The sequence below is a fragment of the Silurus aristotelis genome (genome assembly GCF_946808225.1).
Source record: "Silurus aristotelis genome assembly, chromosome: 8".
In the NCBI taxonomy this organism is placed as follows: domain Eukaryota; kingdom Metazoa; phylum Chordata; class Actinopteri; order Siluriformes; family Siluridae; genus Silurus; species Silurus aristotelis.
The window spans coordinates 9,826,429-9,898,517 of NC_139581.1; the positions used below are offsets into that span (position 1 = coordinate 9,826,429).

General features: G+C 36.2%; 4 protein-coding genes across 8 annotated transcripts; 3 read left to right on the top strand and 1 right to left on the bottom strand.

Moving 5' to 3' along the window:
- The first annotated feature begins 1,599 nt into the window (after window positions 1-1,599).
- On the top strand, window positions 1,600-3,528 carry seraf (Schwann cell-specific EGF-like repeat autocrine factor). Its single transcript, XM_083548806.1, has 5 exons — window positions 1,600-1,967; window positions 2,145-2,240; window positions 2,411-2,515; window positions 2,897-2,992; window positions 3,084-3,528. The coding sequence occupies exons 1-5, from the start codon at window positions 1,733-1,735 to the stop codon at window positions 3,194-3,196; spliced, it is 645 nt and encodes a 214-aa protein (XP_083404932.1). The 5' UTR covers window positions 1,600-1,732; the 3' UTR covers window positions 3,197-3,528.
- Window positions 3,529-4,252: 724 nt separating this feature from the next.
- vwde (von Willebrand factor D and EGF domains) lies at window positions 4,253-27,363 on the bottom strand. Of its 2 annotated transcripts, none has more exons than XM_083548214.1 (31): window positions 26,773-27,363; window positions 20,320-20,513; window positions 19,175-19,406; window positions 19,019-19,084; window positions 17,663-17,895; window positions 17,465-17,554; window positions 17,226-17,355; window positions 16,496-16,710; window positions 16,330-16,403; window positions 15,397-15,673; window positions 14,985-15,181; window positions 13,788-14,557; window positions 13,449-13,585; window positions 13,232-13,369; window positions 12,777-12,881; window positions 11,268-11,382; window positions 10,820-11,070; window positions 10,223-10,442; window positions 9,954-10,091; window positions 9,624-9,668; window positions 8,601-8,942; window positions 8,170-8,265; window positions 7,971-8,066; window positions 7,571-7,666; window positions 7,272-7,367; window positions 6,790-6,885; window positions 6,406-6,501; window positions 5,897-5,992; window positions 5,211-5,306; window positions 4,987-5,084; window positions 4,253-4,875 (listed from the first exon to the last, which is right to left on the bottom strand). In XM_083548214.1, exons 1-31 carry the CDS (start codon window positions 26,843-26,845, stop codon window positions 4,867-4,869), a joined length of 4,917 nt encoding a protein of 1,638 aa, XP_083404340.1. In that variant the 5' UTR covers window positions 26,846-27,363; the 3' UTR covers window positions 4,253-4,866. The 2 variants fall into 2 exon arrangements, with proteins under 2 accessions (XP_083404340.1, XP_083404339.1); XM_083548213.1 differs by having other exon boundaries at window positions 9,624-9,767.
- A 1,217-nt stretch (window positions 27,364-28,580) lies between these two features.
- On the top strand, window positions 28,581-33,208 carry cUnh7orf78 (chromosome Un C7orf78 homolog). Of its 4 annotated transcripts, none has more exons than XM_083548290.1 (6): window positions 28,581-28,832; window positions 29,118-29,244; window positions 29,345-29,811; window positions 30,173-30,257; window positions 30,651-30,778; window positions 32,403-33,208. In XM_083548290.1, the coding sequence occupies exons 3-6, from the start codon at window positions 29,386-29,388 to the stop codon at window positions 32,481-32,483; spliced, it is 720 nt and encodes a 239-aa protein (XP_083404416.1). In that variant the 5' UTR covers window positions 28,581-28,832; window positions 29,118-29,244; window positions 29,345-29,385; the 3' UTR covers window positions 32,484-33,208. The 4 variants fall into 4 exon arrangements, with proteins under 4 accessions (XP_083404416.1, XP_083404415.1, XP_083404417.1 ...); XM_083548291.1 differs by having other exon boundaries at window positions 28,583-28,832; window positions 29,495-29,811; XM_083548288.1 differs by having other exon boundaries at window positions 28,634-28,648; window positions 28,759-28,832; window positions 29,118-29,811.
- Window positions 33,209-33,261: 53 nt separating this feature from the next.
- On the top strand, window positions 33,262-35,411 carry arl4aa (ADP-ribosylation factor-like 4aa). Its single transcript, XM_083548286.1, has 2 exons — window positions 33,262-33,573; window positions 34,340-35,411. The coding sequence occupies exons 1-2, from the start codon at window positions 33,277-33,279 to the stop codon at window positions 34,943-34,945; spliced, it is 903 nt and encodes a 300-aa protein (XP_083404412.1). The 5' UTR covers window positions 33,262-33,276; the 3' UTR covers window positions 34,946-35,411.
- The last annotated feature ends 36,678 nt before the right edge of the window (window positions 35,412-72,089 follow it).

The window sequence follows — 72,089 nt, forward strand, 5'->3', positions numbered from 1 at the left end:
TTGTAATTGTAAGGTACAGCAAAGTAAGGTGTAAATATACATGATAATCCTGTAGCTTTTCAGAGTTAAGGTGAATGGTGTGTATTTATCCCTAATGAGCAGCCATGGCGACTGTGGCAAGGAAAAGCTCCCTTAGATGTTATGAGGAAGAAACCTTGAGAGGAACCAGACTTAAAAGCTGAACCCCATCCTCATTCGAGTGACATCAAGAGTGTGATTATAAATCTTTTAACAATACAGAACACTGGAGAGTAAGAACTAACATTAAAATTAAAAGTTATTTTTTAAGTTTACACTAGATGGCGCCATTCTCCCCTTTCGAAACAGTTTAGAGCAGTGGTTCTTAACCTGGGTTCGATCGAACCCCTAGGGGTTCGGTGAGTCAGTCTCAGGGGTTCGGCGGAGGCCAAGACACACACCCGACTCATATGATTCGTGATGACACGCCCCGCTTGGCCATCATTGGAAGGGTTCGGTGGATGCGCATATGAAACTGGTGGGGGTCAGTACCTCCAACAAGGTTAAGAACCACTGGTTTAGAGTTTTTTATTTGTATGAATAATAATGTACATACATTTACATTGCAAATAATACATGTACATTTTCTCTGAGTTGCTTTATCAATTTGGAATTGGTGTCTGTGTTAGTATACTATTTAAAGTAGTTATACCCCAAAACACATAAAGAAAGAAGACTCTTGAGAGATCAGCTATGGCATCTGTTAATGCCATTAGAGAAATCTCTTGCTTTCTTCTTCCTTCTTCTTTCCTGTTATGGTTCCTGTAAAAACACCTGAAAAAACAGTTAGTGTTTCTGACATATTATTTAAAAGCCCAGGAAAAGTTCAAGAGCTTTTTTTTTTTAATATTTGGACACAAACCTTGTGACATCTGCATAAAGAGAAATTCGGCTGAAACTTTACAGTATTAAAAGTATTTCATTTAATAATTACAATGTTAAATGCAGTAGTAAAAACTGATGAAGCTGAAAATATGTCTTGTAGCACTATGGCAAAAAAAAAAAGATAATCCCAGTATCGTGATCATTATTAAAACATGAGCAAAAGATGTAAAAGTCACTTTCTGTAACAGTTTACTCATCTTACATTCAGATCATTTTCTTGTCTTGTTTGAGAGACAGAAATACATTAACTCAGGTCTTAAAACACTGAGTTGTTTTTACTTTGAGTGATTTGGCGCACATCTGGAAAAGGCATTTCCTAACATCTGGGAATGTGATATTTTACAAATAGTCCATGAACATTTCAAGAGAGATTGTAACCATGTTTGTGGACTAAAGCTTAAAGAGACATGGCCAGGCTTTATGGCTGTTAGTCGGTTTATGAGTGTGGAGTATACAATTGTCATTTAATTGTGTTTTTTGTTGTTGTTGTTGTTTTTTACACAGATGATAGCAGCAATTTGATTAATTTAGTGATGAAATGCTTATTTGTTAAAATAAGTATCACAGTAAAATATACAATTAGACTTAAATGGGTGTAAAAGAGATTTGGGGTATATTAATAAATCACACACACTTCACTCTCTTTATGTTTCAGTCATATTCTCTCCTCCTCATGGCTCAGTGTCATTCCTCCTCTCTCCTGCAGGTGTGCTGTAGAACCAGGGGCATATCCAGAGAGCTAGACACCATTCCCAGACCCTCACTCTTGTCTGTTCCTTGTGTGTGTGTGTGTGTGTGTGTGTGTGTGTGAGTGTTTCTGGATACGAGAATGGCAGTGTTTAATCAGTCATCGTCACTGCTCTGGAGTTATCTCTGTATGGTCACACTGGCTCTGATGGCTGGTGTGTGTCTGGGAGGATCTGACTCGCCCCGAGGCGTCTCCTTACCTTTTGTGTTCGATCTGAAAGCAGTGTGTGATCCACCATGCAGACATGCTGGGATCTGTATCCGAAACAACACCTGCTTGTGCTCACGGGGTTATGAAGGAGAGAGCTGCCAGTATGGTGATGTTTCCATTTATTACTCATATAATAAGTGTTGGAGGCTGTGAGGAGTGTATGTGTGTGTTAATTGGTGTATGTTTCCATTTTGGTTATTAAATAGGATTTTATTAAATTTTATTGAAATTCTTTGCATCCCTTTTGTTACATTTTGTTAACAGTATGATGGTTGATTTTCAGCTAACTGTGAACCAAAGTGTAAAAATGGGGGTGAATGTCTCCGACCTGGAAAGTGCAGATGTCCTCCAGGACTTGGGGGAAAATATTGTGAAAAAGGTATTTTTTTATGTTTAACAGTACAGATTTCCCATTTTACAAGACAAAATAGACAAAAAAAAAGGTGGGACTGTAAGTGGAAGATGTGAAGGTGTGAATAGAGAAATCAACAGATACATAGAAAAAATGAATGAATGGATAACTAACCTTGGAGGAACTGTGTTGTATAGTGACATGTGATGGTGGCTGCTGGAATGGAGGAGAATGCATAGCAGTGAACGGACAGGCCAAGTGCATTTGTCCCTCCAGCTGGACTGGATCCAAATGCCAGGAAGGTTTGTTGATTTACTCTACTAATAATTCAAAATCAAATGTTATCATGAAGAAAGTGGTGGGGAGTGAAATCTTGTTTAATTAATGGGAAATGTGGCATTCAACTGATTCCTTATAACAAACTTCTCTAAACTCACATCATTAGACTTAAAATAAACACATTATAGGTAGATCTGCTTTTATACTAAGGATGAAATTTAATAAACTAATTTTGTTAGATTTTTATTAATATCAGTTTATCAGTTTTTACACTAATGTGATACTTGTGAAAGAAACTCTATTACCGTATGAGAATACACTTTCTGACTAAGTGGCATTTGTGTGTGTGTGTGTGTGTGTGTGTGTGTGTGTGTGTGTGTGTGTGTGTGTGTGTGTTGGTTCAGCAATCTGTCCTCAGGGTTGTCAGAATGAAGGCAGCTGTGTGGCTCCAGGAATTTGCAGCTGTCCAGAGGGATGGTTAGGGGGAGCCTGTCACATCGGTGAGCCAAAACTCTTGAGCTTGTCTGCTTTCTTTAATGCTGATCTCAACACAACACATTTGCCATTATGGACATTATTTTTCCTCCACAGCTGTGTGTAAGAAGTCGTGTCTCAATGGTGGGAAGTGTGTGTCTCCAGACAAGTGTCGTTGTCGCACTGCGTTTTCTGGCCCTCAGTGTGAGGACAGAAAAAAGCTCTTTTGATCTCTGCAATTACCCTCCCTCAGAGCTGGAGACTTGACCAACATGGTGCTATACATTTAAATTTGTTCGGTCATTCGTACGTTTTACATTTGTTTTCATATATAAACAAATTTGTTATATTTTATGTATGCTGTGTGATAATATGACATTAAATGAATTAAAGTAGGTTTAAGTTTGTGTGTGTATAATGTGTGTCTGGTTCAAAACTTGCCATTACTTTTGGATATTATAATGGCCATTCGATTCAGTGGTACTGTACACTATCTCAGCTACATTTGTTTTTGTCTGCTTTCATGACAATAACAAAATAAAAAGAAATATCTGACAGAAAACTTATTTTCTGTAATTGTGTCATTTTTATTAGCAGCTTACAGCATAATTGAGTAAAAACTGATTAATAAAGAAATTAAATAATCATTATGTTTGATCATTATTAAAAACTGTAACATAAAAATACATAAGTAACAAATAAATGTAAAGTTTTAGTAAATTACAAATGTGAATCAAGAAAAATCCAAATATAATTAGAAGTGGTTCAGCTCTCAGTTAATTTAATTATGCCCTTGTGCCACATAACATAGAGTATATTTCCTAAAACTGATGTTGGACCCATTTATTATGTAGAATTATTTACATATTAACATATATTCTCAATCTATATGTTTAATTGATTTCTTCTTTTTTTATTCTTCTTTAGACAGAATTGGATTAGAGAATGAAGTATTCTGGTCTGCTTCTGAAATCATGTTCAATATTCTTTATTTAATTACTTTTACTTAAGTTTTATATTGTCTGTGATTATTAAAGGGATTAAACTGAAATTAATTTAGACAGTAGTATATATGTGTCTATAAATTCTTCTAATTATATTAACACTTGTTTGGTGGACATATTCCTAAATATAATGTTAAACAGATTTTTCTTTTTTTCCCCAGTATCAGGCTTTATTATATAATGTATAATGTAAATATAAAATGTTTTTTACACTTAAATGGATTATTTGCCAGTCCTGTCATTCTTTAAAGCCATTAAACAATTTGCACAAAAACACCAGGATTACAAATGTACATAAAACATTTATTATATTCCAGTATAAAGTACATACATCAAATTAGCCCAAAACAGAATATATACAGTATTATAGCTCTAAAACTAATGTTTCATAAAAATAAAATAAAGAACGTTCCATTCATTTCTTTAAGAAATGTCGCTGTATTGAGTAAAAGCTCATCAGTCTGTTCAATGTTTTCAGTAAAAATGCTGTGTGCTTTCACACATATACTGTGTGTTTGCAGTTTCTTTTATATGGTATTGGCTTAAATCTTGACGACTTCCACTACTGAAAATGAAGAATAAGATCATAATCTCATGAGAAGAGACTCTTGGCAGACTAAGTGCAATCACCTAGTCACTAAAAAACATAGCAATTAAAAAAAAAAACTACAATTTCTTGACTGCTGCCTGAGGCACACATTTATACAAACATTCACACAGTTACATACACTTAAGTGCAGACACACACACAGACACAGACACACACACACACACACACACACACACACACACACACACACACACACACACACACACACACACACACACACTCCTGTGGGTGTATTTTGTCTGAGGTGGGTACAGACATTATTCATATATACTGTATATCCATTCGATCATCTTGTCTGGAAAAACAAAGTGCAGACATACTTCATATTCATTGGTATAATACCAAAATGTAACCTGTCATAATATCAGTCAAAAATCATCGAGGAGGAAGTTGAAAATCAGCTCACTCTGGCAGCGCAAATCGAGCCTGTGTATCCCGAGCGACACTGACAAAAGTCTGGAAGGACGCACTTTCCTCCATTTTGGCACTTGTGCTTGCAGATGGCTGTATTTAATGATACAGTATATGTCTCATTATGTGTCAGAAAATCATCAAAAAGAGTCCAATATGGAAAAAGTTAAAAATGCAATATATATTACAGTTGATCACCAAGATATTAGTTCAACTTACGAGTCTGGCATTGCATGCCTTCCCATCCAGCAGGACAGTGACACGTGTTTGGTCCCACACACTCTCCTCCATTTTTACACTTCTGTAAGCAAACCGCTACAAACACAAAGATTACCTTTAATGTCTATATTTATTATATGTTGCAATGCTATAGGACCCGCACTGTCGCAAGTACAGTAAATATAAAACCTTTATAGTAAAGTACTGTAATATATTTACAAATAATTCCTATTATTTCATAACATATTACATTTTGCAAGTAAAATACTTAAACTATAATTATAATATTAAAAACCCAATTCTAGTGCATTTGCTCATTTGGTTCATACAGGATACAATTTAATTTAAATCAGTTTTATTTGTTTAAATTATGTTTTTTTTAGCATGAGAAAGAAACCTTGAGACAATTCTCATCAAAATCATGTTCTTACTGCCTTATACAGGTCATAACAAGGAGAATTTCTACCATTTATTCCCCAGCAAAGAACGATAGATAACCCAAATGCATGAAATGGTATTTTACTATAATTCAATTAACTGCTCTAATTGCGTAATCCTCTATAATCATGTGCAACATTAAAATGGTACTTTGCTGTAAAATAAATACAGTAAATCTACAGCAATTTTTACACCACATTTAATATGAAAAACCCTACCAGACATGTCAAATATAAAAGCTCACTTACGGACATCACAGACTTTCCCCCGCCATCCAGAAGCACAGGAACAGGTGTTTGGACCCACACACTTTCCTTTATTCATGCACATCGGATCACACACACCTACGCACATATTAACACATGCACATAATAAAGCGCATAATGGGCTTGATTTCCTTGTAACTAAAAGCCAGGACAATATGAATTTAAAAACAGTAGGCACTTCCTGGTTAGCGTCTATCGATAGCAAAAAGCAAAAACAAATTCCTTAAATCCATAATTTCATTAAACATGAATGCAATGACATGAAACAGCAAGTGGAACAAAAAAAACAGCATCACAAACCCGGACTGAATTACACACAGTCAGCGGAAATGTGAGTTAAAATATATAAAGAACTTAAAATACAGATGGAACTCCTAGCTGACAGGATTGGAAATGTTATTTAAGCCAGGAGAGGTGTAACCAGATAACAATTAACACCTGCAAGTGTTTTTATCAGGGGAGCTACGGTATATAAGTCATGTAACACTCACTTATTTGACATCTCTTGCCAGTGTAGCCTTCAGGGCAGGAGCACACATTGTTCCTCATGCACTGACCACGGTTTTTACAGGGAGGATTGCACACAGCTACAACACGAAACACAAAACACTGCTTATTTTCGGCAGAACAATGTATCCATTAGACAGAGAAATAAACAGGTCTACATAAATGTACACAAAACTGTCACAATGGCGGAACAGGTAGCGTCCAAGAAGCTTGAAGGTCCCAGGTTCGAACTTGAGATTGATTAGAATCAGTGTCGTGTCTTTACCCAGATGAGTGGGTTTCTTCGGAGTTCTCTGGTTTTCTCCCATCTTCCCAAAACAGTGTTTTGTAAAAGTATGATAGGTATCAATGAGCACAAAACACCATACCTATTTGGCACTGTGATCCATAGAAGCCACTAGGACATGCACAGATGTTAGGCTTGATGCAGGTGCCACCATTCAGACACACAGGCGTACAATCAGCTGAAAACCAAACAGATTGTCAATTATTTGTTGGACAGTGTAGAGACAAGGGCTAGGTTGGTATTTGAGTCATGAACATTATAAAATTCATTTTTTTTCATTATTTCAGAGAAATTGCTAAGTTTGTAGGAATTCGACACTGGGTTATCAGGAAAAGGTTAATAGGCAAATGTGAATTACAGTAAAAAATAATAAAAAAAAAGGTATAGGATTCAAAACAAGTTGAGTAACTCGAATTATAATACATATAATTAATCACTAATATGATAAACTTTCTGGTATGAAATTATATACGATTTTCTGAAATTTCTGGAGTAACACTGAACTATTTCCACTATGAATTATTTTGCTATAGCATAAACATAAATTTCTTAGCAAGCAGTTACCTGAGTTACAAGTTGGTCCATACCAGCCAGGCTTGCACTTACACACTTCAGGAGAAACACATTCCCCACCATTCTCACAGTGCCGGGAACACACCACTATAGACACACAGCCACAGACATTAATCAATGTGCAGTTTGTTAAACCAAGTGCCATAATCACAAAACTGGAACTTGGAGCTTTATCTGATTAAAACCAATAGAATGCTGTATAAACTTAAAATGTACAAAATCTTTAAGGTTAAACTGTTTTTCGGAATGCAATGCTTAAACAAGCAAACAGAAATAACATGCATGCTCACTAATTTCACACTGTGGACCCACATATCCATAGGAACAGGTGCACAGGTTTCTCGACATGCAGCTGCCTCCATTTTGACATGGTGGATCACATGTAGCTGGAAAGAACAGTTTAAAATACTTTCAGATACAAACAGCAACATAAGTGATCCACTGCAAAATTATATCCTTGCAAGTGAAAATATCTTATAGATTATATATTAGGTTCTATTACAATAAGTGCAATTTACATTTTTACTTATTTTTGGACATTTGTTTTTAAAAAAGTCTAAAATAGAAAATACTACATAAATCTGACTATATTTATGATATTTACACTTTTATTTTTGTTGTTACATGTAATGTAAATCCACTAAAATTCCAGTGATTGAGAACCTTTAAAATATCTAACGCAAATCCCACCTTCCTCACAGGTTGGTCCACTGTAGCCTGCAGGACACATACACACATTGGGCTTTACACACCTCCCTCTGTTTTTGCAGTCAGGACGGCACACAGCTGACAGAAAAGAACAGGTTTGGAAACCGCTTTTAATATGAAGATAGTGTGATATTAGTGAAGATTTCTGCAGATAGTAGCTAATGGAGAAAACACAGCTCACCAATGTGGCAGTTATATCCAGTGTATCCTTCTTTACAGGTGCAAGTATTGGGCAGAGTGCACTCCATGTTTTGACCACATGGATAACGACACATGGCTGCACACAGAGCACAGAACCATAATTCTGCATGTTATAACATTCTATTTTAAATGTGTGTATTTAGTGGAAAAGATCAATGATGGAAGGATGTGATGAAGTGTTCTATTCCTGTTATACCACAGCAATTTTCCAACAATTTAATTCTTTCTTTATTTTAGATTGCAGTTATAATTTGAAGAAAAAAGAAAAAAAAAACTGCTCTGTCTTAAAAACTGTCCTGTAGAGAAAAACTTTCTAGCCATTGCAAAGGTATACAAGAACAATTAAAATCACTCAAGCACCTAGTCTTTTACTACCTTTAATGGGCTTGAATTCTAGAAGAAAGCACTAACCTTTACATGTGAGTCCATCCCCCCTGTATCCGTTAGGACATTGACCACACTTGAATCCTTCAGTCTCAGAAGGCTCACAAGGCACACCAGGAAAACAGGGAGAGTCAGTGCAAGTCCTGTCATCTTTAACAACAGGCTCTCGCTCATAAAGTTGCCCTTCAGAACCAGAAGCTGTTGCACGACTGTTATCATGGCTTACAGGACTTAAAGAGGTCTTTCTATCTATGAGTGATGGTGTCTTTATGTTGGAGCGGTCAATGGATTTCTGAGATGTCGATGTGGAGAATGATGAAGAGAAAAGTACATCAGGTCTGTTTCCTTCTCTGGTGCCTGGTGTCATCCCTGTAAAATATTTTAAATGTAAAAGGCCAAGGACCTAAAATAATTAGTATTAAATCCAATAACCCTAAATGAAGTTATGAAGATCATTTCAAAGACACAATCTGCTTTTCTCTCATCTATTTTTTTTTTTGGGACATATCACATATAATATATTGCTAAAAGTATTGGGTCACCTGACCTTTCCTGCTATATGTGGTCTTTTTTCCAAACTGTTACCACAAATCTGGAGGCACTCAGTTGTACTGCACGTCTTTAGATACGCTGTAATAAAATTTTGCATTCACTTGAAACCCAAACCTGTTTCAGCATGCCGATGCCTCTGTGCGCAATGTGAGCTCCTTGAAGACATGCTTCGGAGAGGAAGATCTTGAGTGGCATCCTATAGAGCACTGACCTCATCCCTACTGAACACCTTTGAAATTAATTGGAATGCTGACTGCACCCCAGGTCTCCTCACCTACATCAGTACTACTAACACCCTTGTGGCTGATGAACACAAAAATCCATAAGCACACGCCACAATCTAGTGGAACATCTTCCCAGAAGATTGGAGGGAATTATAAGAGCAAATTGGGACTAAACGTGGAATGCAATGCTCAAAAATCACATACCATACTTATGACCAGGTGACCCAACACTTTTGGCAATATAGTGTTTATGTCCTATTTTATTTGTACTTACTCTTCTCTGCTTTTGATGTGCAGTTTTGTCCATTGCCATGGAAACCTGAAGGGCAGGGACCACAGATAAATCCAGCAGATGTATACACACTCTCAAAGCACTGGACTCCTGGGTAACAGGGTCGACTGGAACATGTGCTCTGAGCTGTAGAAAAGAAATCTTTCTATAGTCATTGTGTTTTACTTTAGTACTACTATTACTACTATCACTACTGCTAATAATAATAATAATAATAATAGTAATAGTAATATTACTGTTGTCTAAATAATAATGGTGTTCAAGTACAAATTGTTCAAAATGAAATGTGAAACATTCAAAGTATTAACTCACTGATGCAGTTTTTCCCATCCCCAGTGAGGTGATCAGGGCAGGGTCCACACGCAAATGACCCTAATGTGTTTTCACAAGGCACCCCAGCAAAGCATGGAGATGAACCACATTCATCAATGTCAAGCTCACACGTCACACCTGTAGTAACACAAAGCAAACAAATCTTTACCATGATAGCAAATGTTCCTCTCATTGGCTTTTTGTAATCATAACCATGTAGAATTAACAGGTCAAAAATGATCAACTTAAAAAATAGGAGTTCTATGTACCAGCAAAACCTGCTGGGCAGAGGCATGTGAATCTGTTCAGTCCATCCACACATTTGCCTCTCTGACACGGGCTTGATTTGCAGTCGTCCACATTAACCTGGCATCTCTCTCCCGCAAGACCAGCAGGGCAAACACACAGAAACTCTCCGCTGCCAGGAGGGAAGTTCATGTTGGTCACACATGAAGCTCCGTGGTAGCAGTCACAGGGGCGAATGGAGAGCTGGGAAATATGTGCTAAAATTACTTGGGGGCAAAATCTTAAAAATCTCTGGCCTCAAACTGCTGATTATTGCAACACATGGTATTCTATTCATCATCTAGAAACCTGAGCTAGAAATGGATAGAAACTGTAATTTTTGGTGAGTTTACATTTTTAGAAAGCCACTTGCCACCCTCTTGTGGTCATAATATGCAGCAAAATGTTACACCTCACATGATAATTATTCAGTCATGTATTTGTTTATAAATATGTAGCATAAAAGTTTATTGCCTCGTTTTTAAGCTTCCCTGTGCTCTTATGTCAACTACAAAACTACTAAATACCTACATTACCTAAACAGAGTGTGGGTTTAACAGTACAAGCAAACTAGACCTCACTTTTACAATGGCCTTTGTCTCTGCATTACAATCATCTATCACAGACAGTTCAAAGGTCACAGGTGAAGATGACAGGGCTTTCCAGATGAGCAGGCCAGCAGGAGAAAGAACAGCATCTTTGGGACCAGACAGCAGAGTAAACAGAACTGCAGAACCTTCTGGGTCAGTTGACACAAACTGGTACACAAAGCTTTCCCCGTAGAACGTCTGCAGTTGGGTTTGCTCTGAATGAAACACGGGAGGTTTGTTGTCTGGAACACAATGTGACAATCCAACACTCAGATTTTATTGTGGATTATAACACTTACGATAAAGAAGCAAATGTATATCAAGCAGATAAAATTACAAAGTTAAAATGATGGAAACTAATAGTGTTTGAACATAAACATCAGCAGGCATACAGATGATTGTAGCTTAATTCAGAACTATATACACTACAGTGTCTTACTCTCACTGATGGACCAGGTGTGCTTGGAGAGATCGGGCCGACAGATGAGACAGGGGCTGCTGGGACTGCGTTCACTTTCTGCATAACATTGACCATCAATGCTACAGCTGCTGTTCTGAGAAGGCAGAATAAACACATCCAAATGCAAACATTATTAAGAATAAACTAAATATTTGACACAAATATAATTCAATCAAATTATTTTATTAAGCAGCTATACATTTTCAATAAAAAATATTTGTTCTAATTTCTTTAAAAAGTTTCTTTTTTCTATGTTTTTATCTTATTCATTACATTATTTGCTGTCCACAATATGTCGCTACTTGAAGTTTAGCATTAGCTTCCATTGTCTTTTTAATCTCTTTGCGAAGCACTTTAAGCTGCAGAATGTCAGTATGTCAGTGACTGATCATTACAACAGCAGGGGCCAAAAGGCACAAACAGCTTAATTGTTTCCAAACACACATAATGGTTCAGAGGAATGCTTTTTAAGATTTGAGGTAACTGATGTGTAGTGAAGCAATTTTCTATGCTTAGTAATGATTGCAAGCAGGTGTGTGTATTGAAATAAATAACAATAAAGTGGTAGATTCACAAAAATGCCATAAGACAACAAAATAAATGTATGCATCTACACTTTTACCCTACAAAAATCCAGATTGTTTGAATATAAAAATGAAATGGCCCTTATATACAATCATCCTATTACTTAGTACAGTTGCCTGGCCTACATTTGCACTAGGGCTGAAATGTTTCTTCGAATAACTCGAGTAATTCGAATACAGAATCTGATTGAGGCAAATCATTTGCCTCGATGCTTTGTTTAAATTCATTTAACAACACACAAAGCATTGTGTTTCACAACGGGCCATTATTAAACACGCACCACCAAACTCTGGAGTGCTCTGGACAGGTAACACAGAAGACACTGCAGATAAAAAAATGGAGGATCGAAGAGAAACCAGTGAAGAATGAGGATAAAATTTAGGCCAAAGAACACGCCAGAAAGTTTCCAAAGGTTGGGAAAATATTATATTGTGTTTACCTTTTTTTGAAAGATATTTTGAATTGATTTTTATATTTTTATTTAGGATTCTTTTAATTTATATAATGGTATTTGTATATTAATGTAATATAGCAATTAATGCATTAAATCGGTTTCGTTTTCAGATTTTCTTGTATGCAATTTCAGCACCAAAAATATATATATTTTTTAAAAAGGATACAAATTACTTGTTCATTTAAAGAGACCTGTCTTTTTTCACTTGTATATTTATTATTGCTCTTTAATAATAAAAAAAAAAAAAGCATTCCTTATCCAAACACTTAATTAATTGATGGAATAATCGGTAGAATACTTGATTACAAAAATAACGATAGCTGCAGCCTAATTTGCACATGATTGCATTTACTGTATAATTCTAAATGCACAAAGTTATAGGGATGATAAATGATTTCTAGCTTTAAAATGTATAGGGATTTTTATATGTATATTTTATACTCACACACCTTTAAAGTGCACTGAACCCCACTGCTGAGTGTGCAGTCTTGACATGTTCCATCAAACGTTGTGAAAATCTTAGCATTACTGAAGCTGTATCCATCATTAGAAACCTGTGCAAAGATGAAAGAAGACAAAATAATCTGAAACAGGCTGCGTTTCTCCTCTTTTAATGTAAAACTATTGTCTTTGTCTCTGAGACACAGATTTAGTGTCATGCAACCTACATATTTCATATAAACAAAATAGCATTTTTTCCTGTTTAAAGTAGTTTAAGGTATCACATTTGCAAGTGTTTTATACATTGAAGACAAATTTATAACATCAACATAACACCTTTGATGCCAACAACACATCTACCACAGCTTCCAATGAACAGTATAAAATAATTAATATTCAATGAAATTAATTTTGTTAGACAAGTAAGATTTGAAATTGTTGAAACATAGACTGTAAAGGTCACCTTGATTTGCCAGCGAGTGACAGGAGGGTGACCAGACTGCTCATCTTCAACAGGGAGCTGGCACTGTAAAGCAGAGGAACTCAAGAACAATGCAGGACCCATCAGAGGATCACCCAGTGACCACTCACCATCTACAGTCTGTACAAAAAGGGAACAGTTTACACAGAGATACAGCAAGCTATGCAAATAAAACAAAAAGAGTGAAGAAAGACTTCACCTTCTCCTTCATGACTTCACATTTCAATTCAAATATGTTCCTGAAGCTTTTCCCAAGAACTTTGACAGTGGAACAAGGGCTTTGTTTAACATCACAGAGTCCTCCACCCTCTAGTTCTTTAATCTCTGGGGTCTGATCTGCAAAAATGTTAAAGATGTTAGTATTAAAAAATATAGCACATTTTTCCTCACTGTAGGACATCATTGTATTTGTATTTGTTGGTGAATTTTCCTAACATAATTAACATATTAAAAAATATTTTGATAAATAAAATATAAATAAATGGTCAAAATATTCACGAGATAATTATTTTTTCACGTTTCACCTTCCTCAACTCACCAGAGACTTGGCTGCAATCATATGAACCAAACTCTGGAAAACACATGCAGCCACGTTCGGTGCATTGCCCATTACCACTGCAATGGTTAGGGCACCTAAGCAAGGCGAGTATGTCCCGGAGTTCTTCCTTTCTTTCCTCCTCTTGTACCACTCTCCTCTCGCACTCGTTCTCCAGCAGGGGCACAGTAGCACCCAGCCAGGCTCTCTCATCCTTTAGCTGCTGGTCTATCACACACATATCCAGTGCCTTCTCCATAACACCATCCAACAGGCCAGCACAGCCAAGTGCCACAGTGGAGTTACGCAAGGCATTAGTACACAAACGCTGGGCCTCCGCCTCTGTCACACCAGACTCAGTAGGCCATGTTGGGGCTGGTAATTCAGGATGTGTTGATAGAACCTGGTCTTCAGGAAAAAAATAATTAAACCTCTCAGGGTCTGACTGACTTGGGGATAATGAGGCTTGTTTGTGGTTCTGGCGCCTCCCTCGAGTCTGAGTGAGAATATTCTTTCGCTGCACCTTGGGACGATTTCTGGCATTTCCAGTGAAATGCTTGTTGGGTCTGATATACTCTGCTGTGACATCCCGAGCAGGTATTATGAAATAAGAGAGGAAATGGGCCAAATGAGTGCAGGAGGAAGAGCTGGAGGGAAGATGAGGTCTAAGGCTTGATTGACCTTGACCCTTCTTGCAGTGGCAGAAATGTCGACTGTCCGGGCTTCTCTCATAGGCAGGGATTTTGTCAAAAAAGCTGCTCCTTGGTGCTAGCCTGGTGAACAATTGCATTAACAACATTTCTTTACATTTATATTTTTACTGTATGGTACAGAATGATTTGTAATAGTTGCCAGGTAATTTGAACATTGATTAAAAAAAAAATGTCATAGAAAATATGCTTTTCTCATTTGACAGTCATATTTTAAGGGATACTTTGCCTTGACCCTGGTATTTTTAAGCAAGATATATACAAAGAATTACAAAAAGAATGCTTCTGCATACTATGTAAGAATTAAATGTACACTATACAAAACATAGTAAAATGGGGGGTTTGTTCCTTAACTTACCAATTTATTACTGTACAAATCAGACAAAACAGAATTGTGTGAAAAAAATGGAAACCCAATCCTCACACACTCCAATTTTTCTATAACAAATTTTTTATCAGGTTCATTAAAATAGGAATGAGAAACTCTTACCGCCATGCATTAATAAAGGAAACACTGTCTTCTAAAATTTCCCCTCCTGCTCTGTGGTAGTCATTGAGTGGTTGTCCATCAAAGGTTCCACAAAGACCCTCAGTGTGGCCCCGATCAGGACCAGGAGCCATCACAGTCAGACTCATACCCCAGTCAGCTACATCTGCCCGCACAAATGCCCCTGAAGAAAATGTCAGCTACAGAAGAGAGAGATTTTAAAATATGTTTATACATCAGTAAAACTACTGCTCTTTCTACTGCAAAAAAATATATAAAGTTTAAAAAAAAATAATTTGTTTTAAAATTAATAATAAAATATGTGATTCTACCAACCAACTAGAGAACAAGCTAACAGATTATTAGCCACAACTGCCTACAAGAGTCTCACTACCAGCACTATGCATTTACTTACAGTGATTTTGCGACCCTGATAAGACTCAGTGATGCGAATGCCACTTTTCGCAAGGTCTCCATTCTTCACTAACAGGCGTGGCTTCGTTTCTCCAGCCAATCCATTACACATGTCAAAGGAGATGACTTTGTCTCCATCTCTGGCTACGAAGCCACACACACAGGATGTTGGGTGGGCTGTTATACTAGCACACTCCCACTGGCGTACATGCACTTCGAACAGCCGAATTGTGCTCTTGTACAGCACAAATGTGCCTATATGGAAGTTATCATACTTTCTAGAAACAAAGAACAGGCAAGTGCTTATCAATAAGTACTTCCAACATCATTGAGTTGTAACTCACTTATTCACATTCACTCACGCATTCATTCAAATTCACTTATTCACTTTTACTCATTCACCCACTCACAGTCACTCATTCACTTCACTCTCTCTCTCTCTCTCTCTCTCTCTCTCTCTCTCTCTCTCTCTCTCTCTCTCTCTCTCTCACTCATTCATTCACTTTCACTCACTCATTCACATCCACTCACTCGTTCACTTTTACTACACTCACTCATTCACTTTTACTTCACTCACTCATTCACTTTTACTTCGCTCACTCATTCACTTTTACTTCGCTCACTCATTCACTTTTACTTTGCTCACTCATTCACTTTTACTTTGCTCACTCATTCACTTTTACTTTGCTCACTCATTCACTTTTACTTTGCTCACTCATTCACTTTTACTTTGCTCACTCATTCACTTTTACTTCGCTCACTCATTCACTTTTACTTCGCTCACTCATTCACTTTTACTTCGCTCGCTGACTCATTTACTTTCACTCACTCACTCACTCACTCACTCACTCACTCACTCACTCACTCACTCACTCACTCACTCACTCACTCACATTCCAGTCCTTTGTAATATGCTGTAAATGTTTTACTATACCTTCCATCAAATGTTATGATGTGAGGATCAGTAAAAATGTAACAATAAGCAGGTAGGATATCCTTTACAATGACCTAAAAAAAAAAACACACAATTCCATTCAAAAATATACAAACATAAAAATGCATAATTACAAACTGTATATGATCAATATATTTTTCGATACCTGTACACTTTCTGGTGTATATTCATTCCAGAGGAAATCAGTGCTGACTATAGGTTTAATGGAAATCTCAGTGTTTCTGTCTCCATCCTTCTTGACATCAGTCACTGCACTGTAGTAAAGCAGCACCTGGCTGCACACTCCCTTATGGCATAGAGTGTGAGTTAGCTTCACTTCACAGGAGGACAGAACCAGATCGGGGCCGAGCTTATCCTCATCTGAAAAGACAACACCCAAGACTAGACATGTACACTATATGTACACTAATAAAATGTTTGTACTTACTTTTTAAGTCTTATTCGACCAGTGGCCAACACATAGTTAGTAACACATGCTGTGTTAGGTGATGGTTAAATGACATTGCGTGAAAATTGTATTTGAAAGCCGCCTTTATACATTTAGCTTAATTACATAAATGTACACTCGTTGACAACTCTTGGGGTGGAAAAATATACATATAATATACAAAATATACAAACATACAACAGCAATTTAATTTGATGTATTGGGCCGTGTATTTGTACTTGGCAATTGAATGTCATTGTTTTTTTTAAACAATATATCAAATGATGTCAGTAAACTTAATGTGAAGTTTTACCTACTAATTTAAAAATCATGTATAAGTAATCATCAAAATGATCTCTAAGTTTAATGGAATAAGCAGTAGAAGTGGAATTTCCTGAAAACCCCACAGTTGCAGTGAATGTTTGGCAGTGTCACAGTTATTATGTACCTTGGCTGCTGGTGCTGAGCTGTAACAAAAGACTGCATGTCTCTGAAAGACAGGGTACCGGAATTGTGCTCTCTATGACCAGCTCATGCTCTGTTCCATCCTCTAAGATAGAGGCGAGTTTGGGCTGTAGCTATAATCCAACCAAAGTACAGAAGCAATACATTTACATATTTTGATATATACTAACCACATGGCAATCACGGAAAAAATTAACTAAAACAGGATGTCTGTGAACTTACTCGAATCCCTGCAAAGAACTCTCCACTCTCCACTGAATGACTCTGTCTGTATGGGTCATCTAGAAAGAAACTGGAGCAACTGCAGTAGATCTGTACAAAATGTCAGAAAGTCATTAAAAAGGCATACATTAGGTAGAGTTTCATATGTTTGCTGTTATTGTGTACTTTATGTAAACTATATACATCGCATACACCTACCCGATCTCCAAGCCGAATGTTGATGCCATCCAGCTCAATAAAGGCTGACATCTGTAAAGTTGTCTCCTGCCTCAGCTCCTCTTTGTTGCCATTTGGGGAAAGACGCCACCACGTAACCACAAATCCTACAGAGCTGTTCCCACTCTGGCCATCAAATGTACACTTCAACAACACGCTGGAGCCTGACAGTTCAGCCACGATCTCTGGTACTGATGGAGATGGGGGGTGCTTATCTGCAAAGAGAAAAGGAGAATCAGATCAATCAGATGTCTCCCTATGAAATAAAAATAAAAAAAATATATAAATGTAACTAACACAAACCAGGTGAACCCAACTGCATAACAAACTAATGACTGGATAGGACTGAGACAGAACTAGTACACAAGAAACTCCATGGCAACTACAGCATGTAAGTGGATTTTTACAAAGAATGGGCTGTGTTCTTGCAAAGATCATACACAGCATGGTATTTTCAGGGGTGACTTATTTCAGTATTGAATTTATTCGAGATGTCACACTGCAGAGAATTGATTATTCGCTCATATGAAAGTAAACACTGAAAATGCTAAAGGAAGTTAACATTTTCATAGGTATTACATTTTCTATCTAGCCTCATAAGTTAAAATATTATAATTTTATTGTGACAATTAAACAGTATATACTTACATTGTATACATCATCCTGTAAATACGCAGCTTAAGAGAGAGTCTCAGTAGTGTGCAATGAATACTATACATGTTTATACTAATTTAAAATGTGTAATTTCCTTTGACACTGATCTCACACTTTCATCATAAATAGACATATGCATGTTCAGTCTATAGACTGAACATGCATATGTGGGGTATCTCATTAATATCACATACATTAATGAGATACAATCAGTCAAAATATCTGTGATGCTTCTACTCTCATGTCATAGCTATTATCAAATTATAAACAACTACAGCCTCTATATTAAAATGACAAAAAAATTAAGAGGAAATCACAATCATTTCTGCTTGTACAGTATGTGAGACACTGACTGCATTGGGCCCCACTGATACCAGCTGAACAACTACTCAATTCCAACAGATACCATGGCAACATTCAAGGGTAACACACAACACATAAACACATGTGCTAAGCTCATTAGGAAGATGTTCTGTAAATTTACCAGATTTCACTGTAATTATTTTTGAGTGCATGTAAAAGAACCTGTGGGAAACTAACAAAGTGCTTCTAAAAATAAAAGTGTAAAAAAGAAATGATTCTATTAAACTATTTGGAATACAGTTCTCAATTAAACAGTTTAGATGTAGATGCATAGGTCATTGGGTTTAGAAGAATGAAAATAATTAATGGTATTACGTTTACCATTGCAACTCCCATCGCTGTTCCTGTGCTCTGGTTCACAGATTGGTTCAGTGGAATCTGACATTTCTGTACATATAAAATTCAGGAAAATGCATTTAGAAAATGTTTTCATTAACATACACCATCTGTATATATGTAGGAAGCAGGATGACTTGCCCTCAGAACAGTAGGCCATGCATCCCTGTGTAGGCTGGAGCTGGTACACATAGAAATGCCCACAGTTCCGCACAGAAACGGGCATTCGAAACAGACAGCACTCCTTATTGGGCCCACTGAACAACTGCCAGGTAGCACAGGCGGTTAGCTTTTTAATCTCTAGTGGGCGCGGGAGGGTCTCCCCTTCAGGTAGAGAGAGCCACACTGGAGCTTGAGTACCACAGTGATTCACCTAGGCAGAACACATAAGAAAAAAAAATTTATATACAATTTATACCAACATGGCTAATAGTGAGGTGGTAGCTGCGTGGTTAAGGCACGGGACTTTGGATATGAAGGTTATGAGTTCAAATCCCAGCCACACCAAGCTGCCACTCTTGGGCCTCTGAGCAAGGCCCTTAACCCCATAACAGCTTAGTTGCATGAATGAGATAAATGTGAATTGCTATGAATGAGGGCGCCTGCCAAATCCTAAAAATCTAAAGGCAAAGAGTTGTAAAAACATGACCATCACACCCAGATGTTCTTGTGATCCTCCAGATTTTGTCTTAATTTTCTGTTAGACTTTCCAGGGAAGCATTTCCATTAGATTTTGGAGGGTGTTTATGAGAATTACTATTAATTCAGCCAGAGAGCATTACTGAGATCAGGTACTGATGTTGGGTGAAGTAGTCAAGCTAGAACAAGTTTGGAGCTTTTAGTTCCACTGAAGGAAAACTACCTGCATGTTGTATTCTGACAACATGCAGACATTCTATACAACTGTTTGCTTCCAGCTATGTGGCAACAGTTCGGGAAAGAACCACATATAGGTGTGATGTTCAGGTGTCCACAAATCTTTGGTAATGATTTGACTTGTACAAATGTGTAATATGTACTTAATGTGAACAAATGCCCATACATGGATGCAGAGAAATAAAAAATAAAATATATAAGTTAGTAATTTTAATTAGAAATGCCCTATTACATATTACTGTAAAATGTACAGTACCTCAGCTCATGTAAATATAACATTTGTCACCTTGTTCCAATGCTACACAATATTGTGCCATTCATTAACACTGATCGTTTTTATTGTCTATATTCAATATTAATTTGTGTTCCTTGTCCTCAACTACTGCATAAATAAAGCATATTTACTGTACCTCCACACACTTGGTGGGCATTTGAGCTGGTTTATCAAAGATCTGGAACTTATACCAGCCAGGTGTCAGTAAGTGGTCACAAATGAGCTTTTCTTGCAGGCCAGACTGGGGAAGCTGCTGCCAGCTGAAGCTTGTGCTCCGGTACGGGTTCTGCAAAACCATGTGACCGTCTGGACTGCACTCAGGAGGTTCCACTGAAGACACAGAAATGCACACACACACACACACACACACACACACACACACACACACACACACACACACACACACATAGTATGTTTACAATATTCACATTTTATTTTTATATAAATTACCAAAAAATTATAATCTTTTGATATTAATAGCAGATCTTACAAATAATAGTTAATAGTACATAACATCATTTAAAAAATTGCCTTAAAAGTAACACAAAGTTTTGGTAAATGTTTGAAGTTTTTAAAATGTGAGTATAACTACTGAGATGATCAGTAGAGGATTAACCTATAATTTAGACAAAATTAACTAGAACAGAGTCTATTTCGCTTTGTGTTTTAGTTCCTTTTGAACCAATGCTGCTTTATTTTAGCAACAGAATTCCGTGAAGGTGCAGCATTTAAATTCAAATATTTTCCATCAATCAAAAAGTTTACTCAAAAACTAACAACTTGAAAAGTCTGACTATTCAAAATCTACAGGATGAGCACCCAGAACCGAGAGGAGACCCCCAACAGCAATTCACATTTAGAACAAGGCAAGTCTTCTTCTTCTTCTTTCGGCTGCTCCCATTAAAGTACATAAGAGTAAAAAGAAAAAAAAGAAAAAAGGGAAAAAAGTAGGGGTTGATTTATATATATATATATATATATATATATATATATATATATATATATATATATATATATATATATATATATAAATAAGTAAAAAAAAAAAATACACAGTATGTCGGTTTTATTATACCGTGGTCTGTCCATGAATATTCCATTCTGATTAACTGGCAGGTGTTCAAACAGGTCAAATGAAAAGGTCAGTCACCTGAATGTACTGCCTGTGGACAATTGTAACCATTTTGAATGGAGAGAATGCAGTAGTAGTTAAACTAACAGCATTATTATTAGTAGAGAAGTGGTTCAGACACAGGTCATTTACACTCTAATTATTTATTATAATTAAATAACCTTTCTTGATCTAATGGCCTGTATATATATACAATAACTAACAAAAATGAACTACGTTTATCTTTTTGTCAAATTTCATACCACAAACATTAATGACAGCTTTAACTTATCAATGCCGATAAGTGACCATGGTATAAGTGGGATAATCCATGTCTACATGTGTGATGCACATTCTTTATGTACTTTGTTTTGAATCTGATGGTTCTATGCTTTCCCGTTGCGCATTATAATTTTGTATTGCAAAACTAGCCCTAGATTAACTAATCCTAATGGATTTAGTTAATACTATAAAAGCACCAATGATATCCATAACATGATAATGATTTGCATAAATGTAACATATCATGATCAAGATTTCAATGATTGTAATATTGTGTAATACTAATGTACCCATGATATAGGTATATCATAACTAAGATATATTAGCCATAATTTGATTTAAACAGCTACACTGACTTTGGACTGTACATTGTATAAAGGCTGTATTAAAGATTACACACTAAAACACTGACTGTTCTTACAGATCTAAAAAACATTCACCAAGAAACATCTGCAGACATGGTTAAAGATGAAGAAGTTCCTTCATTGTCAGAGTCTGTCTTCAATGTCAACACCTCTACCCAGATTTCCAGAGATATTTTGCCATCTTTTAGCTCCTCTACAAAAATCAATACTGAGTCTCTACCAAGATGGAGATCAACAGGTGACATACATCGCAAAGATGTCATTCAAGTCCAAATATATGCAGAAAGCAGTTCCCCAAAAAAGCCCCAGTTTCATAGAATACATCGCCGTTCTAAGTCAGATTCATGTGTCAGCTACGGCCCAAACACATTGTGTGTTGGGACCATAGACTTCTCCTGTCTTACTGAGGTCTCTATACCCATTATGATTTGGGAACGTGAGGAGCGAGAGGAGATGAAGAGGAAAGCCCAACATGAGAGAGAACAAGCAGCTCGAGTCACTAAGTATGGCCTGGACTGTAACATACTAACAGACAGAGAACAGAATTCAGAAAACTACCTCCTGCCTGCATCGTATTCACTAATCCTATCTGAGATTATGTCACTGGAGAAAGTTGATCTGGAAGAGTTGAGCACTTTGACAACTTTGGATAGATTACACAGCGAAAACACTAATTCATTCCACGTAACAGAAAGTGATGAATCAAATGGAATAGATGAAGTGACTGAAAGTCTTACGTCATCTGATGCATCTCGTTAGCAATAAAAGTGAAGTTGACCTACAAAATGGGGAGGATGCTCTTATAGATCTTGAGACAGTAATCAAGAAACACCTTCAAACACCTGAAGAGATATAGTTTCCCCAGATTCAGAGACTTTCTCCAATCCCAGCACTTCTACTCCCACTTCGAAAAACATCTTACCTTCTTTCAGCTCCATTATAAAATTCAGTGCTGATTCTCAACCATGTAGATCAACAAGACACTGATTCCAAAAACATTTCTCAAGTATCTGCTAGAAGATTTGCTTCACATATGCATCTTCATAAAGACTCTCTAGCCTAATAGAATATGTCTAAGTCAGAATTTAAATTTGCTAATTTAAATCAAAGACAAGCCAAACTCACTATGAAGTGGGATCACAGTCTTTCCCTTTACAAATGAGGTTACAAAAGAAACAGAACCTGTGGCTTTGGTCACTAACTGGACTTTAGTCACTATCTGGATGATAAATACTAGAAACAGTGAAGAGTACTCACTAAAAAATAACCTCAGCAACACAGAAGAACAAGGGAAGCAACTAGTTATGATGCATTAAAACATGATTACAAAAGAATTTTTTTAAGAGCAAATCAATTTCATAGTTACAGTATATTCAGCTTTGTTATCTTTACTTTCCATTTTTTTGTTATGCTGGTTCAAAAACCTTGACATGTGACATAGAATGTATAAATTATAATATTCTATCCAACGAGTTTAAATGTTTTTATAAATAAAGATATAGAAGTCAAATAAAATGACTATTTACAGTTGACTGCATTGATCCAGCTCCTATCATAAAAGGGAATTTGCTAACATTCCTTTAAAATTCTGCAGATCTTGAATAATTTGATAAACTGCTATAAAGGGAAAACTTAAAATATATGTACATATGTAAATTAGTCATAGTAAAGTACTGTTTGGCTAAACAATTCTGAACAGTCATGTGGTGTTGGTGTTGGAGAATGGTGTCGAAAATGCTGCTCCACAATATCCTATAGTTGTTCATTTTTATATTTATTAAACAGAGAGTCTTTGTGCTTTTTGGTTGGGGGATTAAGTCAACTTCGAAGTTGACCAGGTAGAGTAACTTTATTGGCCTGAAATGACATCATAATAAAAGCAAAAGTTGAATCAAACTTGTTGAAAGAAAAAAGGTTTTAAAGAAAAATCTATTTCCCCATAGTATAATCTATAATATAACATTTTTCTTACATTTTACTGTAATAAATCCTGTAACTTGGCTGTAACTGTGCATGTGACAGTTAAACATGAGGTTAGAGTTTCTAATATGTGCTTGCCTGTTAGGCGCCTTTGGCCAACAGAGAGAGACATGCCAGCTAATTACTTTCAAACCAGTCTCACCTGTACCAAACTTTATTTAAGGGAAGCTCACAACTGGCTCAATGCTCAGGCTTGTGGGTTTATTTTTGTGAAGGTAAAACTGAGCTGGTATTGGTAATTTTTAAAATTAAAGATTTACTTTATCTTTTGCTTTGTGCCAGGTTGGCCTTGTCTTGTCAGCCTAGTCTGCTTGATTTTTCATGTTCCTTTGTATAATAAAAAGAGGGAGAACACATCTTTCTCGCCAAAGGTTCCCACTATCTCTTTTAACCTCTTTGAGGAGAAAAGGAATTAGTTTTTTGTTTTCTCCAATTGCACTCTTCCACCCCTGCTTTGCTAGTGCAGAAGGTGACATTATGTTCTGAGTGCAATGGTCCTGGGCTTGCATTCTGATTTAGGCAGGTGGAAACCACAAGTGATTTTCGATTAGTTTCCTCCTGTATTATGGACCCTTAAATGAAATATGCACTTTTGGCCTATTATTTATAACCAGCAAACACAAAAAATGGGGTAATGTTTAAAACATAATTGCAGAGTATTTCCTGGTGACTTGTGTGTATCGTCAACAGCTCGAGTGCACCAGCACCCTCGAGGCTTTGTTGCTTCATCAAGTTTACTAATGACTTCTTGCTGCAATCTGTCCTGGTCAAACGTACCATTTTGAATGTACCATTTTTAAACTTTTTATTTTTCATATTACACAAACTAGAACAATTAAATTACTAATAACTAATTTAATCATGTTTTAATTGGTAATGTTGTGTATTTAGCTATAGTTGCTAATAGTGTATATAAAGTGAGAATTGATAAGTTTCTAAATGGCAGTATTTTTTCTAGTTCTGGCTGATGAATGAAATTTTTTTTTAATAATTTCAATCAACTGGATGCTAAGACAGGAGGAACCCTTTAGGACAGACGTCACCAAACTTTTTGAAACTGAGAGCTACTTCTTGGGTACCGATTAATGTGAAGGGCTACCAGTTTGATACACACAGTTTTCAGTTTGATCTGAAAACAAATTTGCTCAATTTACCTTTTATGTTATCAATAATTAATGATATTCATCTATGTGAAGACACTGATTAATTCTCCTATAATAATTATCAACAATGATTTAACAAAGTAGGAAACAGCTATTTTAGAAAAGGCTAATGGGCTACTCATGTGGTCCTTGAGGGCTACCTGGTGCCCACGAGCACCATGTTGGTGACCCCTGCTTTAGGGCTTAAAATAAAAAGTAGGTCTATTTTGAAATATAAAAGACATGTCTGAGTGGGCCTTGCATGTTGAAATAAATGTTAACATAAGCCCTGAAATGATGTCTTTACTGTAATAGACCTCCATGTTGTGTTTGATTTTGATGATGAAAGAAAATTGGTTACAGACTTTGGTTGAACATTAGTGTAATGAGAAAAGAGTGGATGTGTTGAACAGTAAAACTTATGACATCAGTATCAAGACTGTGGCAAAATAAATGGCATCACATGCAATGTAATTGTTTACTTTGGCTAGAGATATTTTTCCTGATGAAATAAATGTATTATACCTCTAAAAAAAAATGCATTTCTTATTGTTGGAAATTTTAGTGTGAACACTAATAGCAGTATTTTATCGGGCAGAAAACAGGAAGTTGAGAGAACAGCAACTCCAAGCAGTACTGAATGCCCGTTGCTTGACATTTCTCCCCATATTGTAGTTAGTGCTGACATGCTCTTATTTGCTGTCTATCACTAAAATAATTTAGTGGCATAAAAAAAAGGTATAATTTTGTTACGGTGCACAGGCAGTTAAACAAGAGGTTGAGGATCAGCATACATGCTTTACTTAATGCTCGATCTTGTGATCGTTTTATGACGGCACTAATCTGGTATTGGTCATTTTGAAAACTAGCGCACAGAAAGAGCACAATGGGAACTGGTAGCTTTTTGGTTAAGGCTCTGGGTTACTGATTGAAAAGTTGGGGGTTCAAGCCACAGTATCACAAAGTTGCTACTCTTGGGCTCTTAAGCAAGGGCCTTAACACTATGTGTGCCAGGGGTGTGTATGCTGACCCTGCACTCTGAGCTCAGCTTCATAACATTGCTGGGAAATGTGAGAAAACAATCTAAACTGTGCTGTAATGTATATGTGACTAGTAAAAAATACCTCTATGGGTATGCAATTTGGGTTAGGTGGGTTTGACCTATTTTAATAATCCCCGCCCATGTTCTCGAAGCCACGCCTCCAAGATCTTAGGTGGCCCAGTAAATCTCTAATGATTGACAGGAGATCCACATCAAAAACTAAACTAATGGCACGGGTTTTCTCGGTGAAATACGCGGCTTTTAAAATATTACCCCATATCTTCAAGGGTTTGTTTGTAAAATGTAAAAACACGGTTAAAGGAAATCTACTTCTGCACCTTTTAATTGACTATAATTCCGACCCAAGTCAGGAATATGGTTTAAAGTCCTACCTTAAATATTACACTGGACTCGATGAAAGACAGACAATAAACGAGTTACAGCAGTGAGATCAGTGCATGATTCTCTTCCAGATCAAACTCAACTCTGCCGGAGGAAATTAGTCACCCCTTAAAAAAAAATAAAAAAATAAATAAAGCTAAGAAGTTCATGAGAGGTTTTACATTCAGGACTTTTAAATACAAGTGCGCAGATGAAAATCGCTACTGGGAATCGTGCATTTCTTCCTAAAAAAACACTGATCTATTAATACAGCTTTGAAACTTACCAGGTTGCGCACTATGAGCGGTGCAAAGCCCAGCAGCAAGGCAAATACTGATCAGCCAAAAGTCTGCACTCATTGCTCTTCCTATCAAAGAGTAGTGGATTGTTGGTTATTTCTCGACGCTTCGAAATTCACGAAGCTCAATGAACAATGTCCGGTTTTTCGGCAGTAAAAATCCCTAAATCCGACCTTCTTTTTTTGGGTCCACTTCGGTGAAGCTTCTCTGGGTATCTGTCTGGTCATCAGCTCCTTGAGTTGCGAGCGCCTGCGCCACCTCACATCACCGGTGCTGAGAACACCTACTCCAATGGAGCAGTGTTGAAAGCCTGAGTCGCATATTTCCCCGCACACTGGAGTTAAAGCATTCACATGCCTCTTATTTGCTGTCTGTCACTAACAATAAATATATTGGCGTCAGTTCAGCAATATGGCTTTTAAAACCGGTACAGTCTTGTGAAAATAAAGCAAGCTTTAGTTTTCACTGAAGCAGGCAAACATGTGATACTTGCCCTTCCATTAGATCAGCTTTTCTGTGAAAGTAACAGACTGCGATACAGTAATTGCTTGAGATCTGTAAACCTACCTACTATCTGAAATGCTAGTTTTCAAGACGTCTGTTTATGAAAAGAAAGGTGAAAGTATATTCTGTCACCAAAGCCCATATTTGTGTGCATTTCTTTGTGTAAATGAAAAAGTTTTGAGTTAAAAAAGTGTTAAAAGCCATTCTAAAATGGCCTACATTACCTCGCTTTGGAACAGTTTTGGCAGCGAAGTTCTCCTAAAATGAATTAATTGATATGAAATAGATCAATTCTAACCCACAGTGTATGAAATTCAAGGTAATTTCCAATAACAACACTTAACCCTTATCCAGAGCAGCTTACAATATAATTTTTTTTTTTACAATTGAGCAGTTGATGGTGCAGTTGATGGTTAAGGGTCCAACAGGTAGCTTGGGGGTGCTGGGATTTGAACTCATAACCTTCCAATCAGTAGTCAAATATATCAATAAATCTACTGCCACACTCAACTTTTTTTATATAAAATAATTCTGACTTTCACATCAATATTTTTTTTTGTCACCTTCAAGAAAAAGAATTGTTCTGGATGAGCTCAAATTCATGTCCAATAAAATAATAGTTAAATGTTGAAATTGGAAGTTCAAAACTCACTACTGTCAAGTTGTTCATGAAATCAATGTTATTTGTTTTAGCCTTTTGCCAGTTCTTGTACATTCTGTGAAGGTGACCTGGAGCAGTAATGCTTCCTGTTCCAATGACCAACAAAAGGATCATGGTCATGTTTTCAATAGCTTGGAGGCCTTTGACATGTTTGTCCAGCTGAGGCCTTGCTTTCAAGACAGGTTCATGCTGCACTACTTATCACCTTGTCATGATTTTCTGAACAAAATGATCACCAAAACAACTGTGTGCTGTGCCCAGCTGAAGACTGTTTACCATCTGCATTTCCTCCCCCATCTGGCTTTTAACTCAATAAAAGCCAGGTGTGACCTTTTGATGGTATGGCCTGTAAAGACACTAGTTCTAGTTGGATTTGCCCTCATGTGCCATTGTAAGACAATGCTGCAAGTCTGTATATTCAGTGTAGTCTAACCATTCTTTAGCAAATGCTGTAGAATGAAAGCAATGTAATGAATTATTCTATGTTTTGATAATGTACAACTTTACATCCAAGGTCAAGCTTTTTTTTTAAATACTGATTTATCTGAAAATTAGATGTTAAACTGTCTGCTGTCACTGAAAATAAGTAAAATATTTGTTTTAACAGATCTGTGAGTGGCCTTACTGAATGACACCACTCTGACCTCTCTAACCCTAATTTTGCATGTTCTCCATGTGTCCATTTGTGGATCATTAAGGTTCTCTGATTTCCACCTCCCAGATTGTGTAAATGGATCGGCTACACCTTTGCTTTTTAATGAGAATTACTGTTTGTATGTCCATGTTGCCTGAATGCGTGCCAATCCAGAGTGGACTTAATGACCAATGTTCCTGCATGATAAAACTTTGATACACCTTGATCCTGACCAGGAGACATAATAGGTACTGATCAGTGATTTTATGCTCTTGCTCTCTGACACATACATACGTCTTGTGCTTCCCTCTACTGGTTTGATGTTTGTTTCACATTCTCGCGTTTGTGTTTTAGGATGATTTAATTATTTATTTGTTTTAGATTTAGTGTATGGTGCATAGTAAAAAGTGCACAGCAATGATGCAGTTGTTAAATGCCAGTTTCCTGGACTTTCACAAACTTATTTTCAGTGCATAATAAAAGTTTCTTGCCTATTCACTGTGTCATTCTTTATTACTGGTTTACTGCTCAAGGCCTCTACTAAAGCCTCCTAGCAACCTCTTTTTATTGTTTCCAATGCTTCAAACATACACTCCAACACCAGCCTACTCTCTTTGCTGTGTCACACACATGACTGATGGATGACTGGACTAGCAAATGGTAGGCTGTACATTTAAAAATATTATAATATAAATATTGGTTTTAGATATTGCAGTTATTGCTCGTTTGGTGTTTCCCCCCCCCCCTCCATATAATATAGTATTTGATCTCAGGACCAAGTACATGAGCTCTTGAAATACAATGGATTCAGAATTGTCATACACCTTCAACAGAAAGCTTTTGTTCACTGCCAATCAAAATGTAGTCACAAGCCGTAGTAGGAATCTTGAACTTCTTTTACCTACTGCAGCTGTAAGGCACACAGACTTGTGGGAAATAAAGCCACCTGATTTCAGCCCCAAACTTTACAGCACTTTAAACTTGCCTCGGATCAAGAAAAAAACACTGGACTCGGATCTGCTCAAAGGAGGCTTAGAAGACTTATCTCAAAGCCATCATAAAATACTTCCTGTCATGCAGCCCAAACAAGAACAGAAGAGGAATATGCCAGTGTTTATCGCTAAATACAAACCACCTGGATTATTGGAATTACAGTTGGAGTTTGCGAAGTTGGGACAGTTTCCAAGTGGTCCTTACAAAAACCCAAAGCCTCACAATTTCAGACCTGTAAGTACAGCATGTATATAAATGTATATTGTTTACCACTAACTGAGCACCAAGAACACCTGTACCCCTGTACATTTATACAGTTATCCAATCAACCAAAATGATTACATAAGTGAGCATTAATATATATATATTTAGATTAATTCATTTCCTAAAATTAACTTTTATACTTTATACTATCTACTGTACTGTATTTAGTTTTTTGCTGTGTGAGTAGTGTTGATATTAAATGTTTATCTAGAATGTCTTCATGCCTGTATTTGTTCATGTACTGAAATTGTAAGAAATAAATTGTTTGTTTGGTGAAGTATATTGACACTAGATGGCAGTGTTTGAGATGTTTTGCTGTTTGCTACTGCAGTGTGATGAAAACTTGCCAGACATGGTAACCACCATTGCAAAGGATCCTGAATATTTGACCCTTAAGATGCAGTTATTGGGAGCAAGTGAGTTAAATGTATTTCTGTATTATTTTTCTATTGAATTGACAACAATTATACAACACTGCTGTCAATGCTATACTCACAACCTTATTTGTAAATTAGCAATCTTTGGCAAAGATGAGACATGTAAGAAATGTAAGATATTTGAATGACAGGAGGAGTCAGTCCTGATCTTAGGAACCTTTACTGAACATAATGCTGCATTTTACACACATCTTAACTCAGCCCATGCTAGGAACACACTAAACATTGCACATCTTTTCCCCCGAGAAAACTAGTAACACCCTCCCAGTCCTCCCAGTCCACCATTGCAAACTAAGATCCAGGAATATTGTGGTATGAAAATGCAATTTAAGCATGTTTTTATTTACTAATTTGCAACAATAATAATGACAGGAATCCAGCCAGATTTTTCAGAAGAGCCATCCAGGAAGATTATCACCTTCAAACCAGCAGATCCCAAATGGGATGCAAGACTGATTCTGCCAAAGACCCCTTGGCCACCCGTATCTGACACATACACTGTAAGTGTAAAAGCATATACATTTTAGTAAACACCTAAATGTTTTATGATGAACAATGAATTTCTTACACCATTATCAATTAGTATGGAAATATGACTAAATACAGGGTAACTTAAACAATATTTTAGAAAAAAAGTTTCCATTTACAGCCGGTAAACTGCAAACAGCTTTTTTTTGGTTTTAAGCTGAAGCTCTTAGATTAGTTTACTAGTAATTTGGCATCATGCAAAAGCTTCATTTTCAAATACAAATCAAATTTGAAGAAATATTTTGTGGCTTTTGTTCTTACTTTGAGACGAGGGATTATATGTAATGTTTGGGTTTTATTTTGAATAGTTCTTTTGAAATATATTTTTCTCCTATTGCTTACAATTTAATTACATTTTATTTGTATAGCAAAGGATATTGTCTCAAAGCAGCTTTACACAGATAATGCATTAATAAAGAGTGAATAAGATTTTTTTATAATTGTCAATTTGTCACGAATGATCAAGGCGGTGTAGTCTTTCGCAAGAAAAAACTAACTAACCCTAACCCTAACCCTAACCCTGTGATGGCATAACAGAAACCTAGAGAGGAACCAATCTCAAGAAGGAAGCCATCCTCATCTGGGAGGCACAGAATGTTCATTTACTACAGCTAAACGTTTTTGAGGTGTGCCTTGATAGGTTATCAAAAAAAAAAGAAATAATATGCATTGGTGAAAACCACAACAGTGACTAAAAATTTAATCATTTACTGCTGCTTTGTTTGTTTGAACCATTTTTATTGAATCAATCGTAATTGATTATCTGTTATACTTATAGCGCTTTCTACATTAAATTGTTATTTATATAATAGTTTGGATTTATATTAATTCTGGATTTTTGTTTGATATTTTTTATTTTATTTTTGAAAAAGTTCATAAAATCATCACTGAATATCAAAGTCACAAACAATTAATGCTTTGTCTTAAGAAGTAGATAGGTTTGAGATTAAATCTGCCAATTCAACGTCTATGGATAATTAATAGAAGTAACTGACTAGACTTGCTTTTGGATGTTAAATATTTAATGTCGGTGTAAAAAACTTTGAATGTGTCACATTTGTGTTTAGTTTTTTTTTTTGTGTGATGCTTAGATTATTAGAAATAGCTACGCCACCACCTCCTCTTCCATTTAGACAGAGCTGGTGTATATAGCTGACGGAAAGTAAAGAATACAGGCATCAAAAACAATAATTCAAGATTATTTAGGGGGAAGAGAGATAAACTGTCAAATGTAAACTCCAGCACAAACAAAAAATTCGCTGCAAACAAATCAACAGTCACACGGCTCAACAGCGCCCCCTTCATCGTCAAGAGTTAAAGTGTTGAAATGTTAAAGTGTTAAAATGGGGTAGAATTCAAACTTTTGTGTTGAATCTTTGTTTGGTGATTTAGGGTCACCCAGTGTATGCTATCCATGTAGTGCCAGAGGTAAAAATTAAAGATAAAACCTCATGTCTGGGTGATTTCCAGTGGTTCCTTTAAACCATTTCTTTTTATTATAGCTACTGTATACTTATGATCGCAAATCTTGTCTATTACTATTTTTTTCACTCTTAGAATAGTCGTAAACTGTAAGCTTTTTCCATTCTTTTCCAGAGACATCGGTGCAGGAGAGGGGTGTACAGTGCATTTATGGACCGTGTGGAAGAAAAACTAACCAGATCTTGGATTAAATAATTGTTCAGTCAGTCGAACAGATTAATTTAAGGCAAAAACAGCTGGTTTTACCAAGTATTCCTCGTGTGTTAATTATAGTGTAATTTGCTGGACTTGCATGATTTGTCAGAATCATTTAAGGTGGTGTTCTTTTTTTATAGGTTATGGATACAGTTCTGCTTTACTTTAGATTTTACTTTACAACAAATACCCATCACTTGCAAAACTAAGGTTAAAAGACTAATGGATTGTCTCTTACTTTTAATGTCAATTTATTTCACTAAAGGATATTTGGATTTTTAGTAGACTTAAGGTCATGTATTTGGGGATTTGTGTTCATTCATAAGTCCCCATTTAAGAATTTGATAATGTTATGGCAAGAAGGTTGTGCACAAGTGTTGCACGTGTGCAAGTGTTGTAATGTTCCACCTTATCCCAATGGTGTTTAGTGTTGATGCTAAGTGATGGCTGTGTACAGAACATTTAAACATCTTCCACATCACATCATGCTGGAACAGGTCATTTCCACTAAAAGGGACATTTTCTGTCAAAAGCATACAAGACATTCTATACAACTGTATACACAACAGGTGTAATGACCAGGTGTCCACATACATTAAGCCATACTGTGTATCTATCTGTTTTCTGTTCATGTATTAACAATATGGTGCTTTTTGTCCATGATTTTGGTGTTTATACATATGTAAATTAATAAATCAATGAGTTAAATGGTGCACTGCAAAAAACGAAGCTTTTCCACAAATGAAATTATATATAATTATACACACTTTATTTGCATCCAGATGCTCCAATAATGAAGATGATTGAAATGTTATTACACAATGTGCAGCCCCAGTGTGAGCCCCTAGACAGTGCAGCTCTCTGTGCGGAAGCCGCCTGCACCTGCACCTGCGCATTGCGTCATGCTTCCCGAAGCGCGTGCTTCTCACCGACCAATCATTTCAAAGGTAAACAAATGAGGCGCGAGCTGCCGACTGCTGCGGCTCAGTGTGTGGAGCGACGCCGCAGTGGCTGGAGATGTCCGAGCGGCTGTAGATTTTTATATACACAAAAAGAGTGGAAAAGTATAGTAAACTGTAAAGTCTTGGTGGTAAGTAGGAATAAATATTAACCATGTGGCCTTCTGAATGTGTTTAATTTACTGTACGAATGGTCAATGTGGCGGATATAGCCTGCGCGTGAATAAATTCCGGGCTGTATTTGTATTTGCGAGCAGGAAAGAAGTAATTTATTGGGAATAAATCACTACCTTATCGACAAATAGCTTTGACTTTTGTTGACTATTGTGTCCTGGATTTTTTGCATCATTTGTATTCTTGTATAATTAATACAAAAATACGTGGGAAACTTTTAACCCGAATAACATCATATAGTTATTTTATAATCTATATATAAACAATACCACGGATTGAAAATCAGAAAAAATGTGGTATCATATTTTTTCTGTTGTCCACCCTAGAAATCTGAATAAAGCCTCTTTTATATAAGTAATAGTAAGAAAATGGAAAATGGTGCAGCTGCCAAGTGCTTCCAAATCACCCGACTTCACTCCTATAGCTACACTAATGAAGCTGTAATAAAGACATTAATCAGGGCGTTTGGTGTCAAAAATTATTATTATTTATTTTTCTTACAAAATCCCAGCCCAACCCTTACTTGGTGACCCACAAAGTTATTACATAATTAGTAAACTGGTTAATCAATCAGGTTAGACTGAAGTTATAATTCTTATATTACTAATATTTGACCCTAATAATTCTTGTCATTAAAATCAATGTCTTTCTTTCTTTTCATAGGTAAAACCTATGAAGAATGGATTTTTATTGTTGCCTTCACTGAATCTGCCTCCATATCAGATGAAAATGGGAAACGGGATATCTGATCAATCCAGGATATTTTCCAGGCTTTCATTCTGGAAGTCTCTCCACATTACAATTTTGGGTCTGGACTCTGCAGGCAAAACCACTGTCCTGTACAGACTGCAGTTTAATGAGTTTGTTAACACTGTGCCTACGAAAGGATTTAATGCAGAGAAGGTCAGAGTGGCCCTCAGACACTCAGGGACTGTGACTTTTCACTTTTGGGATGTTGGTGGTCAGGAGAAACTGCGTCCACTCTGGAAATCTTACACTCGCTGCACTGATGGTGTTGTGTTTGTGGTCGATTCAGTGGATGCTGAGCGGATGGAAGAGGCCAAAACTGAACTTCACAAGCTTGCACACTCGCTGAAGATTCAAGGTGTTCCCATACTCATTGTAGCAAATAAGCAGGACCTGAGAAACTCTATGACCCTGATAGAAATTGAGAAGATGCTGGCACTGCATGAGCTTGGCGCCTCTACACCATGGCACTTGCAACCTACATGTGCAATAATTGGTGATGGTTTACTAGAAGGACTTGAGACACTGCATGACATGATCCTCAAACAGAGGAAGAAGCAAAAGCAGCAGAAAAAGAAGTGATGGGATGTTCCAAAAGTGATAGAAATTGGTTTATAGGGTGGTGCTGTGAAGCGGCTCTTATTTAGACCCGGCATTAATCAGCTGACTGAGTTTTATCAGTTTTATACTCTAATGGTTTGTAAACTTGAAAAGAAATTTTAAGGTGGAATTTTAATTACTTGAAGTATGTTGCAGGAACACATATGAAGTAAGTATTTGGTGTGTGTGCTAGTCATGAGAACTGTGCCGTTTCTTGTCAAATTAATGTAGGACTGAGAACACAGAACTAATTCTTGGATTAAACAATTATTAAGGGTTTTTTTTTTATTATATGAAATGTTTGCTTTTATTTTACTTAAATTTGTTTTTTATTTTGGAAGTAACGTTCACTTTCTGTAACTTTATATGTTGTGTACAAGCACTTTAGATACCATTCTTCATATCTGTTTGAATATTTTTATTAACCTAAATAAATATTTCTATCGTACAGATGTTTTTTCTGCTTCTGCTTTTTTGGTACTTGTTTGGCGTTCAAATACTTAGTTTTAAAGGTCTCTTTTCACACGCCAATGTTGACCGCTATAGGTGTTCATCAAGAATCTTTATTTCAGTTCTGCTTTTGTTTTGGTTTTTCTTGTCACTGATAACCTATATATTCTGATATTTTGATTCAAGTTCTTTAAAACCACAATGGTGCTGACTAAAAAGACAAAATAACGTGAAAAGTTTATATAATTATGAAATGCATTTTCACTGGTCACACTCAAGGTTTATAATAAAATATCATATAAAAGACAGTATAGTAAAATGATTAAAGTGTATGCATTACAGCCTATTATTCCATATGAAATCTTTTTTTTAGACTTATAGAACCAAAAAAAATAGTATACTAAATGGGAATCCTTTTTATGTTTCCCAAATATATTTTTTATATATGTATATATATATATATATATATATATATATATATATATATATATATATATATATATATATATATATATATATATAAAAACAAAAACAATTATATATATATATATATATATATATATATATATATATATATATATATATATATATATATATATATATATATAAATGCTTGGTTCAAAGTTTTGGGTTTATCCTGGGAACACCCTAACAACATGCAGATTCTGAACAATCTCTGGCAGTGGGCCAAAGGATAGTGTTTTATGAGCATTGTGCAAGGCCATCGATGAATCAGTCTTCAGTTTCACGCTTTAGCACATTGCATGAGCTTAACCTTATCAGCAGTAACTTATCACAATTTCCAGTTAGTTTTATCATCAGATCGCCACACAACTGAAACTGCTGGAGTTAAGTCTCTAGTAATGTCACTTTAATCCACTTAAGTTTGGGTATTGAAAGACATCGATATTCTGTTCTGCATTTCGTTTCTCACACTGCTGTTTGAAAAAAACTGTGTGTGTGTGATTGAAAGATTTGTGTTAATACATCGTGGGAATGTTAGTATAGAAGGTGGAAGTCCTGTGCCGTAACCTAAACAAACAATCCGGGCAAGTCAGACAAGTCTGAGCTGGACTTTGTAACATGCTGCTTTGCTTCACAAAAAGCACATTAATAGTGCTGTAGATAAGAATCTTGACTTAAACGCTTCACAGCATAAAAATATCTGCACAAGAATGTCAGTGTCAAAATATCTTTCATCAAAATAGATTCTAGGAATTTTGTTCTTATTTTAGCAAGCTTTTACCAATGGTAATCCCGTAGGACTAAAATACTGAAACAATTGTTAGACATTTTAAGTGGTTTACTTTTATTTAATTTAAATGTTAATTGTGTTTAAAGTAACCAAAGCAGCAACGACTACTTGCCACTTTTTGGCATTCTCTATTTCCTCATCAGCACATGCAAAACAAAAGCAGAAATCCTGCTTCATTCGTTTGTTTGGTTTGTTTTTTGACAGTTATACTTTTAGAGAAAACACCAAACATGTCATAATCTATGTAATGGGAGAAAAAGTTATTTATTTTGTATTTGGTCCTGTTCAGGCAGAATAGATGGTGAGAATGTTTTCCACTACATTATCTTCTTTACAAAAGGGAGGATGTGGTATGTAAAAGAAACTGTGTCATGGGTTGATTTTCAGGTTTCTTAGGGAAAATTGCAAAACCTCAAATAAACCCCATTAGTATTGAAATATTTCCTGTATACCAAACACCAGCTAAAGTGTTTGGAAGCAAAAGAGTATAAAATTGTTATTGCACTTACAGAGCATAGATTAGTTTATTTAAGGAATAAAATGAGATGGGGCGGGGCATGCTGTTAGAAAAATTATCAGGTTGGTTGTTTTTAAAGAACTTTTTTTTTTTTATTAATGTTCTTACACTGGTGAATTGTCAGTATTTATCACCTTACAACCTGCCCATGATGGAAAAACATACTATTACTGTTTTCCTTGAAGTTACAAAGTGCTGACATTGAAGACTCCTCTTTTTCAAAAATGCAAATAACGTCTCCTTAGAAAACTTCACCTATGATTCAATGTAGAGATGTGTTTTAGCAGTCGTGTAAGTTGTTACAAGGGAAACTATATTTGCAGTAGGAATTACTTTCTGAGCAGTGCTATTATGGAAAGGAAAGTGGTAGCTCAGTGGTTAAGATGTTGGACTTTGAATTTGAAGGTGAAGAATTTAATTCCCAGTAACACCAGTCTGCCATTGTTGGGTTCTTGAGCAAAGCCCTTAATTCTCAACTGCTCATTTTTATAAATACATTTATTGTAAGTTGCTGTGGATGAGGGTGTCCAAATGCTGCAAATGTAAATCAAGGATTCAAGTGTTGTCGATGGTGAGGAGTTTTTACTTTTCAGATAAAATCAAAATTTGCGGCATTTAGCAAAATGAAACTTAAACATGAACTTCATTAAGGCCCAGCAAGTCAGATCAGTGTGCTTCATTTTAATAGTGAAGCTCAAATGGACTGAGGTGTAATCTTAGTGGTAGCATTATAACTTGCTAATGATTAGCAAATGGCCAAGGCCCAAACAGAGTTCAGTCAATACTGACTTAATCCTATCTAGAAGTCTTAGCCTATATTCGACAAAATTCTGAGATCATAAGAATAGTAATAAAAGCACTCTATCAATATTATTATTATATGTATACTGTATGTGTAGTAAATTAATAAATGTGAGCTTAGAGAGAACAGCCAACATCCTCTTTAATCCACCAGTTGCTATATGGACAGATGGTGAGCAGAGAACAGTCAGCTGTTTAATGCTAGCAAACTCTTTCTTCTTACTTACCCATGAGTAAGAAGACCTTGAGTTCATTAAAGAGCAACTAACAAGTGTCCATAACAAAATATATTATGTGCATGTGTGGGTTGTTTGAATATTTTCTCAAATTTTCTTAACAGGCATACAGGAGTAATGTTTTATATAAAAACAATGCAGACATTTTTGCATTTATATACATAAAGGTTTTTATAACTCACCATTTCACATTCCTGACTGAGTCTGTAAAGGACAATAAAGCAATCTAGATGTGACAAATGTATACTAGGTATCTATTATAGAAAAGAAAATGTCTGCCTTGTTGTTTAGAAAATCAAGTGACTCAGGAACTGAATGTAACACTTTGGATTTCTAACATGGGCTAAACAGCATATATATCCAGCCAGTCAGGTTTTAGATTGTGCTGAGCCTCACAATGTTACAGGAAGCGCTTTCTATTAGAACAGGACAGGGACAGGGCATTGAATCTGTGGAAAAAAAAAATTGTTTTGCTCTTCCAGTAAGCCAGGTGTTTCCTTGTGCACATGCTGGAAGTGTCTGTGTACTATGAGCAGAAATGTTGCTTTCCTGGGCAGAAGCCTTTCTGTTCATCTCAGTATAAAACGTCCTCTAATCAGAATCATTTTCTAGAAGAGTTTTGCTGAATCAGCAGTAAGAGAAAACAGTGATTCAGTACTTAGAGACAAACAGTAAATAATAGGTAATTAAAGAGGAATGTTGCTCTGCTGGTATGAAACACTGTTCCTCTTTTAGAGCTTGATTTATCTTCAACTGCCATTATCTGTAATTTAACCCTTCCTGTCATATAATTTCTATTCAATGCGTTTGTATTTCTCAAGCCTCCAAACTGCAACTGAATCACTGTTTGACAGACAGCTTAGTGTAAAGGTTACTGTGATCACCTTTGCAGCTATCTACTGACATTTTCCCTTAATGCAAGATTTGAAGGAATCTGTTAAATAGCCAGATTTTATGCCAATTTAAATGTACTGTCCATGGAGATCTGAAACTTTGTCTTAGTCTAAACCGAAAAGGCCCTTGAAGCAGAGATTTACTAGCTGCCTGAAAGTTAAATGTGCTTTCTCCCCACAGAAATATCACATTAACATTTTTCTTCCTGGACAGTTCTGTCTAAATTCATTATTCTGCTATTTTAAAAAGCAAGCAGCTTATTACAAAAATAACCAACGAATGGCACACATATTAATCTTAATAGTCAACATGCAATAAACTTTGTTGTAAAATTCTTAGTTGTTAGTTTAAATGGATTTTCTACACATGTATTTGTTTAGTTTAATGGTTTCCTGTATTTCCCACAATGCTGTGTGACAGACTAACTGCTGATTGTTATTGTCAGGAGAAATCAGTAGCCCTTGTGTAGTAATTGTGAGTGATGCAGTGGTGTTTATTGTATTTAGCCTGTTTATGTCTCTTCCTTTAATCCGCATACTGGTCTCAGACAGATCAACATCCTTGATCCAGCTTTTACATTCATCAGTATCTTGTTTGCTCAGCTATAACTTCACACACACTCCTGACTCATGTATTGTAGCTAAACTGTATTCTGGAACTTGGAGTCCAGCATTTGCTGTATCATCTACATTTAGACATTTGTATTTCTGATTTACTGTATATAAGGTTAAAATGTCAAGTAATATGAGAAATAATATTCTCCTTTTAGATAGATTGTAGCTGTGCTAGCAATGTCTCACTGTGATGCAAGAGCATGAAAAGAATACTAAATTCTTATTACAATAACAAATACAATAGTAATTTTAAATTAGAAATGACTACATTGAAACAAAGCAAATCATTAAATTTCAAAAATTAAGCATGTCCCTTTAGATCTTTGTAGGTTAATTTGTATAATTAACTTCTCCTCTCTTCCCATTCACTCTCTTACTGTATCTCAGAAAAAAACACTTAACTACGTCACCCAGGCATAATTAGACATGCACACAGATGCTGTTTGGGTTGCATTAAAGGTAAAGTGGTTCGGCTGTGTCTCATGTCCTGAACTAGTCACGCATTTCTCTGTTAGTGCTCCACAAGTTCAGTGTTCAGCCTGCACCCTCCTTCACTTTTCTCTTTTTATGAAGAGAGGATGCAGGTGTGTGCTGCTTCCTCTCACTAATAATGTCCAACATTATGGAAAAGTGCAATGCAACATGCTTATTGAGAGTTGTCTGAAGTATTCATTTGTATGCCTTCTGATCTGAAATAAAAAATAGCTGAATAGATCATGACTGTGGAGATGCATTTAGGCTACTGGATTCTTTTTTTTTTTTTTTTTTTTTTTTTTAAACCAATCAATCTTTTACCCAATAATTTTTTACCCACATCACTAAATATAATGTGCAGAACTACTTGACTGAACACCTGCCATTATAAAGAGCATGTTAATGGGAGACTTGTACTTAGCATGTGACTCAGACTGGTATAAAATCTTCTATAGACCTACCTTTTCTTGGAAATGCTTGTTCATTTATCCTCAGTCATGTGGAGACATAGGAGGTCTGTATCTGAATTTTGTATAGGGATTGATGCTATTCGCATTTCCCCTTTATTGATTTACAAAGGATTTTTTGGAAGACTGGGACTAAATGCTTTGTCAGGCAAAACAAATGCAATTACTACGTTTAATAGTTTCAGGAGAATTTACAGTGTAATTTGAGTTCATCGCTTCCAATTAAAGATATTACCCTAACTCTCCTGTGTTAGATCATTTTTTAATTTAGATTTTTCTCGGTGTGATTTGATTTTCAAATTTGCTTACCTATTTACCTGTGACATTTTTCACCTTGAACTATGTTTTTTTTTTTTTAAGTCTTTATCTACTGTATATGGCCTTTGGTGTCCCTTGCATATACACAATAGTATAAAAGACTACTGTACTCAGTTTTTGTTATAGTGTGCAAACTCCCTGGTTGTACCTTTGTCTCCTTTAACTTCAGACATCTATCTTTTGGTGAAACATCACTATTTTAAATGTCATCCAGGAAGATTTATAAAGTGGGAAAGAACGCCATGTCTTCATTTGGGTTAATAATGTTAGTTTATCTTCTTCTTCTTTTAGCTGCTCCCAGTAGGGGTTGCCACAGCGGATCAGCCGTCTCCATACTACACTGTCCTCTACATCTGCCTCTTTCAAACCAACTACCTGCATGTCTTCCCTCACCACATCCATGTACCTCCTTGTTGGTCTTCCTCCTTTCCTCCTTCCTGGTGGCTCCATCCTCAGCCTTCTCCTACCGATATACCCCTTGTCCATCTTTTATACATGTGCAAACCATCTCAATCGGGCTTCTCTCACTTTGTCCCCAAAATAACCTACATGCGCTGTCCCTCTAATAAACTCATTTCTAATTATTAATGTTAGTTAATAATAATGCAAAACGGAAATCGCACAATTTTCCAAATATTTAACAAACCTAAGATAACTGAGTTAGTAATTTATCTACAATTAGTACAAATATTTACATTACTGGTCTCCTGCAAAACTGCTCTGTGGCTTTGTCTGTATTTTTTTTATTTGAAGTAGGCAAGGACTTGTACATTAAAACAGCTACTACTTTTTTTTCTTGATGAAACACGACCACCAGAGGGCCACTGCTGACCAGATATCATTTTGGTAGTATTTCTACCTCCTTACCACTCCAATGTCCAATTTAATTTGATTTCTATAGTGCTTTTAAGAAGGTTATTCTTCCAAAGCAGCTATAAAAGATAAATATATTAAAAATATGCATTTTCAAGTTATAAATTAGTCTCTATAAATGTATGCCTGGTGACCAAACAAGTGGGTATTTGTGGAAACACTCTGAGAAAGAAACCTTTAGAGGAACCAGACTTACAAGGGAACCCATCCTTATCTGGGTGACAAAAAAAGCTATTCACAGAAGGCTTGATTAGACACATGTTTTCAACCTAAGCGTACACACTGTGCCAAAAACAAATAGGATGGTTGTTCCTGTAGGGCATTGCAAGAATAATCTCTGCCCTCCTGCTTTAGTCTTTACTTATTCAAGATTAATTTAAGATTATATTATTATTATTATTATTATTATTATTATTATTATTATTATTATTATTATTATTATTATTATTGCCTACATCTTTTGATTGAACTAGGCATGGCAGATAATAAAAGACCAAAGGTTTGCCCAGGTACTGCAACACAAGACTATTTAGTGCTTTTATATGTTAATATAAGTATTGATAGTATTTATAATTGGTGTAAGATTAGATTGGGAGCCAGTGTAGAGTAGGTAAGACAGGGGTGATAGGGACATATTTTATGGTTCTCGTAAGGACTCTTGATGCATTCTGAACCTAAATATCCAGTAGTTCAGTGACCATTACACGCTATAAGCTACAAACCCAATTCCAAAAAAGTTGGGACACTGTACAAATTGTGAAAACAGAATGCAATGATGTGGAAGTTTCAATTTAAATATTTTAAATGCCTGTGCTTCTGGTTTATGTTTAGATATGGCTTCTTTTTTTTACCTATAGAGTTTTAGCCGGCAATGGCGAATGGCACGGTGGATTGTGTTCACCGACAATGTTTTCTGGAAGTATTCCTGAGCCCATGTTGTGATTTCCATTACAGTAGCATTCCTGTATGTGATGCAGTGCCGTCTAAGGGCCCGAAGATCACGGGCATCCAGTATGGTTTTCCGGCCTTGACCCTTACGCAGAGATTGTTCCAGATTCTCTAAATCTTTGGATGATAATATGCACTGTAGATAATGATAACTTCAAACTCTTTGCAATTTTTCTCTAAGAAACTGCTTTCTAATATTGCTCCACTATGTTTCGTTGCAGCATTGGGGGGATTGGTGATCCTCTGCCCATCTTGACTTCTGAGAGACACTGCCACTCTGAGAGGCTCATGATGCCCATTCATGTTGCCAATTGACCTAATAAGTTGCAAATTGGTCCTCCAGTTGTTCCTTATATGTACATTTAACTTTTCTGGCCTCTTCTTTCTGGCCTACCTGTCCCAATGTTTTTGGATTGTGTAGCTCTCATGAAATCCAAAATTAGCCAATATTTGGCATGACATTTGTCATCTATATTCTATTGTGAATAAAATATAAGCTTACGAGATTTGTAAATTATTGCATTCCTTTATTATTCACAATTTGTCCAGTGTCCCAACTTTTTTGGAATTGGGTTTGTACATCACCACACCTCAATCGGATGACGCAATACTATGGCATCAGACATTGCCTTCGCTAATTTGCACACACTTTCTATGTTACTCCTAATAATCTCTGACTGCCAAGGTCTAAATTATTAGATCTTAGAATACCATGCTTGCCTAAAGTTCTAAAATTCATGCTACATCCAGCACCCTGGTTCCTGTGCTTATGGTACCTTTAAAGGTCTAGTGAAGTGGAGCTGAGTGATGCTTGCATGGGCGAGCCTTGGCATCAACTTTGTCTTTGAGAGTTTGCTGCTAAATTGTTACCCACTCGCCCCTCTGCGAAGGCTCTAATGCCAGGCTTGAGGGTTTGCTAACTTTACGCAGAAAATCCAGAATTTCCCCTGCAGCAACTGCTCTCACTGTCAATCCTCTCTGGATGCACTCCTAAGTTTAATACCTTTTTTGCCAGAGAGCTATCTAAGTTCATCATTACTAGCGATGGAGAAAGAATTACTAAACCTTCTAAAGAACACACTAAAGAAGCTGAATGTTTGCCATATTTGATTTATTAAATACCTATTAAATATTTGTTTCTTACTGAGTTTCACCTGTAAAAGTCTCTGAATTGATACAGCGAATTGATAGTGCAAAATTATTTATAGAAAAAAAGGGAAAAGGGTTTAGTTTGAACACAGACAGACACAGGCACAAAACTCCCAGCAAACAATTTGAAAACAGGAAACTTCATATTAAGCACTACTATCCCTAGTCCATTAATGTTTTGTTTGCTCAGGTTTTCTGAGTTTTTTTTTTTACTTTACTTACAACCTGCTGCTAAGTGAATTGACTACTTTAAATTGTTTCATATTTTACTGGCATCACATTAGCCTGGTCATGTTTATGGTGGATACAGAGCCTAGCCCGGAAATACAGTGTTTATTGAAGATTAATAAATAATTGTTTCACTTCTTAGAATGTTCTAGTTTTATTTAGAATAGTTTGCTAATACAAAATTTCATTATATATTTCCAAAGATATCATACAAATTACACATTGTAAAATGTAACTAGTTTAGGCGGGTGTACATTTACATTTATATTTGCGGCATTAAGCAGACGACCTTATCCAGAGCGACGTACAAAAGTGCTTTGAGTCTCTAGCAATGAATAAATCTACACTGGTACACCAGATTACAAACTTAATATAAATATAACTCTTGAATTATGTAGGAATTATGTAGGAACTGTAGGAACATTTGACACTCAGTCAGTACACAGCATTGTGGTTAAAACAGCAAGCTTTCTTCCAGTAGATGGGGCTATTGTATCGCGTTAAGAATTATAAATGTAATTGAAGCAGGCACAGCTGGAGTTTTTGAAAGTTTTATACAAAACCTTATCAATTCACTAGTAGTTAACTAATACATATTAGTACAGTCTGATTTTGGATCTTCTACACATAAATTGTTGTCTGCAGATTCAAAGTTACTACACATACATTGCATTTTCCCTCTAGTTTTGTGGTGTTTATTGTCTTTATGTACATACAGTAAACATATAGGCTACTCTCAATACTGTAATCAAAATGAATAGTGAATTAGTAATAAGCATATAAATGTATTTTCTAGATTCGTTGACTGCATCAATAATCAGTTTTAAACCCACATTACTTCAATGCACATCAGTTTAATGCACATGCATTAAATCAAAATTGAATAAGGCTGTTTGATGCATTATGAACAGCTCCTGTATGACACTTATGGGTTAAAAGGACTACACTGAGATAATATATCTAACAACCTTGATAAAAGGTAATGAAAATCTCATGATGCGTGATTATATAGAACGTTATGCTATAACAAATGTACAGATTTCCCCCCTTGTCGTGATAATCAGACTCCATCACTCTCTCCTTCCTGTCTGTCTTTCTCTAACACCTTTGCTCTCTCTAGTGCTGCACAAACAACACATGAACGAGAGCGTTGGAGTGGCGGGCGGCCTGCTTGATATGCACGCTCACAGCCGCACGCTAGGACGCCGCTCTCTGCCAAGCGCGTGATTAATTAACATCCAACTCATAACCCCCGAATTAGTGCCGGAGCACACGGGCTAATGAGCTCACTGTGATCCTGCAGGTTACAAAGACGCCTTCACCACATCCATCAGACCCAACTTTGAACGATAAAGATGGACGTGACACTGGGAGAATGACAAGGCCAACAGTTGAAGAAACTGTGTCTTTGGCAGCGACAGACAGACACATAGACAGACAGGCAGAAAGTGGGAGTGAGTGGATTCTTACAGCACTGTGCTTGACTTCTGTACACAAAGTAGTCTGAGTAATAACTCTATTAAAAACTACTCTCTTTGCACCTGCGGGTCATGACAAAAAAGCTTCATTTTGCCAAATTCTTTTTTTTTCTTCAGTGAGTCTCCCACAGTTAAACTTTAGAATGTCACTATATGTAGCACATAGCTAACACAACCATGTTTGAGTCCCAAACAAGGTTATTTTGTTACTTTATTTAAAAAGAAAGGCTTCTCGTGATAACCGCTCACCCAAAACTTTTGCTAGATTATGTGAGTTCGGAAGCTTATCAAATCACCAGGAGTGCACCTGAAACATGCGTGACCCCTTTAACGCTTATCACTAATCACCTTTTTCAGTTTAGTCCTGACCCTACCCCCATCATTTATTAAATTTTTATATATATATATATATATATATATATATATATATATATATATATATATATATATATATATATATATATATATATATATATATATATATATATATTTTTTTTTTTTTTATATATTTTTTTAACCAGTTGTGTTCACCTGTTTTGAGTCCTTTCTCAATGAATACCCTTTGGCCTAATTCTTGTTTTTTATATGTTTTATTTTATTATTTTATTTTTTTATTTTCATGTTCATTGCTTCCTGGTTTTAAATGCTCAATTGCCTTCATAATCGTTTTCTTCATGGATATTGATATGGATATTTTAAATGCTCATTACTGACCTTCATTAAAGAGCATTACTATGATTATTGTACTTCCCCTAATGCACATGCTGAGCAAACACATGTTTATTCTTGCAACTCATCAAATATGACTTTAATTTTCTAATCAAAAGTTTGCTTTTAATCTTACTGGTGTACCTTAAATTATACAAATGGTGACAATATTCTGTGTATCACATTATCATTAGGTATACTGGACCATGATTGGATCAGAGAGTTAACCCTATTTAATCAATAATGGGATTTTTTTTTATCTTGACAATTATTTTAAAAGTCATAATTCTATCTTGATACATAAATTGTAAAAAAAAATCCAAAAAGTTAAAAAGAATGTTTATTGAAGTAATAATCTACTTAATTTATGTACTCATTAATGAGCTTTACTTACCTCATGAATTACCTTAATGCTGTTTTAAAAAAACACAAGTATAAATCTGCTAAATATAATGTTTATATCAAGGGCATGCTGCATCCTTCATATGTAAATTCTGAAGTGCGTAAGAAAAAACAATGCTTCCTTTTGAATCCTCAATATTCCTTTTGAACCCATCACTTAAGTAAAATAAAATGATTAAAATATGCACACTGTATGTGTGATTTTAATAAGAAAACTTTTTTAAAGGTAATAAAAGTAAACATATTGTAAAATATTGAACTTTCAGTGCAGGCTAAATGTAAAGCAAGCTGTAGTATAATAAAGTGAGCAGGTAGGGTCAGTGTGATTTTTAGTGTGGTCTCTTGCTGGGCACAGGTCTGTCACTGCTCTGGCACCAGGCAGACCACAGAGTCATGATAAAGACGTTGGCACACAGACTGAGGCTCAGGTGCAGTGCAACACTTACCGCAGCGCCCACAACAATCTGATCACCTCTCTGCTAAGTGATGGCACAGACTGAGAGAGAGAGAATGGTACACCCTATAGTTTTACATTGCATTAAAGCAAACTAATCTAAATGCAAAACTGTTTATTTTGTGCATCAAATGCTAGTTTACAGTATATGGCGGTCAAATGCTGCACGCACATAAAACCTCAATCAGGTGAATAATATTAATACCACAGCATAGTCTGGTTCTTATTTGTCAGAAGGTGTTAATTGTATACCAGCAGTTCTAGCAGTAGTGCCTCTACAAAACAAATCACAGGTTTATATTAATATGCTGGTTTTCTAACAATATGTTGCTGTTTCTATAGTAACTGCTGATACAGGTGTGCTCCACAAACAACAGATTTTCTGTAAGGAGGGAAAATTTCAATTTTGGAAAGGAGTCTCCACTAACAATCAGTCACCTTTCTGTAGCATAAACAACAGGGTTTTTTTGCTTTTAAGAGAAAAAAGGATGGTAGGGGAATGACTGTTAGTCTGTTATATTGTCACTAAGTATTGAATGGAAAACGTTATGCTTTTTTTTAGATGTAGAGTTGTAATTCTTGGTAGGTTGCTAAGGATTAAAACATTCCCGCCCATGCTGTTATTGGAAAATAATCAACTTCAGGGTGGCACTAGTCCTGGATTAAATTCCTTTAAAAGCAATGTGTTGTATGTATCTCATACCACAGCAACTTTATTATTTGATAAAGAAAGACTTATGCTTCATTCCTGAGTTTATTCATTACATATGAATGACATACAAAAGTCTGAATGTGTAAATACAGTAATTATGAGTATTATTATTCTTCAGATATTGGCAAGAATAGAGAAAAGTAAAACAGACTGTAATTAACTGATTAACCTTAATTTTAATACCTGAGACGTTACCTGAGTGGCTTAAGGCCAAACCACTGCAAGGTGTGTGTGCGTGTGTGTGTGTGTGCGTGTGTGTGTGTGTGTGTGTGTATATGTGTGTGTGGGCTCTTTGTGCATCTAAGCATGCAAACAAGTCCATAACCACCCCCTAGGATGCCATTAATCTGTCTCAGGTCTGACGGCCATTTTTGTTTGCGTTTTCTCAGTGCTAGGGAGGGTGATGAGTGGGTGTGTATGTGTGTGTGTGAGGGGGTGGTTGAGCTTGCTCCTTTAAACGCACAATGCCATATTTATAAGCCTGTATTTATAAACACATTTGCATAGATCAAGATGAAAAAGTTGTTTGAATTGGGGGGCCATTTGCATTTGGCGAAACATATGGCATAGCCGCGGAAGCCACGGGCCATGCCTTCATTAAGCCAGCTCCGTTTCATCAGCGCCGCGCACATCCCACTGTGCTCTCCTGCTGAGCTGCCTTCTGTCCCCGAAGGTTCCTCTGACAGGGGACAATATGTCCCCAAGGTGAAACCCACCCTGCTCTCAATGATTATTTAATCTGACTCACGCATCGCTCCTAAAAGGTATGGGACAGAGAGAGACAAAGTGGCTATTTTTTTTTTGTTCATAATTAGCAAGGCTTGGGCTACAGGTAAGCAATCAGGTGCTGTCTGGTACAAGCATGGTGCAGCTGAGTGCGGAAGGATAAAAAGTGTGTGGGCATGCTTGCGCTGTGCTGCAAATTATTCTCTTCTACTGATTTACAGACAGTACAATAGATGCATTTATGATGTAAACGTGTTAAAATATGCTGTAGAATTTGATTGGAAGCTTGTTTATTCCATATAAGATTATATTTAATTATTTTACCTAAATTTACCTTTTGTCTTGTTAATTAGAGCTTTTTTGCTATTTTCTTTTAAATGAAAGTAATAATAAAACTGTGACTTTTTATCTTGGTGTTACTTTTTAATATCCAGCTATTACAATGCATTGCTATGCTTTCCAATTATCACACCACAGCAAAACCAATCAGTGTGCAACCAAGCAATGTCACCTATCTGAAGTCTCTTCATTAGGAACTGGCCACTCTGAAAGAATGTGTTGGATGGAAAAGATAACGTATCTTTGGTGTTAGTATGGCTTGTTTAGAGGTAGGAGCCTAAATGGTCAAGGCACAGTCAAGTTGCAGTAATGGAGAAAAAAAATTGTTAAATAAATTTGAATTATGTTTTTTTATTTATGGTGGAAATAAGCATCTGTTGTAGTGATTGGCAGGAGGGACCCAAATTGCATGATGTGAGCAGAGAGTTTAAGGTTAAAGTCTTTAATAACCCAGCCGGGGAGTAACCAAGTGAACAGTTGTAGTGGCATACAAAAACACAACAGTGCAGATAAAAAAAAAAAAAAAAGCCCAAAAACAGACCCCAAAAGAGTTTAATAGTCAAAATATGAAAGCATTGACGTTAGCGCAAAAGAAAACAGTCTATAAAAACTGGCAACAGAGCAGAGGAGGTCAGACAGAGACACAAAACAATCAATTAATCTGAACAAGCAGTGGTGAAAAGGGCAGGGAAAATGGCTAGAAAAATCTCAGGGAAAACCGGGAAAAACCGATGAGATAATATAGCAGAGAGTTTTGGAGTCCTTAAATACTTAAAATATTTACTTTTTAAATATTGAAAAAAGCCACGAGAAGGCCACAGACCAGGAAGTTTGCGTCACGAACCGGGAAGTCCGTGAATAATTTTATTTAATTAATTTGTATATTTGGGTTGATATTGCTTTTTTGGATTATAGATTTAGTAGGCTGTATGGGGTAACCACCCAATGTCTGTGGTGACAGAAAAAGAAAACAATTCCACTATTAAAAGATGGCTATATCTGGCCCGGATATGGATGGTGGCAGGAGAGAGAGGATAAAGAGAAGACTGTCAGGAGATTACAACAGGTTAACGGACTTGTGACTTGTTTGGATGTTGAGTTGTGTGAACACTGCTGCTTGTTCATGAGCTGAAACATAAATGTTCAAGAGCTTTTTGAAACATCGCATTGACATTCAAGCATAATTTTTGTTTGTTTGTTTGTTAAAATATAATATTTGTTTAAGATGACATGTAAAACCACAGCCAACTTGTTTGGTCAGAACCAGAATAGGGCCAGATATAGTATACATTTGGCTGAGATATGGCAATGCCATGGGCCATGTGTGTGTCCCGAGTTCTGGCAACAAGACCTGGTCCAGTCATGTATCGTAATTCATTGCTGCATTTTTGGGCCAAGTGAAAGTGGGTAGTGTGGCCCATCAATGGGCCAAACCAATTTTTTTTATGTGGGACCTTTTACCTGACCTGCTCAAGTACCAAATTTAATAATTGATAACCAAATATAATTTACTGTTTTTTGCTGGACAATATGGCTGGAGGTTCGTGAACACACCTGATTATAACACCTATATACTATTCCAGATTTAGTCTCTCTTTGCTGTTCTAATAACCTTTACGTTTCTAGGAAGGCTTTCGTTTAGATTTTCGATGGTGGTTCTCCATGAATGATTGTGCTCATTCAGCCACAAGAGCAATAGTGAGATCAGGTCTGTTAGGTCTAGGGTACAATATGTGTACCAGATCGCCACAAAGGTGTGGGGTGAGGTCAGGGCTCTGTGCAGGCCAGTAGAGTTCCTTCCTCATCAAACTTAAAAATTGTCTTCATGATGCACACTGTGTGTACTTGGGCATTTTCATGCCAGAACAGGTTTAATGTTACAGAATACAAGGACACTAACTAACTACATTTAAAAAACATTATAGCTTTTAGAACCACATTTACTGCTCACTTATTTACTCAATAAGGCATCCAGATTTATAGTGGCTTCTGGTATTACATAATTCAAAGCCTAGACATAGACATAAACACACACACACACACACACACACACACACACACACACACACACACACACACACACACACAAAACCAGTTCTCATATGAAGGAGCCTCACAAAACAGGTTGATGTGTTTTGACACATGATAATCTCTGGTCAACGCTTTTCATAAACGTGTTATTACCAGCATTGAAATCCAATATGAGTGCAGATATAGCATTTGTACCACATGTCTTTACCCAGGTTTCTAATCCTGGCTGTTTTTCTGGCTATTTACATAACTGATCACATTTTCAACCACCACTGGACTGAGGCCATTCTGACTGAAATAGCACACAGTCCAGAAATATTCACTAAAACCCTAAATGTGTGACCACCCTGGGTTTGAGGAACAAAGTTGTACAGTGTTGTTCATGTGTTGTTCCATTTCAAACTGAACCTCTCACCACACGGTTTGATGTCAGGCTGAATATTTAATTATGGGAATCGGAGAAAATGTGTCGCAAATCTATTTCAAGCAGGGTTTCGCAATTCACTGCTTCAGAATCCAGCCTTTGTTCACAGACATTTATATGAATTGAGTAGACAGTCAGTGCTCGTGTTGGCTCCTTAGCCGCATTAGCTTGTAAATAATAATTTTTCATTTAATATAACTTTTCTAATAAGAAAAAAAAGTGATTGTGATAATTCTACATTCTGGCATGCACGGATGACACGTGATTTGGTGTTTTGTAGCAGGAGTACTCAATAATGAGCTGGTGTAAAAATGTGACCTAACTTGAAGCAGAGTTGATTATTTTCCGTAGAAGGGATGTTATATTTTGTTTATCCCACTATCCCACGTTTTTCCAAAGCTAACAATTAAAATGAAATCAAATAAAAATGACATCATTCTTTTTATCCTTTTATAGTTGTATTTGATGTTGATGTTGATCTTTACAAACCATACTAGTTATTTATCACACTTGTTTGATTAACTATTAAAAGTTAACCCCTAACAGATTTTTTTTCATCTTTCTTTAAGTTAAAAAGCTGCCCAAAGTCCCTTCTTTGTGAACTACCTGTAAATATTTCATAACTGTCTGATAAAGTTCTGAAAATGGAGACCTCTTTCGAATATGCTAAATAACTCTCATCCTTTTATTTTGACCCCCCCAAAATTCTCTGAATTAAGAATTTAAAAGCAGAAAGAAAAAGTAATGCTTTACACTAGTAGATAAAAAAAAAATAGAGATAGTTTAATTACTGCTTTTGTTAAAGCCCTGGAGAAAGAGTCCTAACCCAGTTTTTAGTAAATATACTTTCATATCAAAATACTAGTTTAACTAATTGGCCAATATGACACAAATTCTAACTGAGTCAAAAGCTGCACTTTTTGTTTGTATTATTGGTTGGGTTGGGCAGCCAACCCCTTATCTTTAAGTTGGGAATTAAAACATGAGGGCATGTAAGATGGTTGTGTTATTAAGCCACAAAATGACGTATTCCAACTGGGAAAAAGCATTGAGTCCCTTAAATAAGTAATGATTGCCAAGATCAGAGGATCTGTACAGTACAGCAAATCAAGTAAAGCACAAGCTTTGATAATGAGTCTTAATAATTCAAAATGTGTAATTATCACTTTACAGGAAAGCACAACAGTAGCGGGAAGCTGGAGGGATTTTGGCAATTAGTGGAAGATTAGGGTCACCCATTCTGACCCAGTCCTGAGTGAAGGAAGCAGCTGGAACAGCAGTTGAGCATCAATATAGTGAAGAGTTAAAGTGAATTGAAATAATAGTTTAAGATGAGGTGCCTACCTTGGCCTGATGTGAACAATCATTTTTTTAAATATATATATATATATATATATATATATATATATATATATATATATATATATATATATATATATATATATATATATATATATATATATATATAATATTAGTATATGTGTTTCTTGATGCAGTTGAACCTAATGAACACCAACAAGCAATAGAAATGCAAGATAAGAAACTAGGCAACTGCTATATGCAGCATTTTTGCATATACTCTAAGCAAATAATTAATGATGGTAATTTTAGCAGTATCACATTAATAGGATTTTTATGTACTTGCCAGCTGATGTCACTGATTGGACCAGCAGTGTTGACTATAAGCAGTGTACCTTGTAATCTTTATGTTAGGTATAGGATTAGCCTAGATTGTTAAATTAAGAGATCAAGACCTTGGCTGCCTGATTTACATTGATTATTGGACGACTGATAGTGATACTGCTTTTTATTTATAGGGTAACGTTTAGGTTGACTGGTGTTAAAAGCAAAGTCGCCAAATAATGAAATGGTCAATGTAACTTCTGTTCCCTAATGTTGTCTTATATCTGACCCACAGCAGCAGGAGCATTGTAGCTTTATACTGGTGTTGACAGAAGGCTCTGGTACTTCATTGCTTTTCTTTGTCTGGCTTTTGTCTTAAGCGAGGGCTCTTATTCTCCACATTTCAGCCGGGTAAAAGGTCCCACATTTGCAACTTGAATAATTGAGATTAATCACCCAGCTAATCACTGTATTTGTCTTCCATCCATTTGTGTTGCACAATACACAGATGGGGAAAAAAAGAATGAAAAGAATCAGCGTTCCTATTAAATCACTATCTTTTAACAAGCAGCGCTCTCCTTTCATGCAGGAGGGCATTCAGTGGAGCCACTTGGCACTTATTGTTCGGTTAAATGAGTAATCATAACATCAATGAGGCAGTGAAACGCGACGCGGCGCACATTGACAACCTTTGCGCCCCTTTCAGGGAGGGGAGTTAATTTGATCACCATGATCTGGGCTCCTTTCAGGCACAAACCACCACAGCCAGCAGCTGGGAGGCCTAATCCCCCCAAAAAATCACACACCACAAATGCTCTGAAAGGGAGAAAATATGGGATCCAAATCGCCTCTTTCAACACTTTGCCATGCATCTATCTAGTGGGCGCTAGACCAGTGTTAGGAGCCCTATCCTGCTCTCATCACTGAGTATCACTCTTGCAGTCACGGCTGAGCCAGAATGAGCCTGCGAACCTTAATTGCCAGATGGTGAATATTTATCTCCCCCCCTTCTTCACTCAAAAGTTGCATTAATTGCAGGGTGGCCCGGGGGCTGAATTTCCCTGATCAGAGTGATAGAAGCCCATGACCCTGATTAAACCAGACCTCCTCCCCCACCTTTGCCCTCGCACATGAATCTGTGGCTAAGGTGGTGCTGGCTGTGTGCAGGGTGGTAAAGGAGGGAGTGGGAAGTTTGAATCCTTATCCCAGTCATTTGCCTATTGAGCCACCTGGGCCTTGACTGGCGGGTGGGGGCATGGAGAGGTTGCATGTGAGTGTATGTGAATAGCTGCAGTGGGTTGGCATAGGGAGGGCTTAAGGGGTCTCGGCATTCTCCGAACCCTCTATCCTCATCTCCCCCCACCTCCACCCCGCCTCCCCTCAGCATGGCATGCTGCCCTTTAGCGCATCTCTCTCTCTTGTTTTCTCTCTCTCCCTCTCTCTTGCACTCTCTCTAAGCTTAGCCTCGTTTACATATCTCCCAGAGATGTAATTGAATTAAATGAAGCTTCTGGAGGGCAGCTGTGGCAGCTGCTGTTTGTGGCATGTCAAAAGGGCCGCCACTTTAAGAGCACTTACATATGCTCCAAATTAGCAGGTCAGATAGGCACACGCGCTCGATGACAGGGGCACTGATGCCAGCGCAACAAGGGGCCCTGCAGCTGTGGGCAATTCACTCTGAAGGGCCTTTATCACAGGCTCATTATCTGTGTGTGTATGTGTGTGTGTGAGAGTCGGAGTGACTGTTTATGTGTGTCGAGGCTCACAGGTCACTGATGGAATTAAAGAGTATAAGATGGCTATTATGGTGCAAATAAAATGTGAAGGTGTTTTTGGTCATGGATTCAGGACATAAGGTTTAATATCCAGTGCTTAGTTGGGATGTTTGTACATAAACTTATATTGGTTTCTAGCTGTTAAATTAATAGACGTTGCTGATTAGTATACTTCTGTTTATTTATTGCATATTGATGGATTGACCCACTTAAGCAGGCTTGACACTGGTTAATAAATCTCAACATACAATGGAAAACAAATTTTCAGTACAGCATTCACTTAAAAAACCCTGTCCTACTCACAGGAAGAGATCTGTTCATTTTATTTTATAATTCATCCATTCATCCTCAGTAAATGCTTTTTCTTGGTCTGGTGGATCTGAAGGCTATCCTGTGAACACTGGGCATGAGACAGGAATACATGCTGAATGGGATGCCATTTATTCACACCTCGGGGGATTTTAGGGTTGCCAATCTCCCTACTATGTTTTTGGCCAGTTGGAGGAAACTGTAGAACCCAGAGGAAATGCAAACTCACACAGAAAGAACACAAGTCTATATATATATATATATATATATATATATATATATATATATATATATATATATATATATATATATATATATATATATATATATATATATATTTATATACAGTGAGGAAAATAAGTATTTGAACACCCTGCTATTTTGCAAGTTCTCCAACTTAGAAATCATGGAGGGGTCTGAAATTGTCATCGTAGGTGCATGTCCACTGTGAGAGACATAATCTAAAAAAAAAAAATCCAGAAATCACAATGTATGATTTTTTAACTATTATTTGTATGATACAGCTGGAAATGAGTATTTGAACACCTGAGAAAGTCAATGTTAATATTTGGTACAGTAGCCTTTGTTTGCAATTACAGAGGTCAAACGTTTCCTGTAGTTTTTCACCAGGTTTGCACACACTGCAGGAGGGATTTTGGCCCACTCCTCCACACAGATCTTCTCTAGATCAGTCAGGTTTCTGGCCTGTCGCTGAGAAACACGGAGTTTAAACTCCCTCCAAAGATCCTCTATTGGGTTTAGGTCTGGAGACTGGCTAGGCCACGCCAGAACGTTGATATGCTTCTTACAGAGCCACTCCTTGGTTATCTTGGCTGTGTGCTTCGGGTCATTGTCATGTTGGAAGACCCAGCCTCGACCCATCTTCAATGCTCTAACTGAGGGAAGGAGGTTGTTCCCCAAAATCTCGCAATACATGGCCCCGGTCATCCTCTCCTTAATACAGTGCAGTTGCCCTGTCCCATGTGCAGAAAAACACCCCCAAAGCATGATGCTTCCACCCCCATGCTTTACAGTAGGGATGGTGTTCTTGGGATGGTACTCATCATTCTTCTTCCTCCAAACACGTTTAGTGGAATTATGTCCCAAAAGTTCTATTTTGGTCTCATCTGACCACATGACTTTCTCCCATGACTCCTCTGGATCATCCAAATGGACATTGGCAAACTTAAGATGTGCCTGGACATGTGCTGGTTTAAGCAGGGGAACCTTCCGTGCCATGCATGATTTCAAACCATGACGTCTTAGTGTATTACCAACAGTAACCTTGGAAACGGTGGTCCCAGCTCTTTTCAGGTCATTGACCAGCTCCTCCCGTGTAGTTCTGGGCTGATTTCTCACCTTCATTGGAATCATTGAGATCCTACGAGGTAAGATCTTTCATAGAGCCCCAGTCCGAGCGAGATTGACAGTCATGTTTAGCTTCTTCTATTTTCTAATGATTGCTCACAATGGACCTTTTTTCACTAAGCTGCTTGGCAATTTCCCCGTAGCCCTTTCCAGCCTTGTGAAGGTGTACAATTTTGTCTCTAGTGTTTTTGGACAGCTCTTTAGTCTTGGCCATGTTAGTAGTTGGATTCTTACTGATTGTATGGGGTGGACAGGTGTCTTTATGCAGCTAACGACCTCAAACAGGTGCATCTAATTTAGGATAATAAATGTAGTGGAGGTGGACATTTTAAAGGCAGACTAACAGGTCTTTGAGGGTCAGAATTCTAGCTGATAGACAGGTGTTCAAATACTTATTTGCAGCTGTATCATACAAATAAATAGTTTAAAAATCATACATTGTGATTTCTGGAATTTTTTTTTTAGATTATGTCTCTCACAGTAGACATGCACCTACGATGACAATTTTAGACCCCTCCATGATTTCTAAGTGGGAGAACTTGCAAAATAGCAGGGTGTTCAAATACTTATTTTCCTCACTGTATATATATATATATATATATATATATATATATATATATATATATATATATATATATATATATATATATATATATATATATATATTCATCTTAGAATGCATTATGGTATTTTTTTACACAGAAGTCATGTTTATTGGGATTACACTAGATGTATATTACTTATGTATATTACTAATCTAAGATTTAGTGTTCATTACATTATGAAAAGAACAAACATGTTTAGTGTTTATTATGTTTAATAATCTATTTTATCATTCCGACTTTATGTAAACTGTATTTCAGACATTTATATACATTGCAAAAACACCAAGTAAAAGATCACATTGTGTGAAGAGTCAGTTTAACAAATGAGGTAATAAAAAAAAGTCTGTTTGCTTACATATATCTAAAGCCTTATACGAATTTCTCACAGTTTATCAGTTTGTTGGATACTTACTGATAATCATTTCTGCTTATCAAGCATGATTCACACTTTACAAACTGTCTGAAATTACATGTCACAGCATCTTCAAAATGGTGTAGAAAGTACACTCTCTGTTCAAATAACAGTAGACAGAGTTTTAAATTACATTATATAAAATTAGTTAAGAAAACAGACTGAACTATTCAATGATTATTTCTCCAATTAGCATGAACAGAGATCAGTTGTGCAGCAAGTGATTTCTTTTCTTTTCTTTTCTTTTCTTTTCTTTTCTTTTCTTTTCTTTTCTTTTCTTTTCTTTCTTGTAATCTTAGCTGATGACTGAGACTGTGGTATGGGATCTTTGTAATCAAACATCTCATTTTTAGTTATAGACGTTTAGTTCTTGAAAGAAATAGAAACATTTTAGTTTTCCAATTACAGAAGTAGCATGTATGTAAAAAAAAAGTTTATGGGAAGGACTCTTCTATACAGTTATATTGTTAGATATTTTATGCACTGTACGTGTGTGTTCTATAGGTGAATATACCAAATGAATTCTCCCAGTTTTTCAGAAAATGTGCTTTGCTTTTTTCTTCGTATGAGATCATCTTGTGTTATAATATCTCTTATTCCGTTACTTAACAATCGAGTTTACCCAAATGGCATACAGAATATAACTGTCCTGACGGAAACAAGTAACCTTTAATCACTTTAGCTATGTGAGTGGTGGTAATGATTGAAATAAACAACGATAAATCATGTGAAGACATAAATGAGTCAAGAGAATCATTTTCAGTTAACAATTCCAGAGACTGAACAAGCTGCTGAATTACACTTTGAGGCTATGTTAGCGCTTTATTGTATACAAACAGATATTAAAGAAGATCATGTGGGAATGTAAGAGTGTTTTTAGCCCTGACACACTCTGGGTTATACTTGTGATGCCAGATTTTGTTCCCAAACTCCCGTAATCTAATGGGAAAATATTTACACGTTGTATAATTTGTGGGAAAGGTGTTAAATCATTTCAGTTCTCATGTCAGTTCTTGATATAATGAATCTAATCGTATATATCACACAGAGGTGTCACTTTGAATGCAGATGAGTACTTGCTTTGCTCGGGTTTCCAAGGTGTTGCTGCGATATTTGAATAATACTTGTCACTGACTAATCAGCTGTTGTGAACAATTACCTAATGGCATGTCAATCAAAGACTGTCAGTCAAAAAAGTGTTTTGCAATTATGTTATTTTTATTCCGAACTGGGTGATGTTTATTAGAAACAGGGCCTTATGTAATTGCAGTGAGCGTTACCTAAGAGCTGTGCCGTTTGATTAGCCACCAGTGTGATTGAGTGCAATAAATAAACTGGCTTGGGATACAAGTGAGCTGCACAAACACTGTGTGTGTGTGTGTGTGTGTGTGTGTGTGTGTGTGTGTGTGTGTGTGTGTGTGTGTGTGTGTGTGAGAGAGAGAGAGAGAGAGAGAGAGAGAGAGAGAGCAATCAACACCACAAAACTTTAATTAAAGGTCAATATGAGTGTGAGTTCACGGCTAATCTTCACACAATCACTTAACCCAGTATAAGTAACGAACAAAACACACATTTTTTAACAAGTGCAGTTATAACAAAACATGGTGATGTCATTTTTAAATTGTGAATATATTTCTATACCATTAGATCCTTAAGAGTTTATGTTTGATAGCTGCTACAATGCAAGTGAAAGAAAAACAGTTCATACTCAAACCCTCTTTTTCTTCTTTCTCTTTAAGTTAATCAAAAATAGAGAAAGTAAAAAAAAAGGGAAAGAAGAATACAATTCTATGTCTACTGTTAATCTCTGAATTTCTTACAGGTCTTAATCAAGGTCTTACAAACTTAATATAAATATAACCCTTGAATTCTACAAAGCAAACTTGGAAAGTGCTAATTTAAGTGTTTCAGGAAGAGGTAGGTCTTCAATCGTCGCTTAAAGATAATCAGGGACTCTGCTGTACGGACAGCTAGGAAAAGTTCATTCCACCACCTCGGTGCCAGAACAGAGCCTTGAAGTATACTTACCTCTCATTCTTAGAAAACGTGGTTCCGGTCGAGCAGTGCTGGAGGATCTCAGACAGCGTTTTGCAGTGCGAGATGTGATATTAATAAATGTAATCAAACAAATGCATTAATATAAATCTGTGATTTGCCTTGTTTTTCTCATTCTTGCTTCAACGTGTACCTATACAACAACTTGATTGTTGCCCGATGTTGACTTTTGTGTGTAAAAAAAGAGGTTTTATTTATGGGTTCTCACAGTCGAGGTGTCAAAGTATATGCAAAGGTTTTTTTTTTTTGTGAACATCCTGTGAATTCGAGGCACATGTATACTGTATTTTAGTGTGAAACACAGTAGTAAACATTATATAGTTGTTTGTATGGGTGATCTGTATAAGAGACAGTATACAGTGGGATCAGTCAGATTTGCTAAATTCCTGATAGACATTCTGTTCTCTCTATTTGTAATTCTCTTGAAAAGATTATTCTATAACACTCACAAAATGCCATGCTGAACTTCTATGTGGTCTTTGAGAGGCTTTTCGGGTTGAAGTATAAAGATCTTCCTCTTTTGTGTTTCTTCTGGTCTGGTGAAAAAGAAAAAAAAATCTGTGACTCAGCTGTTTGCACACTGCATTATAAAAGAATGGCAGTGGAGCGGCAGCAAACAGCGCCGTTAAAAATGCATGAGCCGCTACCCAGCACTGCTCGCATCGCGTCGAATAGAGCTATCACGGGTGCCTGTTATCTCCAGAAGCCCCAGGTAGAAATGGTAATGATACCACTTAACATCGCTGCACATATGGAGGGAAAATGGAAATGCCAACAGCACCTCAACTATAAAGAAAATCAAATTGAAATATTAATTCGCTGATTAATATAACATTATGAGCGCCCATTCTCTTTGTTGTTTAACAACAAAGGGTTGCAAAATAAGCAACTGCCTAAGAGGTAAGGGGTTTAAAAGAGTCCCACTGAGGTGCTAAAATCCCTTTCAAACATCATTACCGCACATAATGTATTCACTTCCACAGTGCTGAGATTTTGATATTGATGTTTACTCATTTATTTTTTAATTAATGTTCTTTGTTAATGAATTCTTTGATGAGAGGCATTTTGTAAATCACTACCCAATGAAATAAGCACCTCTTTAAAAATTGTAAAGCATACAGAATGACCAGGAAAGTTTTTTTTCAACTAAAAAAGTCATTACTGTGTTCTGTGTAGAATATTTGTCACATGGAAATCTGCTGTGAAGTTTGTTTTGGGACAGGCATCACTGCCAGCAGCATTCTTACTTAAACTGAACCTGAATACCAAATAAAATACTATAGAGAGAAAAGCATCATGGCCTTTTTGAAAAGTTCATGTCTCTCTCTGAATTATCTTGATAAGAGTAAAGGTTGACAAATGAATTGCATGTAAAATTCAATTTACTGTAGATGACTTTACACAAACTTCAAAATTCATTTTGATGTTTTGAAAAACCCATTAACTCAAAGGGCATAGCCTGAATCTCTGATCTGCACACTTTTTGAATTAGTTTTAATGATCAATTACTGAATAATGAGGGGAATTTGATCATGTAATTATGACTGTATGACTAATTATAACTTGCAATCATTTCTAGTATTGGATATTTTTTTTTTCTCTTTTTTTAGACACAACCCTATTGTCTAACTGTGGATCATTGTTTTCTTTAAATCATTTCATTCTTTAATTTAGTTTCATTCTTTACTGTTCCAAAGTAAGATCCATATATCCACCTGTACTTGCAAAAACAAAAGTAAGAACCTTTGGAATTTCTGATACTCCAACTTGTCAGTTGCACAAAAGTAGTCTGAACTTCTGCAACAAACTTGGAAAGCACCATCAAATTCTTGAACGGATGAATACATTTTGGAAAGAGCACATGAATTTTGTGTCGCTCATGCAGTGTCAAAACATGGCCTTCTGCCATTTCATATTCAGCACGAGCAGAAAATGTGCATTTTACTCTTTGAAACAAAGAAAATGGTTTGCTTCACCCCACAAATGACTGATTGTGTTTGCAGTACCTCACTTACACTATGGTGCTATTTTTCTTTCTATCCTTCAAGCCAGTCTAAATGAAGCCAAACTATACAACCCTAAAGGCACATTCATCACCCTGCGTGGAGAAGCTCTGTGCAGATGTTACGCAAGTAACTGATTGCTCCCACTTTCACAAAAAACAAAAAAAAAAAAACCCCAACTAGAATTAGGCCTTTTCATCGGCAAATATATTTCACTTGTGATTAATTGCAAGACTCAAATCCAGATCATTTCTACACAAGAGAGAGCATTTTGGCTTTGTAAAAATGATATAAAGAAAATGCAAATCGTTGGTGTTCTTGGCACCAAACATATGCTGCCACGATGCCAACAAGCCTGCCCCTGACGCTCCCAGCTGGAGGCTTCTAAGACTTGCTTTTGGCAAAGGATTTTTTTTTTTCCCCATCCCGTTTTGCAAATGATCAGCAATTAATATGCCAAGCATCCCAGCCCTATTCTGCACCTGTTTATGTGTAAGTTTAAATGTGTATGTAATGCATGTAGGTGCAAATGCTTAAGATTGATTATAATATCTGAGTTTGTGAGTCATGCAGCACAAAAAGGCGAGCAGATTCTGAAGATGTTACTATATAAAAAAAACTACACTCTAAGTGTCTAATTGTTGATGAATATTAAGAACATGCATCTGGGAATCAAATGTAATAACTTTAATGTTGTGTTCTTCAGACTCTGGGCACCTGAGAGCTGAAACAAAGCCTAAGAGCAGAATGAAAATATTTACATTTTTCCAGTCAGCCATTTTAGGAAGTTAAAACTGTGGTAAATGCAAATTAAACAAATATTCAAATGGTTTTGCTTTAAGTATTATGGGAAATCAGCCTGAGCAATGGGACAATACACACTGTAGATTCCTATTATTTACTGTCATACTTTGCACTCAGAGTCTATGATTTATATATACTGTTTATATATATATATATATATATATATATATATATATATATATATATATATATACATATATATATATATATATATATATATATATATATATATATATATATATATATATATATATATATATATATATATATATATAATTTTACTGTAAGTATCTTTGTAAGAACACTAATCCCATGAAAACATGAAAGTGCTCAAACGGAGTGGTTTCTGTTCACGACTCTCCTTTCTGGCTCATCCTCCTCACCACACAACTTATGATGGATAGGAGGCCTTAATGAGCTTCTTACAAGCAATTAAGTAATCAGGGAGCCCTGCTGCTCGGCGATGAGGCTTTAGAGAGTGCTGACAAACGGTGGGCCGTCAGCGCTCCAATCAACAGGACACAGTGCTCAGCTCCACCACCAATGCTATTTTAGACAACGAGCTAATGAAAACATTCACACATCCACGGATTTCAGTATTGGATAACAAAATATGTTCTGCCTTTTTAGGCAAGTGGCCTTATTGTCTATTTCGGTAACCTTAATGCAGTAAGTCTGCCATGTAAACTCCTAGCCATACTGATCAAATGTGTTTTTTATTCACACAGCTGTACTGTAGTTGGGTTTCAAGAGCAAACCAGCCATTTCAGAACAATGGTGTGCTAACATTAAAGCGAAAAAAGTCATTTACATAACTTCCACTCCAACTCTTTAGTCGACCATGACGTGTTTTGTGTCTGTTGTGTGCTTCTTTGGTTTTTCACTGAAGCTGAACGCTAACGTAGCCATCAGTTTAGCATTGCATGAAAACACATCAGAATCAACACATTCACTTTTACCTGTGTCTTATTGTTTACCAGCTCTTATTCTTCTTTATATGACAAATATTAGAGCTAAATTAAGATTATTGTTTGACGTCACTTAGTTAGACAACTACAAACACAAAGCATGTCTGAGATGATAAAAACGCATTTCAATGATAAGCTATCTTTTTTATTTTATTGATATTTATATACTGACTTTGTGTTTGTTTCTCTGTGAATCAGGCAAGCACTTAATTTGTAAGCATTATTAGCTTTAGAGTCTCAAACTAGACCATAAAACTATGTAAATTACATTCTTGTCCAAACTGATGTGAGGGGGAAAAATACATCAGTGATATGTTTGTTGCCTGCATACACTTTGGGCATGGTCCCTTTTCCCAGTCCCAGATTTTATATGCAGCCTTTGTGCTAAATTGCACTCTTAATGATAAGATACTTAATTAGGCTGATCTATTTTCACAGCTATTAAATATTATTTACATAACTATTTTCATCTTCTTTTGTAAATATGTAAGTGGGTGTCAAACTTAATTTTAGCCTAGGCCACATGTACATTTTGTAAGCCCTTAAAGTGCCATGACCTGAGGCTATTATGTGTGTAATGTTAATTTAGATTCGCTGCATATGGTACTTGTTTCTTTGTACTTGTTTCAGAATGATAAAAAACCTTCCTTACTGTGCAATAAAGTTGAAATCACGCACGTTTTTTTTTTGTAATCAATAATATCAATAATTCACTTTAGCATCTTTTATTGTCTTCACCTCTTCATCATCTTTTCCAAAAGGTCTGTAGTTTGATATGCAAAGTGTTGCATTATCAAAATATTTTCTAAATAGTTTTTCTAAAGCAGTGTACTTCCATTTAATACACTTCCATTTTTACCAGCATGTCAATTCATCTTAGCTCTTAAAAATACACCTAAATCTCAATCCCATGTGCACTGCTTTGTTTTTTTATCATAGACATGCACTGAACCCTGACATTTCCACAATTAATAAAAAATTAAATAAATAACAATAGTGATACATTTATCATTTATCATCATCAAATTCACAGTGTCAGAGGTGATTCTGGAAATGCAAAATGTTTGTACTGCGTTGATACATTGATATAACTTATTTAGAATAAACACAAGTTTGTTTAATTCACAATCCCAAAGTCTTACATAAAATGTATTGTAAATCCAACTGCTCTATTGTTGACTCTTTTCAGTCCTGATGTAATCAGACACTGTTGTAATTTGTACATTCATTTTGTTTGTAATTATTAGATACAGTGGTACAAAAAACTTGTACATTATTACAAAAAACTTGTACATTATTATAGGACATATATTACCATTTCTAAGGTCCAATCATAGGAAGTGTTACAGGAGGTTGTAACTCAGTGAGTAAGATGCTTATTAGAAGGTTGTAAGATTCAAATTTCGGCAACACCAAGCTGCACTAAACTGGGCCTAAACTGAACTGTAGTGATTGACCATGGAGCAAGGCCCTTGCCTCTGAACTGCTCAGTTGTATAAAATTAGACAATTGTAAATTTCTCTGGATAAGGCTATTTGTCAAAATGTTATAAACTTGACAAGAGACTGTATTAAAGCTAAAGGCTTTAGCCAGTGACTGTTGTTGTTTGAGTTAGGACAAGATAAATGGGAATAAATAGGAAATAGAGCAATTATGGTTATTAGAATGACCTGTAATTACAATGGACATTGTAATGGTCATTTGTGCATTTTAAAGTTTGAGTATTTACTGTTATTCTTATGCCGCACGTGGACAGCCTGCAGTACTTCATTTTATTTGTTGTTCGGGTTGCTCCAAAAAGATCTATTTTCCATCTGTGTAACATTTCTTTATCTTTGATGATATCTTTCTTTGCATGATCCACTTTCCCCCAAAATTAAAAAGTGGAGCTTCTTTCTTTTGTAATTAGCAATATTTGGTCTCAGGAAAGCTCCCTGGGTTGCAACAGTGCGATTCATACTGTGACATTGAGAGAAAGAAGTGCATTTTTAATTGCAAGAGCAGTCGTGTTCCAAATGCACCAGGCTCAAGGCTATGACACACGACGCTCTGCTCTGAATTCTCAGCTCCGTGATTCTCACCCAAAGGAGACAGGCTGAGCATCCTTGGGTGCATTCACACCTCAGCCTCGGCGTTGACTTCCTCACGTATTAGAACGCAGCCCCCTGCACAGCTAAAGCTTAGAGGAGGGGAGTTATTGGAACACGGCAGGAGAAGTGTGCACTGCAAAGCAAATATGTTGCTTATTAATAGGCTGGTTTGGTGAGTAGTACCTGGAGCAGTGCCGGAAGGGATCGTGGGTGAATGCCAGGAGTGCTGTGTGTGTGTGTGTGTGTGTGTGTGTGTGTGTGTGTGTGTGTGTGTGCGTGTGTGTGTGTGTGTGTGCGTGTGTGTGAAGGAGAGAGGTAAGAGAAATTTTGCTGAGGGAGCAGATTTTTACCATACTGGCATACAACACTCCCCAAAACACAAACACACATGCTTGCACACGCACACACACACACACACACACACACACACACACACACACACACACACACACACACACACACACACACACACACACAGAGCCAGAGCATGCGTTGAAATAGACAAAAGTGCTCCATATTCCAGGATACGCCTTTGCGCACAGAAAACCCCCACAAAAAACACATATAGCCAGCTATGCTAAAGTGTAAAATAATAAATAAATAAAGAAAAAAAAATAAAGAAGGAGGATTTATGACACAGAGATAAAGACATGCTTCACCTGGACATTTTCCTTCGGTATGGATGCAAGTGGCCAGTTAAAACCTGACCTCTGTGCTGAATAATTAATGGCGAATGTTAAAGAAACATTCAATCAAAACATTTGTTAAATGTTTCATGTTTATGTGGTCACAGTATGACAACAACAAAATGCTGGCCGGTTCTGTGTAGCACTCATCCATATGGCTGACTGCCACTTGGAGCTCTCTCTCTCTCTCTCTCTCTCTCTCTCTCTCTCTCTCTCTCTCTCTCTCTCTCTCTCTCTCTCTCTGTCTCTCTCACTCACACCTCATCTCTCTCTCCCTGTTCTCGCCACACATGCATATTCCTCACAATCTCTGTGTGAGGCTTCAAGCTGTGTGTGTGTTTGTGTGTGTGTGTGTGTGTGTGTGTGTATGTGTGTGTTTGTGTGGGCGCTTTCCTATTTTTTACCCCTTTCACTCTTTCACTTGCTCAGTTTTGTTCACATTTTTTTCTTATTATTATTTTTTTTTGTACCCCACAGAAAAAGGGTGCTACTGGATTCAGGGAACTGTGTAATAATGATAGTAGATGAATATTTAAAGTTTTTTTCCCCCTCCCTGACATCATTAGCTGCAGCTACTTGGCATTTTCATGTGAGAAATTTCCATAGATACAGGCCTGTGTGTGTTCGTGTGTGTTTAAATAGCTTTTTCTGTAAATGATTGCGGAATATTTTGGATCCCAGAGCGACGGAGAAGCACTGCGCAACAGAGCCGTGTTCCTGATTCCGTGCAGATAGCGCAAGCTAATTATGATCTAATAACTGGCAGACCGTCCAGCATTATTACAGGAAGGCAAGGTTAAATTAATAGCTCATCATCTGCCCTTGGAATCAGTCATTTTGTTATAATGATCATAATTTTGAAGTTAAATCTTCATTACCTGCCAAGATCTTAAAGGAGCGCTGTCAATTTGCGCCCTTTGACGAGAACCGAAAGCCGGCATTGTTCATGTCAGGATCTGTTTTTCAAAGGGGTGGGGGATAAATTAGCAAGTTAACAAGATACAAAAATACGACAACATTGAGCTTTACTCGTGAACATTTCTCAGTTTCTGCAGCATCCAACATTCTAAGAAAACCAGATGTTTACTGTGTAATAACTGCTTTGCACAGTTTGTTGTGTTCTTTGCTAATTTGACTACATTGGTAATAAAAGCGGAGCAATTAACTTCTGATTTTGGATTTTGTTTTCCCCACTCTATTCCTCACTCTGATCATAAGAACTGATCATGTTTTACATATTCAGGTGGAATTAAAAAAAAAATCCAGTGGACAGAAACTATCAATTACTTGTAGTGTAAACATGAAAAATAATGCTAATTTGTTCTTAAGGAGTGCGGCATTGCATAAATTCTATCACAGGCGGCCTTGTCCTGGTGGAATTGTTATAAAAAACAAACACATTTTCTGTGCTGTAAATAAAAAAAACACAACACAGACCAAACTGTAGTTTCACACAGCTGAATGCTGAAACACAGAACTGTTAATTGGAAAAGTGTGAGAGACGTTAAAGCTTAAAGAAAAGAAACAAGAGCAGAAATCCACATCTCTCCCAGTCTCTTTCATTCTCTCACTCATTCTCTCTGTGTGTCTTTTCCGCTTTTCTGTTTGTGGTGTCATGGTGTGTTGATTCACAGCAAACAGCTCCAGGCTTCAGGACGAGAATCAGACACAGACAGAGACTTGGTGAGAGATTCACTGATGAATTAAAGTGAAGTCCAGGAGATACGGCATGTTACACAACACAGACTCGCACCTGAAAATCTGTGACAATTCGGACAAATTGCACAAAAAGATATGATGTTCAAGGTTAGAGTTGTAGGAGGGATTACTGCTCAGAGATTTGCTTAGAGCCTGTTGGGAAAGTGATCAAATGATTTCATGAGATTGAAGCATAGTATCCTGAAAGCACTGAATGAGAATATTCATCCATCTTTCCATCCATCCATCCATCCATCTATACATCCGTTCATACATCCATCCATACATACTATCTTTTTTATTTATTGAAATAAAACTTGATATATTGTTAAAAACCTTTTGTTTTCCTCTGATAGATCTATCTATCTATCTATCTATCTATCTATCTATCTATCTATCTATCTATCTATCTATCTATCTATCTATCTATCTATCTATCTATCTATCTATCTATCTATCTATCTATCTATCTATCTATCTATCTATCTATCTATCTATCTATCTATCTATCTATCTATCTAAAGTGTTCATCCAATTTTAAATTATAATTGGAAAACAACCCTTTTAACACAACTACACACACTGTATAATTTGGGTCATAACCTCTGATCTGCAAATGCAACTTTGTAAATACTGTAAATAGAGTACCTGTCTCTTTGCATGACATATTGAGTGACTAAGAACAGAGGATTAGAAAATCTCTTCTGACATCTGAAAAATGTGACATTGCAACAATAAAGGGTGCTTCATGTTATTGTGAAGCATAGCCGGGGGTGTTTGAAAGTTTATCACAGCTTTATTTTTAGCAGTATGATTATATTTATTGCTGAGTTATCATATTCATGAGCATGTTTGACTCCACATTGGTTTTAATTGGTTTAACTGCAATAGCTTAACCATAAAGTACCTTATCAATTACAGTACCTCAAATCTAATTTTAATACAAATTGATTGTATTACACTTAAAAGAGCACATTTTCGGTTGTGTTATATAAAATGTGTACATCTAGTTAAATAATATTCACTTTTTATAATGAAAGAAGCAGTATTTGACAGTGGAGCAGGCACCGTTCGAGTACAGCCAGCTCAGTCCAAATTCCTGATTGTGAAGGAGCTGTGCTCTGTGGTACAGAGCAGAGCACAGATCAATCGAGTGTGTCTGCTGGATGGATGTAGTTAGTGCTGGAGGTGCCATCACTGAGCCTGGTGCTGAAAGGGCAGAGTTGAGTGCAACAAATCTACGTGAATGAACCTATTGTGCATGCCAAAATGAATCATAGGAGAATCATTTACCACTGCCAGCTCATTACAAGATGGACTGTTTACTATCAAAGAATGTGTTGTTTTCCACAGAGTTGTTATACACACAGTGATATACAGTAAGTGAACAGGATGAGGGCACTAGTAAGATGGCTGCTGTTATAAAAAAAAAAAAAGTTGCTTCATGCTTCTACCGACTACAAAAAAAAAAAAAAAAAAAGGTTGATACACATTTGTGTAACACAGGAAGGTGTGTATAGTGTGTATACTGCACGCTCACAATAGTAATTCAAAATTTTTATTAGAAAATTCTTGCACCCGACTGCAAAAATTGAAAATTTATGTAACAGATAATAGATAAGAGGCAGGAAATGGAATAGGCTCGCCTGCAAAATTGCTCAATTCTCACTCAATTCAGTCCAACCGAAACAAAGAAGCAAACAAAAGAGACTCAGAATCATCATGATAAGAAACTCTCTCTCTCTCTCTCTCTCTCTCTCTCTCTCTCTCTCTCTCTCTCTCTCTCTCTCTCTCTCTCTCTCTCTCTCTCTCTCTCTCTCTCTCTCTCTTTCTCTTTCTCTTTCTGTCCTTAACCACCTGCCATATAAATAAGACCTTAAAATGGACCTCTCAAAATGAACTGTGGCTAAAACAACCAAGTCATTTCACCTCCCGACGACAATTGATCAATTGTAATTACCGACCTGCGGATTGACCCTGTAGTCCGTCTGCCGTCCCTGGAGGGACCCCACATGGCGAGTGAGCCCCCAGTAACAGGTATACTCTGTAGGACAGTGCAGGAGACGGAGGCTTTTAATTGCTCTGTGCAGTGCGTAATTGAAGGTTCAAGTGTGTTGCCATGAAGAGTGTGACTTCACTTGGCCTTGTCTAATTAATCCCGTCACACGATCCTTCTGCCTTCAATTTTCACGTTTGGTGAGGTGAGAATAAAGCTGGAAATATAGGTTTGTAACTGTATGCCTCTTGCTGAGCCAGATGCACACAAATAAAACCATATGGAGCATGAAGTTTGTGTTGGGATTCCAACTTAAAATGTTTCTTTGGAGACTTCTAGAGAGTTAAACACGATATACAGTAGCATTATATACTTTGTGATTCTAAATTAATAAAATGCGGTTTCTGTATTAAAATTTAGATTTCACTGTTGACTCTGAGGAGAATTTTTGAATAGGCCTTTTCTCTGTCATGCCACATATACACACACCTCAGTAAAATCCACAGTTATGTTCGCCTTTAATGGTGTGTGTGGCTCAACACAAAATAATGCTGATATCACTGTGATAAAAAGCCTTGATTGTACACTTATAGCACAACAACGAGTCAGATGGATGTGTGGTGGACTGTTAGTTGGAAGTCAGTGAATAAACTGCTTTAGTTGGATAGTAGCAGGGAAAGGTTAGCTAAAAATAATCGAATGAAGATTGGACCACTATTTTCTGCAGGGATTTCTATCAAACAATGCTGCACAAGAATTGAAAATGATATACAGCCTTTGAAAGTATTAAATAAATTAATTATACATAGATGAACTCTTTAATCAGTGTTATGGTATTATTGACACATTAGTATGATTAACAATAATATTACTCAGTATTATCTGCAAAAGAATCAAGGAATGAGAAAAGTCACCATTAGGTTTTTTAATATGAAATAATACAACTAAATAATGATAATAATAATAATAATAATAATAATAATAATAATAATAATAATAATAATAATAATAATAATAATAATAATAATACTAGTAATAATAATAATAATAATTATTATAATAATTATAATAATTATAATAATAATGATTATTATTATATTATTTTTGAATGTAAAATTAGGACTTTTTTAAACCTAATCTACAACTATTTATAGTATATGTATAATTACCACATATTTTGGTAAAACACTAGCACTCAAACCGATCTATAGAGGAAGTCTTGAGGGCAGTTGTTATGCTGTTAACAAATGTTTATTATAGATTATTGTACATTAACTAAATGCCATTTTAGGATGTTGTTGTTATATCTATAGTTGTTTATATTAAGAGTTTGTTATATCAATGTGAGACAAAAAGTGCAAAAACTGAGGTACTTCCATACTGTATATAGGGGTCTGGTAGGTGTCTCTGATATTAATCTTATAGGTCTTATATTGTCTTGTGTATAATTAATTATACATTCATTTTAGAAAAGGAATTCACAAGTTCATGATAAAATTTGACAGTAAATTTGCCCAGGATGGTTAATTTCACTGCTCTGCTTTACTGCTCCAACAACTGGCATTAGAAATCAGAACATATTTTCTGTTCAGATTTTGAATTAATGCAGAAAAACAGGTCAAAAAATGTTTTCCATGGTAATTAGTTGTGACACAAAGATAGCACATTTGTAAAAGCACCTACATTGTTAAAATGGTCCACATATCTCTCTTCATATCAAAGTAAACACTAATCGATCACAGCCTGAGCCCTTTTTTTTTAATTGAGTTGTGAATGAGTTGTTAATTTAGCTGGTTCTATTATCGAAGATATAACAAATTAGTAGTCCAATTTAAAACAACTTGACCAAGCAGTTAGTATAAACGAATACTTCAGATGGATGATAATAAATGGATTATTCTTTTCAAGTGTAGGATCTTTCTTTGTCTCACAAACTTTATTTCTAACACATGAAAGTTAAAACCTCTTTTTTCTATTCCTTTCCAGATGCCAACTTTTTGCCAAGCTCTCTAGTAAACAAATAAACAAGTGAAGTGGGCATCCTATTTATAATTATATAAGAATTGGTTCAGAAAAACATTATTTGTTCATTTTAAATAATGAATGTATATTTGGCATCTGTGTCTCACACACACTACCAATAAGGTAGAAAGATTTTTAGGAAAGAAAATAAGATTATTTTCTTTAAAACAGTTTATTCTTATAATTGATTGAAAAATCAGGAAAAAAAAAAAAT

What these genes read in the sequence shown, in the direction of transcription:
- cUnh7orf78 (XM_083548290.1), top strand. Translation starts at nt 29,386, where the DNA reads ATGGATTCAGAATTGTCATACACCTTCAACAGAAAGCTTTTGTTCACT. An exon ending in AGCCTCACAATTTCAGACCT is followed by an intron (nt 29,812 to 30,172) that starts GTAAGTACAGCA and finishes TTGCTACTGCAG; the next exon opens with TGTGATGAAAACTTGCCAGA. An exon ending in CCGTATCTGACACATACACT is followed by an intron (nt 30,779 to 32,402) that starts GTAAGTGTAAAA and finishes ATTCTTTTCCAG; the next exon opens with AGACATCGGTGCAGGAGAGG.
- arl4aa (XM_083548286.1), top strand. Translation starts at nt 33,277, where the DNA reads ATGAAGATGATTGAAATGTTATTACACAATGTGCAGCCCCAGTGTGAG. An exon ending in TAAACTGTAAAGTCTTGGTG is followed by an intron (nt 33,574 to 34,339) that starts GTAAGTAGGAAT and finishes CCTCCATATCAG; the next exon opens with ATGAAAATGGGAAACGGGAT.
- vwde (XM_083548213.1), bottom strand. Translation starts at nt 26,845, where the DNA reads ATGAGTGCAGACTTTTGGCTGATCAGTATTTGCCTTGCTGCTGGGCTT. An exon ending in AGTTCTTTGCAGGGATTCGA is followed by an intron (nt 17,356 to 17,464) that starts GTAAGTTCACAG and finishes GTTGGATTATAG; the next exon opens with CTACAGCCCAAACTCGCCTC. An exon ending in TGGACCAACTTGTAACTCAG is followed by an intron (nt 6,886 to 7,271) that starts GTAACTGCTTGC and finishes TTTGGTTTTCAG; the next exon opens with CTGATTGTACGCCTGTGTGT.
- seraf (XM_083548806.1), top strand. Translation starts at nt 1,733, where the DNA reads ATGGCAGTGTTTAATCAGTCATCGTCACTGCTCTGGAGTTATCTCTGT. An exon ending in GGGAAAATATTGTGAAAAAG is followed by an intron (nt 2,241 to 2,410) that starts GTATTTTTTTAT and finishes TGTGTTGTATAG; the next exon opens with TGACATGTGATGGTGGCTGC. An exon ending in TGGATCCAAATGCCAGGAAG is followed by an intron (nt 2,516 to 2,896) that starts GTTTGTTGATTT and finishes GTGTTGGTTCAG; the next exon opens with CAATCTGTCCTCAGGGTTGT.